This window comes from Lissotriton vulgaris, unplaced genomic scaffold (assembly GCF_964263255.1).
Source record: "Lissotriton vulgaris unplaced genomic scaffold, aLisVul1.2 SCAFFOLD_399, whole genome shotgun sequence".
NCBI lineage: Eukaryota > Metazoa > Chordata > Amphibia > Caudata > Salamandridae > Lissotriton > Lissotriton vulgaris.
This window is the reverse complement of record NW_028250273.1, coordinates 885,954-957,313: the sequence shown is the minus strand read 5'-3', so window position 1 is coordinate 957,313 and position 71,360 is coordinate 885,954. Positions and strand designations below refer to the sequence as shown.

General features: G+C 54.0%; 1 protein-coding gene across 1 annotated transcript; it reads right to left on the bottom strand.

The window, feature by feature from the left end:
- Window positions 1-31,362: 31,362 nt before the first annotated feature.
- On the bottom strand, window positions 31,363-43,031 carry LOC147663318 (serine/threonine-protein kinase PLK1-like). Its single transcript, XM_086950533.1, has 10 exons — window positions 42,585-43,031; window positions 41,197-41,365; window positions 38,661-38,805; window positions 35,598-35,691; window positions 34,865-35,081; window positions 34,189-34,341; window positions 33,810-33,881; window positions 32,636-32,790; window positions 32,085-32,264; window positions 31,363-31,636 (listed from the first exon to the last, which is right to left on the bottom strand). Exons 1-10 carry the CDS (start codon window positions 43,029-43,031, stop codon window positions 31,430-31,432), a joined length of 1,839 nt encoding a protein of 612 aa, XP_086806659.1. The 3' UTR covers window positions 31,363-31,429.
- Window positions 43,032-71,360: the final 28,329 nt, after the last annotated feature.

Genomic DNA, 71,360 nt, shown 5'->3' with positions numbered 1-71,360 from the left:
AATTTTCAAAAATCCCATAGGGAAAAAATCCTAACTATATATACCTACTGGCGACAGCCAGTAGGTAATATATATATATATATATATATATATATATATATATATATATGGAGAAACATATATGTGGGGCTTATGACTATTGATGAGGATCCCCTGGAAGAGAATTGGATTTTCCTTTTACAGTAGACGATGTGGCAAAGGTTATAAAAAGCCTACCATTAAACAAAGCTGCCAAATTGGACAGCCTAACCACCGCTTTTTATAAAACATATGTTGAGGAACTACCGCCCGCCTCTTCAAGCTGTTTGAGGAGGCCCGTGAAACGGGTGTCCTGCCTCCATCAATGCAGGAGGTAATTATAATTACACTCTTAAAACCAGGAAAGCCTGCCGACGAATTGGACTCCTATAGGCCACTCTTGCTAATAAATGTAGATGTCAAAATATTGGCGTAACTCATCGCTAATAGGCTGCAGCCCTTGCTCCCACTGGTGGCCCTCCCGCGCCAATCAGGGTTCATCCCTGGGAGATCGACGACCCAAAACTTCAAGACTTTATCCTCTGTGTTACATTGTTTACATCCAGAACTACAGGCAGCCTCTGTATTTTTAGAAGCTACAAAAGCATTTGATACTTTGGAATGGCAATACCTATTTACAATACTTGGCCATATGGAGTTTGGTCCGTTATTTATCAATCTAATACGCCTTCTGTACACGTGCCCGATGGCACGTGTGAGAGTGAATGGGCTCCTCTCTGCACCACTTAACATTTCGCAAGGCACCAGACAGGGGTGCCCTCTCTCCCCTTTCCTCTTCGCGATTGCGATGGTACCGTTAGCGGCGCGGGTCAGGCAACACCATACTGCCAAGGGAATTGGTTTTAGTGCCCGTGTTTATTTCACTCTATGCGGATGACGTCACCCTGTATGTGTCCGATCCAGAAACAAATTTAGATCCATTATTGAGGGAGTTTATTAAATTTGGTGGCCTGTCTGGTTTATCAATCAACTGGGTTAAGTTGATGATTTTCCTTTTGACTGACACTGTCCAAACTCTTTCTGAGTTCCCCCTCACATGGACGACGGAGCCCGTGAAGTATTTAGGCATATGGTGTAGGAAGGTTTACATCTGACTATGGTTACCCCCAACTTTTCGCCTAGTGTTTAGCTGGTTTTCGACTTAGTTGGCCTGGGATCCTGCTATTCAGGGTCCCAGGCTATCTGCTCTCTCCTTAAAATGGACTCCATGGGCCTTATTTATGAAGGACTTGCGCCGCCGGTGCGTCACTTTTAACATGGGAAAAAGTGACGCACCGGTGGCGCAAGGCCTTCATAAATAAGGACCCATGTACCTTAGGTTCATATCCAATTGGATATTGGGTCACTCTTATAAGTCCCTGTACAGTGTACCATAGGTACCCAGGACATAGATGCACCCAAGGCCTACCAGGGGCTGCAGCATGTATTATGCCACCCCGAGATGGCCCTACTAAATTGACACAACTGGCTAAGCACTCAGCTGGGGCAGAGTGGTGTAATCACCCTTTGCTTAGATATAGTATACCTATATCTAAACCTATATAGACACATATATACCTATAGGTCACTCCTATGGCAGGCCTTAACAATCCTCAAGGCAGAGTGCTTGGTATTGTGTGAGATGGTGCTCTAGCATGAGCTGAGCCTGTCTGCAGCTTTCGGAACCATGTCCTTATAGCTGCTCTATGATATCGCCATACCATATATTCTTAAATGCATTATAATCCTCGCGGTTATTGCCAACTTCGGTTTGGCTTTATCGAAACATGTTGTGTAAGGTGTAATACGCTTTGGAATACTACCCCCTCGCCAGTTCTGGCGACGGGGGAAGCATGCCACCCTTCTAGAGGGTGAAGACATGTACCGATCCTTAACCCCGGTTAAAATTAAACGGAGCCTCAGCATCACAAAATGGATGCTGCTGCCACAGACACGAGTCTGTCCTCCTGCAGCTGGGAGCCCTTCCAGCGAGGGAGGCCTGGACAATAGGTTTCCTGTCCAGGGAGGTGCCTTGCACCTCCCCAGACAGCCTTTAGTGTATTGGGGCAGGGTGGGCTGAATGAAACGAGACACTGCCTGGGTCACACAAGGTGCTCCATGCATAGCCCAGTTCAAACTGGTTGCTGGGGCACTCAAGCCCAAAGCTCTGTCGCGAAACTGGACAAAGGAAAGGGGGTGTAACCACCCCCCTTCCTGGTCCCACCCATAGGAGGGACCTAGCAGTTAAACCAGCCCCTGTGAGCTGTGAAGTTGTTATAAACTATTGGTGTTTAATAAAAGAATCTTTGGAGGAATACAACCTGACTTGGATCTCTGAATTTGGAGTTATATGAATACAAATACGGACAATGTACAAACTATGATTTTAGACTAACCTTATAGAAAGCAACGGGCTTGGACTTTAAATAGCCAGATGAATGTTTATGGCGTACACTAATTGAACACGAACAGGAGTGCTAAAGTGGCGTGTTGTTTCTTGTTCTTGTGATTGAGGCATTCGTGCCTTGTTGACATCCCTGGTGGTGGGTGTTTATCAGGCCACAAACGCGCCCTTCTTCAGACAAATCAATTCATGTTCTCGTTCTACGTCTTAAATAATCACTCTGAGAGGAATATTACTGTATGTGCGGACGTGTTCCCTTCTCTAGCGGAAAACTACCACCAATGCTTTTGTTGGAAACAAGCCCCTTTTATTAGTATAAATCGAGGAGCTGAGTCTAGAGACTTTAGATTTATCCTGACTGAAACTTGAAACGAAACTCTGGACCTTCGACATTCTACACTGCTGGAAGACTGAAGAATCTCCCTTGTGGCCAAGGAGTGACCACCCTGTGCAAACAGGCACCACCAGCAATCAACGGCTTGCTTTGTCGACGTTCCTGCCGGAACCCGAGCACAGAGCCTGACAAGACCCAGACTTCTCTGACCTCTATCCTCATCAACAGCAAAGCTGAGACCCGTGGATGCGACGAGAGACGTGGGACCGGACACCTTGAAAAGCCTGAAAATTGCTACATGTGCAGCTTCTGAGGCACCCTCGAGGTTGTGCATTGGGGATTGAGAAGCCCCAACCCCGAGCACCATCTGCACTGAAGGACAGCCCTCCACATTCCACGAGTTCGGCGTGGAGCCCTTCTGCATTTTGCCTGCTCGACGCATTGTCCGGCTGCTGGCCCGCTGGCTAGTAGCCTCTGTGATGACTAACCTTTGAATTCCTGCTGCTGGTCTGGTTGATCCAGACTGGCCCCTGCTTCCCTATGAAAGATAAGCCCCTCAGACCTTGCTGGTCTGCATCAGAGGCAATCTTCGAATCCTGCGTGGGTTGCCTTTGCCAAGGCTTGTTGACTCCAATCCGGAAGTCGACTCCATCAGCGAGATCCTTCGTGGGACAGTCCGTATCCAGCTCCTGGTCGTCGTTGATGCCTCCTGGTCCACGTGGCTGCAGAGACAAGCTTCACAACATCACCTGATTGCTTCACGACATCGCCTGGTTCCTTCCTGGTTCCACCCGGTCACTGGCTAGTGACCCAGACTCTGTCCCCTCTGCTTTCAGGTACTCTTCAGCCTAGATCCACCCTTGGATACAACCGGACATCTTCCTCCTGGTAGCCTGCAGCATCTTTCTCCAGGTCTCCATAGGATCCAGCGCTGAAACCCGACACATCTTGACACCTATGCACCAGTCTTCCGTGGGTGAGGTAACGCGAGTACTTCGGTGCTCCTGTGGGTATTGACTATCCCAGTGTCCCTGTTTTTAGTTGCTTCCTCCTAGCTTCACCGGAAGTGTCCTAAATCCACTAGATTCTAACTTCTAAGTTTCCTATTGACTTCTATGAGAACTTGCGGCTGTGCATTGACACTGCACATGCCTCCCGTGGGCCTCCTACTTCCTAACTACTGGTAGTCTAGTGTAGCCCCAGCGATTCCTCAGGTCCCAGGCCTACTCCCTGTTCGTGACGTGGTTCTCATACCACTATTTTAGGATATGGTTTTCTTCGCCCCTAGGGTAAAGCTGTATATTGTGCAACTAAAGTATTCTATTTAAATTAATTGTTTTGTGCTTCAACCCCTGTCCTCATAAAGAGTCCAGAGGTTTTGTGTTTAGTAATAAATACATTTGTATTTGATATATATCTTGTGTGGTGTCCTTTCATTTGGTACTCAAGGGATTGTATTGGTAAAACAGCTGGCTTTGCATGCCCTCTGAAGTTTTAGCCTAAGACTGCTTTGTCCATGCTACCACTAGGATAGCTGGTCTATAAGGTTGACTTTACAACCATCACCATAAGGGATTGTTTGGACTGATACAAGGTGCCACTAGAACTAGTGACATCATATATCAGGCCAATTTCTCACATATGGGTTAGCAGAGAAATGCAGGTCTTATGAACATGAATTATGGACGTGCCATAAACTGGTTGGAGGAGAAGGTCACTGCTTGGGCTGGGCTCCCCCGCTCATTAGCCAGGGGGATAGCACTGGTCAAGATGGTGGTACTTCCCAAATTCCTTTATTTATAGATGGTGGGCAAAGTGATGGTCTGTCTTATGTGGAAAGAGGTAATCACTTTCGGAAGAAAAGAAGGTCCGAATGGACAGCAAAGAAAGGAGGTTTAGAAGAAAGAGCGAGCAGAGGTGATGGCAACCATAAAAACAGTCTTTCATGTCAAGAGTCTGAGGACATTTATGTAGTGCCTCAAAAGGAGCACACAAGGTAAGTTAAGACCAGATTCAAGACCCATGCGTGCATTACGAAAGGAATAGGAGGGAAGAGGTGAGTAATGCCCTTAAACCTATTTACAATAGGGGACTTGAAAAGAGAAGGCTCATCAGGAAGGTGAAGAAAGGCCGAAATGGGCAAAAAATAGCCTATAAGGGTGCCCAGAGCAGTGCCCTGCTGGACCAAAGATAGAATGAAGAGGAGAACCTCTGAAAGTGGAGCAAAAGGGCTTCCACAGCCTTTGCTGTGCACCATGCCACAAATTTGTTCAATCTACAGGTGTATACCGTTTTTGTGGAGGGACGCCTGGCTGCAAAGATGACCTCCAGACTTCGGAGGGAAGGTCAAAAGCTGTCAATTGGCGCCGCTCAATCTCCACGCAAGGAGGTGGAGGCAGGACAGGTTTGGGTGGAAGACCGTCCTCTGCTGCTGAGACAGAAGATCCTCCAGAAGAGTCAGTCTGATCGGAGGATCAATGGCCATGTTCAAGAGCTCAGGATACTAGACTCTTTGTGCCCAGTCCGGAACCACAACAATGACTTGTGCCTGTTCGCGCTTGATCTTCTTCAGCACTCTGGGCAGAAGTGGTATAGGCATATAGAAGACCACAATTCCACTTGCGACGAAAAGTGTCGCTGAGCGAGTGCCACCTTGGAAATTCCATCTCGCAAAACTGCTGACATTGCAAATACTTTGGTGGCGAACAGATCTAACCAAGGCTCCCCCCACTGCTGAGAGAGACCTTGCACCACATCTGAGTGAAGACGCCATTCGTAATCCATCATGCACAGGCGGCTGAGTTAGTCTGTCCTGGTGTTCAGAGAACCTGTAGTGTAGTTCCTAGTTTCCCACTAGGCCCTGCGCATTGGAATAACATAAACAGTAGTATCGACGTGGAACTGCTTATATTCCAGGCCTCCACTGACTATGCTAAACTTAATTGGGTTGTGTTACCAACTAGCTCAGAGGTCACTGGAAACTTTCTTCTCTGCATAGGAAGTGATCAGCTTCCTTGGCACAGACAAGAAGGGATTCAGCTTTCCAACAACCGTGCAACATGACAACTTTGCTCCTCAGATCAAGAGTCAATCTCTAGGGTCGTGTGAAACAATAGACATGTATTTCACTCAGTCAGTCTAGTGCAGTTTACTTTCACGAGATGTAGAGAATAGAGAGACGGCGTTTGTCAATAAAGGGTTAACATTTATTGAACAGTCTTTCTTCTCGTACAAGAGAAATGTATTGCCACAATTGCAATAATTGTTATTATAAAAAGTACGTACAGTAAGATAAGTAATGCGAAATAGAACTGTAAAAGCATTGATATGGTTTCTTAGCCATACAATGGTTTAAAAGTAATAAAACATATATACAGTCATATATACATTAGGCTAACATACTCAACTGGTGCTTCTAACTACGCCTACCCCAGTGTGCCTGACCTAAGCCTAACACGTGAAAAGGGGAGCAAGTGAGTAGCTTTAAGTTAAGTTGGTTTTGCCAAGGTTTGTTTCAAGAATTCTCGTCTAAGGGTTTAGTCAACACCATACCTCTGAATAGAATGATGGAGGATTGGTATCTCCTTCAGGGTCTCTCTCGATATCCCAGTCACCCGCGAAGGTAGACCGGAAACGCCGGAGCTGGATTTCTCTGCACGAGAAAGGCAGCGGCTTTTCTTCAGCGCGTCGAGGAAGGAGGGGGGACAGCGTCCGCGGGCAGCTGGAATCTGCTGGATGTCTTCGCAGAGGGACGGCTGTTCAACTCCTAAGCGTACTGCACCATAGTTCGCGCTTTAGCGGCGATAATGGTATCAGCAGCTTCACCACCACAGGGACAGCAGGCTGCAGCGACAGAGTGCTAGATTTACCAACACGGGGTCTTGCAGGCAGCTGGCATCAGCAACAGTAGCTCGCATTGCTTAAGGCAACGTTGGTAATATTTATACCTGACAGGTGCCGGGTTTGACGCAAGTTTGCTGGACATAAGACGTCAATTAAAGATGTCACTAGGAAGTGATAGTTATCAGTTGCTCATTAGAGTTCCATTACTAATCAAAACACAGCAAGCGGGGATTTCCAGGTTTGCTGAGTTTTTATCTTGTTGAAGAACTCGGAGTGTTATCTAGGAATATCAGATAGTGACTACTGCTCTGTCATTGCACTAATTGGTCTCAAAGGAAGTGGCAGAGAGAACTATGCTGGAATGTGGCTCTGTTCGTGTGAGGCCAGAGATGACTTTTCAGAAAATCGCACTTGAACGGTTATGCCAATATAGGGAATAAATGGATTTATAGCCGAATAGGGGCATAAGGTCACAGTATCGATCAGGAACCTAGATAAACATGCAACAAACCTGCCAGGTGTTAAACCACCTTGGACATGCCCTGATGTTCCGGCCATGTCCAAAGGTGAAGAGCCTCTTGACACAGGGTCCACGACCCCACCCCGCCCTGTTTGTTGCAGTACAACTTAGTGGTGTTGTCTGTGAACACCTGCACTACCCTTCCTTTGACAGAAGGAAGGAATGCCTTCAGTGCCAGACGAATTGCCAAGAGCTCCAGAAGATTTATGTGGAACCCAGAACCCGCCAGAAACTAGAAACCTCTGATCTCCGTCTCTCTCATGTGTCTGCTCCATCCCAGGAGTGACGCATCTGTCACTACTGTTAACTCTGGTTGGGGAAGGGAGCAACATCAACTTGTGACAGGAGTCACAAGGTTTGAAGCCGGTCAGACGATGGGACATTCCTACGTGCACCAGGATACGAATGACTCAAAACATGTTGACAAAAGTAAAAAAAACTGTTAGTCAAAAAATTACTAAGGGTACCGCTCTCTCCGGATCTGCGATGGCTGGCGGGAAAAAGAACGGACGTCAGCGTGCAAGGGCGGCGTCTAAGTAGATACCACAATGTGATTCCGGCGATCACGACGCTAACGACGAAAGCGGAGTTGACCGACACCACCTACTGACGCGCATGAGTACTGCTGAGAAACAATTCTCTGGATCCAGTCTGATGCCTGAGGATAAATCTAAGGTAAGGAATCTGTAACTAATAGTCTCTTTCAGATCCACAAGGCATTAGGAGGAGGGTTGAGAGGTCCAATGAGTCAAATGCCAAAGTCTGTGTAACTTGAGCTTGTTCTCTAAAGGCAATGGCAGCTTGAGAAATTCCACGCCATTGCACAGAATACCCATGAATGAGGAGACTACCTACGTGGAAGGCCTCCAAGGACACTCCAGATCCACATCCAAGAGGCATGCAGGCCACTGGCGTTTTACAGGGACAGATATCAGTATTGTGCCATAAAAAGGTAAAGGGATTGCCCAGCTTATTGCCATCATCACCATTTTGGTAAACTATGTCGGCCATCTGAATGCGGTCTGAAACAGATGCCATTCAAGCCTGCCAAAGTTTATGCAACAAGGTAAAGGCATGTAAGGGGATGTCTCTTCCATCAAATCCTGAGCTCTACATCTGGGAAGGATTTGAATAGTCAAATATTTTAGAACCTTGGCTAAATCTTGCAGCTACTCTGAAGTTGATGACAGTGGCAATTTAAGGAGGCGCCAACACCTGAGCAACCGACAAGGCCTTCAGCAGGGGAAAAGTCAGCCGGCGCCAAAACGGGGAAAGAAGGTAGGTGTGGAAAACAAAGAAAGGATGAAAGACTACAAATAACCTTTAACAGAGCCTACAATAACTCTAGTGTGCAAGAGATAGTGCAAAGTTCAACATGTCTATTATAAGCTCCTGGGGATGGTCAACTCTCTCTTTGGCGCACTGAAACGGGACTATCAATCAGAACAGACTTGGATTAACACTGAGCAGACAAATTAACACCCATGTCTTCTGAAGGTGGGCTAAGCTCAGATGGACCGGAGCAACATCCAGAAGCATCTTGTTTTCCGATGGTGCTTTAAAGGCTTTTCATTGAAAGATGCCCGCTTTGAAGAATTACTTATGTACAGCGAATGGGGCAGCACTTGACGCAGCCCTGGACCTCGAACAATGCCGCTTCTGCCAGAGTTCATATCGTGCCTGTGCCACGAAGAGCTTAGCCTCCCACTCCTTCATGCCCTTGAGTGCACTTTCGTGGTGCGGATCCGAGTGTAACATTTGTCGTCTGCAGCAGTGGAATTTATTTTATTTATTAATTGAATTTATTGAGCGCGACAGCTACCCATAAGGGTTTCCCGGCGCTAAGAGACAGATCGACAACATAAGGCAGAAGATTTAGAGATCGAAGAGCCAGGTCTTCACCGCTCTGCGAAAGCGCATGTGACAGTTTTCCATCCGAAAGGTCAAAGGAAGTGAGTTCCACAATCTGGGTCCTAAGTGCGCGAAGGAACCACCGCCCATTCTGGTAAGTTTGAACTTTGGTACATTGAAGAGATGATGGGATGAGGAACGAAGAGAGCGAGCTGCGAGGTAGGGGCTGACAAGGGCCTGAAGGTAGAGGGGAGCTGATCCGATTTTGATCTTATGCATAAGGCCCAAAGCTTTAAACTTTATTCGATTTTCAACACAAAGCCAATGCAGCTCTCTCAGGCGTTCTGTAATGTGGTCGTGTTTACGACAGCACAGAGAAGCCGAGCTGCAGCATTTTGTACCAGCTGAAGGCGCCGTGTGACGGCCTTGGTAGGCCCCAGGTAGAGCACGTTGCCGTAATATAATCTGGAGGTCACCAAGGCATTCACAACAGATCTCTGGGTGTTTTTGGGGAGTATCCAAAAGATTTTACGCAGCCATCGTAGAATGGTAAAACAGGTGGCTGCGACTTTGTTGACCTGATCTTTCATAGATAGTCCCCTATCAATAATTACTCCCAGGTTTCGCACTTGTTCAGATGGAGTTGGTAGGGGACCCATGGTAGTGGGCCAATGTCTCAGGTTCCAGAGGTCGGGTTTGTTACCAAGGACCAGGACCTCAGTCTTTCCGCCATTTAATTTAAGTAAGTTGGTGTTCATCCATTCAGATATTTTGCTGAGTCCTGCTTGCAAAGGGGAAGGAGCCGTGGGATTAATTTGAGAAAGTGAAAAAACTATTTGTGAATCATCAGCATTAGAATAAAGGTTTGAACCAGAACACTGTACAACATAAGCCAAAGGTGTGACATATAAATTAAAAAGAAGAGGGCTAAGAATAGACCCCTGGGGTACACCATGGGGGGAAGAGTAGCTTTTAGAGGAGGATGACTTAGAAAAGATTTGAAAGGTACGGTCAGACAAGAAGGATGCGAGCCAGTCCAATGCTTTATTGCCAATTCCAATAGTAGCGAGGGATTGGAGAAGGATACTGTGTAACACAGTATCAAAAGCTGCGCTGAGATCAAGTAAGATCAATGCAACTGTTTCTCCTCGATCCAAGAGCAGACGCAGATTGTCTGTAACGCCCAACAGGGTCGTCTCCGTAGAGAAGCCATGGCGAAATCCAGACTGGGATGGATGTAACAGGTTGTTGTCTGTTACAAATTTTGAGAGATGAACACGGATGTGTCATTCCAGGACTTTCGAGAATGCCGGTAGTAAAGAAATGGGACGATAGTTGGCGGTTATTTTAGGATCCGCCAGTGGCTTCTTCAAGAGCGGGGTGACCATAGCATGCTTCCAACAGCTTGGAACGGTTGCAGTGTCAAGTGAGTGATTTAACATTTTGCAGATGGTGGATAGATGCGAAGAATTCCGAGAGCGTAGTATCGGGGCGGGCAAAGGGTCCAGCGGGGATCCTGACTTGACTTTGCTCAATGTTTCCGAGACAGTTTCCGGGCAGAGATCAGGCCAAGACAGCAATTGAGGCGAAGATGACACAAAGGAGTTGACGGCCTCTTCCCTAGTCTGAGGAGAAGTAGGGGAAACATGTATTTTGCTATGAGCAAGAATGTCCTGGTGTATATTCGTGATTTTGGAAATGAAGTACTGGGCAAGCTCATCGCATTTTGCGTTGGATAGCTGGGGAGGTGTTGCCGTGGTCTGTGAACCAGCGAGCTCCTTCACCACGTTAAACAGAGTTTTAGATTTATTTATTGCTTCGTTGATGGACTTATTAATGTGGATGGCCCTGGTTGTAGCACACGCCTTATGATAGCATTTCAGCTCAGTTTTATAGGCGGTACCAGATGTAAGAAAGTAGTCTTTCCTCCATAAGCGTTCTAATTTCTTACATTTTGGTTTGTGCGAGCGGAGCGTCTCATTGTACCAAGGAGCGGGGGCTTTGTGAATTATCCCTTTCTTGTGGGTAGTGGGACGACAGGTATTCAAGGCTTCAAAAAGCCAGTCATTAGCGGCACTGGCCTTCACATCCATATTATTGGACGCAAATATATTTTCTGGCTTGGAAGTGAAGGCATGTCTGACAACACTGCTTGTACAAAACATTTTGAGTCAAATGTTCCAAGTAGAGCAACTCCAGATTTGCACTGAAGGACATGGATAAACCATAGCCAACATTAGTATGCGGAGCGGTGTCCTGCATGGCTCCGCGAAGTTACATTAAATGCAGAACTCGAAGCTGCGACAGCCAAGACTCCTTTCGGTGCCAGGTACAATGGAAGGTTCAAGGACTGATGACGTGATACCCTCAATCTTGGATACCTACTTTTCTAGGCCAAACTTGGAGGTCACGTCCCCATTCATTTTCACCTTTAACAGGATAGATATAAAAAGTAAAAAACGGAGTCAACATATTTAAATACATTTTAATATAAAAAAATACAAAAATAACACATTGCCAACAAGGAAGTAATGCACAAAGTGTAGCCATAGATAGGGAAACCAATCAACCAGACAAGATAACAATGGCTAAAAACACGATGGACAGACATGTGGAAGAACGAAGAAGAGGAATTTGTAATAAACCAATCAAGTGCCACGTGAAAAACATTGATGGGGCATGAAAGGGTAGAAAAGCAATGGTGCACTGAGCAAACTGCTTTTCTGGGTTGTGGAAAGTCATCAAAATCAATGAATTACAAAGACCTTTACGTTTTTGGCAATTCATTCTCGCAACAAATAGGTCAGTGAAGTAATAGGGTGCAGTCTTAGGGATATTAAATTCGTTTGTTAGTGATTTAAATCCATCAGAGTATCTGTGCAGCATGTTTCGGATTTGAATGGTGAGGAAAGTGTACTGGTTGCCCATTGCAATCGCTGTTTCCTTAAAATACTTGAACTTGAAGGAAGATGAGATTGGTGCCCTGATGGAAGGCGTGGTTTATCAACCATTTCTCTCACTTGAAGTAAAACAGCAATTATTGCAGCAACAGAAACCAGGTAAAACTTCAAAGCCCCGGTTCCGTACAAGGCTACAACGCTACCAGACGCACAAGATGGAATCTTAGAACTCGAGTCAGAGGAACATCATCGCTGGTAAAAGAGCCACTCCCAGGAGCGGCCATGACAGGGTTCACCTCCAGACCCCAGAGCGGCCATCGCAGTGTTCACCTCCAGACCCCAGATCGGCCATCGCAGGGTTCACCTCCAGACCCCAGAGCGGCCATCGCAGTGTTCACCTCCAGACACCAGAGCGGCCATGGCAGGGTTCACCTCCAGACACCAGAGCGGCCATCGCAGTGTTCACCTCCAGACACCAGAGCGGCCATGGCAGGGTTCACCTCCAGACACCAGAGCGGCCATGGCAGTGTTCACCTCCAGACACCAGAGCGGCCATGGCAGGGTTCACCTCCAGACACCAGAGCGGCCATCGCAGTGTTCACCTCCAGACACCAGAGCGGCCATGGCAGGGTTCACCTCCAGACACCAAAGCGGCCATGGCAGTGTTCACCTCCAGACACCAAAGCGGCCATGGCAGGGTTCACCTCCAGACACCAGAGCGGCCATGGCAGGGTTCACCTCCAGACACCAGAGTGGCCATGGCAGGGTTCACCTCCAGACACCAGAGCGGCCATGGCAGGGTTCACCTCCAGACACCAGAGCGGCCATGGCAGGGTTCACCTCCAGACACCAGAGCGGCCCTGGCAGGGTTCACCTCCAGACACCAGAGCGGCCATGGCAGGGTTCACCTCCAGACACCAGAGCGGCCCTGGCAGGGTTCACCTCCAGACACCAGAGCGGCCATGGCAGGGTTCACCTCCAGACACCAGAGTGGCCCTGGCAGGGTTCACCTCCAGACACCAGAGCGGCCATGGCAGGGTTCACCTCCAGACACCAGAGCGGCCATGGCAGGGTTCACCTCCAGACACCAGAGCGGCCATGGCAGGGTTCACCTCCAGACACCAGAGCGGCCATCGCAGTGTTCACCTCCAGACACCAGAGCGGCCATGGCAGGGTTCACCTCCAGACACCAGAGCGGCCCTGGCAGGGTTCACCTCCAGACACCAGAGCGGCCATCGCAGTGTTCACCTCCAGACACCAGAGCGGCCATGGCAGGGTTCACCTCCAGACACCAGAGCGGCCATGGCAGGGTTCACCTCCAGACACCAGAGCGGCCATGGCAGGGTTCACCTCCAGACACCAGAGCGGCCATCGCAGGGTTCACCTCCAGACACCAGAGCGGCCATGGCAGGGTTCACCTCCAGACCCCAGAGCGGCCATGGCAGGGTTCACCTCCAGACCCCAGAGCGGCCATCGCAGTGTTCACCTCCAGACCCCAGAGCGGCCATCGCAGTGTTCACCTCCAGACCCCAGAGCGGCCATCGCAGTGTTCACCTCCAGACCCCAGAGCGGCCATCGCAGTGTTCACCTCCAGACCCCAGAGCGGCCATCGCAGTGTTCACCTCCAGACACCAGAGCGGCCATGGCAGGGTTCACCTCCAGACACCAGAGCGGCCCTGGCAGGGTTCACCTCCAGACACCAGAGCGGCCCTGGCAGGGTTCACCTCCAGACACCAGACCGGCCATGGCACTTATATTTTATACTGGTGTGCAATTTTGTTTTTTCTAAAAAGAGCCCGGTGACTCCAGGATGGAGTGATGAAAGCGTCCAGGCGCTAGCCACAAGTCATGCCCGCACCCCTGCTGGCTTCCACCCACATCAGGCCACTCCCCACCGCCCACGCAGTGTGAGACCCCATGCTCAGAGCCCCCAGGCTGGCGGCGGGGGCGCTCCCGCCACAGTAATGCTGCCTGACCGGTCCCTCCCACGGCTGTCTCTGGCTGTGGAAAGAATGCGTCGCGGGTGCCGTCTCTGCTCCGGTGGGGGGAGCCGGAGCGCATGGAACCCTCTCACACAAGCAGAATGCCAGATATATTGGAAATACAAAAACTCCACTCGTTTACGCGGCAGGGAAGTAAAACTGCCGAGAGAAACAAGGACATGGTGCAAAAGCATTATTGAATGTTGCACCTGACCCACTTAGAAACTTGTCCCAGGGGGGGTTCGGGTTGTTGTTCCAGCCCTTCAATTATCTCGGGGTTAGGAGTAAAGACAAACGTAGGGGCCTTGAGTAGGGACTTTAAAGAAGGTTTTATTGGAATGTAAGTCTTTTTCTGCATAACAGGATTATCACTCCGGTAGGGAAATAAGTCTTGCAAAGAGTTCAACAAAATAACAGTAGGGTTTGGGACACATCCGTCGGTGACTCCTAAGGACCAATAGTAGGAGGGCCTCGGGCCGGTTCTTCTCCTCGTAGCCACACGGCGTTGTTCGAGAGGTCCTCCGACACCCAAAAGCGAAAAGACAGACAAGAAGACTAAGGTTACTGGGACGTCCAATACGTACAACTTCTTAAGGGAGGGGGGTGAAGGAAACCCGGTGCAAGTGAACCCTCTAACGAGGCGCAGTGCTCTCAGTGCTCGTGAGGGGAAGGGTACAAGGGATACAAGGTACACTCCGAGGCGGTACTATTCGGTAGGGACGCTACGACGTCCAACCCACCCTGCTACCCGACCCCGTACCTTGTCAAGCCACGTTCCTCCCTCGGGACCGTGGCAGGGCGAAGCACCGGAACGTTGGCCTCCTGGCTTCTCGAACACAGCAGGGCTCGTCTGCAGCTCGTCCTCCTTCCTGGTCTCACTCGCGTTGATACTCCCGGTCCGCAAACAGTCCTCCTCGAGGGAAACGCCGTCCGCCGAGGAAACCGTACTTCCGCTATTTGACGTTGCTCCGTAGAGAAGGGGCGTGGCTGACGTACCCGGCTCGTTCCAATTAAAGGAGCCGATTCCCATTTCAGGAGGGGTCCAGTATTCGTCTTGCTTCTCGCTCCACTCGGTCTCGGGCAGCTGTGGGGACAATGTGCAAGGTGAGAGGGGAGCGGCGGACCACCAGTCCAGATCATTACGGGGTTCACCCAGCACCCCGTCACAAAACTATTTACTCGAAGCCCTTGGCGCGGAAATGTTTGATAAGCGGATTCCTGAGGCCATGCGAGGCTTCGCAGGGTAAGAAGAACGTGCCAGTGCACACAGAGCCGGCCCTGGCCCGGATAGCGCCCAGAGAGCAGCCCTAGCCCGGATAGAGCCCGGAGAGCCGGCCCTAGCCCGGATAGAGCCCGGAGAGCCGGCCCTAGCCCAGATAGAGCCCGCAGAGCCGGCCCTAGCCCTGATAGAGCCCGGAGAGCCGGCCCTAGCCCTGATAGAGCCCGGAGAGCCGGCCCTAGCCCTGATAGAGCCCGGAGAGCCGGCCCTAGCCCTGCTAGAGCCCGGAGTGCCGGACCAAGCCCGGATAGCCGGACCAAGCCCCGATAGCGCCCGGAGAGCCAGCCTTAGCCCGGAGATCGCCCAGAGAGCCTGCCCTAGCCCGGATAGCGCCCAGAGAGCCTGCCCTAGCCCGGATAGCGCCCAGAGAGCTTGCCCTAACCCGTAACGCGCCCAGAGAGCCGGCTAGGGCCTATTTAGTGCTCAGAAAGCCGGCCCTAGCCCGGATAGTGCCCACAGAGCTAGTCCTTTACCGGATAGAGCCCACAGAGCCGGCCCTAGACTGACAGCGCCCACAGAGCCATCCCTAGAATGACAGCGCCCACAGAGCCAGCCCTAGACTGACAGCACCCACAGAGCCAGCCCTAGACTGACAGCGCCCACAGAGCCGGCCCTAGACTGACAGCACCCACAGAGCCGGCTCTAGACTGACAGCACCCACAGAGCTGGCCATAGCCCGTGTAGCACCCACAGAGCCAGCCCTAGCCCGTGTAGCACCCACAGAGCCAGCCCTAGCCCGTGTAGCACCCACAGAGCCAGCCCTAGCCCGTGTAGCACCCACAGAGCCAGCCCTAGACTGATAGCGCCCACAGAGCCGGCCCTAGCCCGTGTAGCGCCCACAGAGCCGGCTCTAGACTGATAGCGCCCACAGAGCGGGTCCTAGCCCTTGTAGCACCCACAGAGCCAGCCCTGGACTGACAGCACCCACAGAGCCGGCTCTAGACGGATAGCGCCCACAGAGCCGGCCCTAGCCCTTGTAGCGCCCACAGAGCCGGGCCTAGCCTGTGTAGCGCCCACAGAGCCGGGCTTAGCCTGTGTAGCGCCCACAGAGCCAGCCCTAGACTGACAGCGTCCACAGAGAAGTCGCGGAGAAGTGTGGCTCAATGATTAGAGCGGCAGACCCTGATGCAGAGATCTAGCCCAGGACCAGGGTTCAATTCCCCGCCTCGGCGGGTCTTGGGCTCAAAATTCCAGAGACCTGATAATTCTCGCCTCGGTGCCTATTCCAATCATGGAGTCCTGCAACTCTGGGCAATAGCTTGCTTAATCTCCACAACGGCCCCCACAACGCTAAGGATGCCTGGCCTCCACCTTGTGGGTGCCCAGGAGTGGACGCCTCACAGGGAAAGCCAGGATGAGTTCCACAGCGGTATTCGTACAAGCGCCTTGAGACCCTTGCGGGTGAGTAGTGCGCTATACAAATATCAATTTACATTTTACATTTAGACTATCACGTATGGACGGTCGATCATTGCCTCCCTAGGCCCCACTTTGTAGAACTCTCTCTGCACTGCTTTGCAATGAAACTGTATATGAAAATTTCCGTAAAAGCCTAAAAACGTGGCTGCTTAATCAATAATCGCTCCCTTCCTTCTGGTCCTTCCTAGTTGGCGCCTTACAAATTAAAATTAACATAACCGCCAGATAGCGCCAACACAGGCAGCTCTAACCACCAGATAGCACCCACAGAGCCAGCCCTTGACTGGCGGATAGCGCCCCCTGTGCCAGCCCTAGACCGCCCACAGAGTCAAGCCTACACCAGATTTTGCCCATAGAGACATCCCTATCCTGGATAGTGCCAACAGAGTCAGTCCTACTCCGGATAGCACCATCAGAACCGGCCCTAGACCGCCGTATAGAGCCCACAGAGCCAGCCCTAGACCATCTGAAAGCACCTACAGAGCCAGCCCTGGACCGCCGGATAGTGCCAACAGAACCTAACCTATTCTGGATAGCGCTCACAGATCTAGTCCTAGACCATTGGATAGCATCCACATAGCTAGTCCTAGACCATTGGATAGCGCCCACAAGAGTCAGACCTACACTATATAGCGCCCACAGAGTCAGACCTACACTGGATAGTGCCCACAGAGCCAGCCCATGACCGGATAGCGCCCTGGCCAAAATTGGTGCCCTCACTGCTGTTGGTGAACACAATGAACAAAATGAGTGTGCAGGTGATCCCTTTTGTATTCACAGGCCAGTCCCTGGCAGGTGCACTGGTACCGGGGCCTAGAGACCTGAGGGTCCCACTAATCCCTGATTATTGCTGTATTTCACAGTTCAAGCAGCAGCCAGGAGGCACATTTTATTAGTTGCAGTGGTGCCCACCGCCTACAGCACAGGAACCTGGTGAAAGCATCAGAGCAGTAAACTTATACCAAAAGGGAGTCGCCGTTCCTAAGTAGAGAGAGCAATGGTCTTGGCATTATTAAAGGTAGAGCTATTGGCATTGCTCATGACAATTGTTTAAAAAAAAACAAATAAATTGTATTGTCATTTATAATGGCAATAGGTGAGCATTATAGAGTAGTAGAGAGTATTCGTGGACACAGAGCCACACACATAGCCGCGAACACACACACAGCCGCGCACACACACAGACAGAGCCGCGCACACACACACACAGACAGAGCCGCGCACACACACACACAGACAGAGCCGCGCACACACACACACAGACAGAGACGCGCACACACACAGACAGAGACGCGCACACACACAGACAGACAGAGCCGCGCACACACACACCCAGACAGAATTATCCCCGCGTGTGAGCGTTCCACGGCTTATGACGAGCCCAGGCTCGTCACCAGCACACGAGCACCGTGCTGCATGACGAGCCTGGGCTCGTCATCAGCACGGAAGGGGTTAAGGAAAATAGTGCTTACAGAGTAAATAAGACATAACGTGTAACAACTGAAGTAAAAGGGTCAGTTCTCAAAATAAAATAAATTAATAAATAAGCCCTCCCCTGTCCTACCACCCTCTGCTGGACCGGAACCAGTGGTAAGACCAGAGCCCCAGAGTCCCTGCAGCCAGCCCCTCCTGTCCAACCCGGACATTGGTGACTACTTCTGGGGTGCTGCTAACTATAAGGGAATACATTAAAAACACGCGTTATTCAACCAGCGTTTGTTACACAACGTCTACGTGGTCACAACCAGTTTGAAAGAAATATACAGAGGTGGCAGGAGGGGGGGGGGCGTGAGCAACAGACCCATGAATGGAGAGAAGAGATAAATGTGCAAAGGGGAGAGAGAAACGGACCCGTGGGGGACAGGAGAGAGGGAAGTGTGTGTGTGTGTGTGGGGGAGGGAGAGAAACGGGTGTGAGATGCGCATGGCAGAAACCCAGAGAGGGGTGGGGGCAATGTGAGACAGGCGGGAGGGGGGGTAGTGATGAGTCGAGCCGGAGAGAAGACAGTGTGAAAGGATGTGAGAAACAGACAGACATAGAGAAAGTAAGGACGAGACAAAAGAGGGTGTGAGAGAGACAAGAATATGGAGTTCTATAGAAAGCAAGATGGTGATGAGTCAGGAAAGGGAAGAGGCAAGAGAGAAAAGAGGGAGGGACAGAGCAGGGGATGCAAGAGAAAGTGAGGCGGGTAAAGCGAACCAGAGACACAAAGTGTGAGGGAGAGAAATGGAGAGGGGGCGGGCAGCAGCTGCCACAATAATTCTACCTCTTCCGGTATGTCTGAGTCCAATGTTCACTCCGGCTATAGGCGCTAGATCATTATTGTACAATCTGTCTAGCGCTGTGATGCCCCTTGGGCCTGGTTAGTGCTGGAGACCCCCTTGCATAAGTACGGGCCATTCTGTGCTCACCTAGTTAATCTTGTACAGTTCTATACAGTGCCTTAATGCCCCTCAAGTCTGGTTAGCGCTCGACATCCCCGTACATAACGCCTTTGGCTCTGTGCTTACTTCTGGGGGTGCAGTGAGCACTACGGTATTCCTATATAACCTTTATACAGCGCCTCTGTGCCCCTCGGGTCTGGTTGGCGCTTGAGACACCCTTAGATGAGACTCCAGGGTCCTGTGCTTACCTCCCGGGGTGCAGTGAGCACTGTGCTATTCTAGTATAATGTCTATACAGCGCCTGTGAGCACATACGCTAGACAGACCGCGGCGCACACCTACATCCGGCTGTTCGCTACCGCACGAGCCTTGGCAGTGCTCTAAACTCCATTTACTTCCTGTGGCTTGCTCTGAAGGTAGCCTGAGGGATAATCAGAGGCCATTTGTTCATTTTAAACCGCGCTGCTCAGCACGGCGCTGGTGGCCATGGGGAGTGCAGGCTGTGCGCGCTGCAGGACGGGGTGTGGTGGGGCTGCTGCGTGTGCGCTCCGGCTGCGTACCTGTGATCCTGTGCGTGTCTCCTGTCTGGGCCGGGCTGCCTCCGCCTAACTACCCGGCCATCGCGAGCTCTGTTGCAGTAATGGTTTTGATGAGGGGCAAGGACTCGGCAACTTTTTGGGGAGGCAGTCTGCGCGAAATGGCATAAGAAAAGGGCCTGCCATTTTCAAATTTGGGGACGTGTTTTTTTGCGTTCTGAGTGATGGATGACGTCACAGATAGAAAAAACGCAAAAAACACGCTCCCGAATCCGAAAGAGATGGGGCGTGAACTGATTGACGCCCCTCTCCTCCAATGGCTGGCCTCCATTTTTTAAGCCAGCCAATGGAGAAGAGGGGCGGGTTCAAGCCCCTTAACTAAAAAACATTACCTCTTCTGCTCCGCAGTGAGACGGTCCTCGACCTAAAAATTTGACTTTTGGACTCGTCGCTTATCACAAAGAAAGTTTGATTCTTTTCAGAACCTGAAGACATTCTTGGAATCTGCGGATGACGAATTATCGAACAAAGTCTTAGAACTTTTTATCCAGCATATCCAATGTAGGAGAGTAGGGTCTGCTTTCCTAAGGAGTACAATGGCAAGACCAGCCGCCAATGTCAACAGCAATGGAAACCAGGAGCACAGCATCCAGGGGGAAAAGAGCCTGATTGTTAACCTCTCCAGGAAAGCCCTCTCACCAACGGAGAAGAGTCTCTTGGAAAAAGGTCTCGGGTTTGTCCCTACCCCGACCCCTGACAGTTTCCAGGAAATGATTGAGATCAAACAGCTCTTCAGGAAGATACGACTCCGAGCTTTCTTCGACAACCAACCTGAGCCCACCAGTCCAGACACTGGTTTGAGAAAACCGTCCACCTTTACACCGACGGATGGGATGGTCCCACCAGAAGTCTTAACATTTGAACGAGCAGTCTTGACGAGCCTACGGAATAAATCTAACGTCAAACCCTTCCACAATTTAACATCCGCAGAAAAACAAGCGTCTATTGATTTGGGAAGGGATAACTCTATTGTCATTAAACAGGCAGACAAAGGGGGAGCAACTGTTATATAAAACTTTGAGGACTACGACCGTGAGTGCAGACGACAATTGTCGAACACTACACACTATAGACCCCTCATGGAGGATCCAACGAAACGGCTGACTACAACCATCACTAGCCTCATTATTGAAGCGGAAACCAATGAGTGGATCAGTAAGAAGGAAGCTGAGTTCCTGACCACAACGGACCCAGTCACTCCGTATTTCTATACCCTCCCCAAGATTCATAAGGGGACGACCCCTGTCCCAGGGAGACCTATTGTTTCTGGTATCGGATCGCTCCTGAAGCCACTATCCCAATTTTGTGACGCCTTCTTCCAACCTTTGGTTAAGCAGATTCCATCATATCTACAAGACACCAGAGATGTTCTCCGTCTGATCAATGACGTTGATGGAAGAGAAGATGTCGATCTACTCCTAACCCTAGACGTAGAGGCGTTGTATACCAACATCCCGCAACAAGCCACATTAGAAGCTGTGGACTCTATGATGCGACAGGAAGAATGGACTTCTCCTACCCCGATAGCCTTCATCATGGAGCTAGCCCATATAGCTCTGACTGAAAATTTCTTTCGATACGAAGCACAACTCTTCCACCAGGTCCGCGGAACCTCGATGGGTTCGACATTTGCACCGAGCCTGGCTTGCATCTATATGGCCACCTTTGAAAAGATTCACATCTACCCTCCTGAACAGAACCCCTTTCGAGATAATCTCACACTTTGGCGTCGATACATCGACGATATCTTGATTTTCTGGAAAGGTGATCGCACCAGTTGCGAAGCTTTTTGCACTTGGATCAACCAGCAAGATCCCTTCCTTAAGTTCACGGGCACAATCTCAGAAACATCCATACCCTTCTTAGATCCGACTATCCAGTTAGAACCTACAACGATCACTACAACTCTGTTCAAAAAGGAAACTGACAGAAATAGTCTACTCATGTACAACAGTCATCACACGAGATCACTAAGGGATAACCTGCCATTTGGACAGTTTCTTAGACTCCGCAGAAACTGTAGCTCTGTAACAGACTACAGACAAGAAGCTAGTATCCTGCAACATAAGCTCCAAGACAGGGGATACCCCACAAGACTCCTGAAGACGTCATTAAAAAGGGCTCTTAACAACAACAGAGACTCATTGCTTGAGGTTCATACCAAAGAAAAAGATGACACAACCACGTGTGTGACGTCCTATACTAGGAATTCCCCGTTCATAAAGAAAACTGTGAGCTCACATTGGGGGATCCTTAACACAGCGGGCATGGAACTACCACGCCCTCGCTTTGCATTTAAGAGGACAGCGAATCTTAAAGACTCGTTAATCCACACTCGCCCCAAGAAATCAAGCACCCGCCCAGTCAATACCTTGTGGGACCTACCACCGGTCACGGGACACTACCGTTGTGGATCTTGCGTAGTCTGCCCTCAAACTATCCAGGGTAAAACTGTAGAATTACCAAGGGACTTTACCTGGAACATCAATAAGCACACAAACTGCAATAGCTCCAGATGTATCCCTACAGTAGCTCTCCCCGGTGAGGCAACTGGGGCTGCGAGCTGTGTTGTATCTCTGCTAACGTGGTGAACCTCTGAAATAGCGCGTTTTACCATTGTAATTGCACCTGAGCGTTTTAAAGTAAATCGTTTTAACTGCTGTTCTTTTACTTGGGGGGGCTTGCTTAGATTTAAAGGGAAATATTTTTCAGGCACACTGACACTATTGACACATTTCTAAAGCCCACACTCGGCACTGCCGCTTTTGCAGAATCTCGGCGACGGTGGGCGCCATCTTGAGGGAGGCAGGGAGAGCGCTCTAGTCGCGCCATACTCCCGCCCCCTTGGAATATTTAATCCGCATTTCCCTCACGCTCGGTGCCCTACAGTAGCTCTCCCCGGTGAGGCAACTGGGGCTGCGAGCTGTGTTGTATCTTTGCTAACGTGGTGAACGTGGTGAACCTCTGAAATAGCGCGTTTTACCATTGTAATTGCACCTGAGCGTTTTAAAGTAAATCGTTTTAACTGCTGTTCTTTTACTTGGGGGGGGCTTGCTTAGATTTAAGGGGAAATATTTTTCAGGCACACTGACACTATTGACACATTTCTAAAGCCCACACTCGGCACTGCCGCTTTTGCCGAATCTCGGCGACGGTGGGCACCATCTCGAGGGAGGCAGGTCACACATTTGATCTATGCCACCTCAAGGATACTGAAGGCTTGGGTTTTTCAATTAGAATTAATGCCTCTTCTTCCCTCTCGGGAAGGCTCTTATATCGTCCTCCTGGAAATCCTACTCCTTTCCTTAACTCTTTAGATGAGGCCCTTGGAGCGCTCATGCTACAGTACCCCAACTTCACTCTAATAGGTGATATAAACCTACATATGGATTCGCTCACTGACCCCCACACCATCTCCTTCCTACACTCCTTAAACATCTTTGGACTTTCCCAACGTATCACTACTGCCACCCACAGTGCTGGACACACTCTTGATGGCATCTGCTCCAATCTCACAACCCTCTCCACGTCCTCCCCGTTACCTCAAATTTGGACCGATCATTATTTTATCCCGTTTGATATTATGATACCTCCTCCTACCCTACCCAGCACCAGGCGTACCTCGGCCCCTTTACAGTCAACTGGAAGAAGGTGACCGAACGCATAAAGCTGGAGTCAAAACCGCTACCCCCATCCCCTAAAGTAACTGGAGATGTTGAAACTGACTCCTGCAATTTCCATATCTGGATGAACCAAATTGTCTCGGCCAATACCGAGTCCAAAAACCATCAGGAAAAAGGTCCTAAGAAAAAACCCAATGCCCCCTGATTCACTCAGACCTTATCCGATAGTCACCTTCTCTGTCGGAGATTAGAAAGACACTGGAGACAAACATACGACACGGCCTCTAGAACATGTTACGTACAACAGAGGAAATTATACCTCGCTGACATAAAAACAGCAAAAAAGGAATATTTCACTAAGCTCATAACTGAAGCCCACCAAAACCAAAAAACTCTCTTTACTATAGTTAAGTCCTTCACTCATCCGAAAGCCCTCACAACTGAAATACCCCCCTCAGAGAGCTTATGCAACCAAATTGCAGACTTCTTTGTTGATAAAATCGTCAACATCCAGAAAGATTTTCCTCCCCCTCCGACAAACCCCTTAGAGGTAACAGTTAACTATCCTCCTCTCTCCAGCTTTAAATCTGTCTCCCTGCAACAAACTAGCAAGGCAATTCGGGCCTGTAAATCAGGAGCACCCACTGACTCCTGTCCTCCTATCATTTTACATCACCTGATTGAGGCAGTTAACCCTTACATTAATGCTATTATTAATGAATCCCTCGAATCCGGACTCGTACCGGATGACTGGAAGAAGGCCACCGTAAAACCCTTGTTGAAAAAGCAGAATAAATGGCCAACGGACCTGACCAACATGCGCCCCATCTCTTTACTTCCTGTCCTCAGTAAAATCACGGAGCATTTAGTACATGAGGAGCTTAAAACATTTGCAGAGGCCCACAACATCCTGCACCCTCAACAATCGGGTTTTCGCTCCGGTCACTCCACCGAAACAGCGTTGATCGAACTTGCTGATTCCATCAAGTTCCTGCAGGATGAGGGTAGGCAATCTGTCCTCATCCTGCTTGACCTCACAGCAGCGTTCGACACTATCTCGCATGCCATCTTAATCAACAGAATGCGAGAGATTGGCGTGACAGACATAGCCTTGGCTTGGATTTCATCTTTCCTATCTAATAGGTCCCAGACTGTGTCCCTCGGTCCCTATCTATCCTGCGAAAAACTCATCACATCCGGAGTGCCCCAGGGGTCTATATTAAGTCCTCTTTCTTTTAACATCTACATGGCACCCCTCCTCGCTGTGATAGAATCACATGGGATTCTTGTCACGTCATATGCTGACGACACTCAATTGGTCGTCACCATCGATAAACAGTGGACGGACGCAGACCTTCGGTTCAAAAACTGTCTCTGATGTTTTCAAATGGCTAAATACTAACCACCTAAGATGCAACAGTGCCAAGACAGAAATCATCCCTCTGGGTAAAAATCTGTCTTTTTGTCCGAAAGACTGGTGGCCCTTAGGATCAGAAGCCCCTCCCAGTGCAGTACCATCAGCCCGGAACCTTGGCGTGCAATTCGATTCATCCCTCTCTTTCGATGACCACGTTAGGATTACTGCCGGTCGCTGTTTTGGACAAATAAAATCCCTGAAGAAATTCTTCGATTTCCTTCCAATTGCAGCCAGAAAGTCAGTCGCGGTAGCCCTCATTCTTTCCCGACTTGATTACTGCAATGGTCTTATGGCCGGAGTGAAAAAATCTACCCTTAGAAAGCTGCAGAGCATACAACATGCTGCGGCCAGACTGGTTTTACAACTCCTAGAAGGTCATCAGCGTCAGCAGCACTAAAATCTCTGCACTGGCTGCCGTTGCATAAAAGAATCCTCTTTAAACTGCTCCTCACAGTTTTCAAAACCATGCAAAACACAGGGCCCAACTACTTTGCGAATCGTTTCACGCGCTATAATCCCCCGCGTTGCTTGAGATCCTCTGGGACAAATCTTGTCACGATCCCCAGATTCAAATACAAGACTAAAGGTGGGAAATCATTCACTGTTCTGGAAGCCAAAGCCTGGAACAACCTGCCTGCCAACCTTAGACTTATAGAAAATGAGAACAGTTTCAGAAAACTTCTCAAGACATGGGTCTACCAACAATCAGACTCCTCTGTTTTGGCTGCCATCTAGTTTCAATCTTTCATCACTCCCCACTTTTTCAGTTATCCTTTGCAGTTTGCTCAGCGCCATGATGCTCCCTTGGGAGCGAACGTCTGCGCTTTACAAATACACATAAAAAATATCAAAATATCTATGTACTTATATGCCCCTGTAAGTTGATCTACATAGGGATGACAATGCGCCCTGTGAAACAACGTATCATGGAACATAATAGCAACATCCGATGTAAAAAGACCTATACGAGACTATATGATCATTGCAGAGAACTAAATCATACGGCAGAGAATATACAACGGACCATCCTCAAATGCCATCCTGCAATTAACCAACAGGCGCTCTTTAGAATGGAGCAAAGATGGGTACACCGCCTGCATGCTGATGAACATGGCTTGAACGATGCTGTGCCATGGAATATGTTAGCCAGATAACTGATACCTGATCTATCCCATTCCCGAGTATTACTCAGATTCACCCATACACTGTGGTATTGTCCTCTAACCCCGTTCCAAGATGGTGCCCGATAAAAAACAACCCTTTGACTGGCGGTAGTCTTCTCTTTCTACACCATGTCGCATTGCGTTACCTAGCAACGCCCCTTGAACACGCCCGCGATACTCGGTAACTTAACCTGCTCGGTCACACATTGGATTGACCGGCTGTCCTGCGAGTCTTCCGCCGTGGGTGGGGTAGGTGTCTACGGGCCCATAGCCAGAAACCAACCAGGTATGGTGCGCTGCACTGCTGCGATCACTCCCACGGGCTTCGGTCTCCGATCGCGATGAGTTTACTCTATCGGTGACCGCTCGCCACGGGTGTATCCTACGGGCATTTTTACGATCACACCCGGCACCTTCAATTAAAAAACCGTAACTAGCAGTGATCTTGACTTTCTGCAGGTGACTACCACTTAGTTCTGGCCCCACGAGGACAGTACGAGGATCCCATCAAACAGAGACCGCGGGTAAGAATGTTTCTATAAACTCACCCGGGTTAATCTGGTTCCCTACACCTCATATCAGTACAAACCTTTCAGTACGGGCGCTAGCTTAGAAAATCTTAGCTTTTAACTAACCAATTTTGTAATCCTTCTTTGTTAATTCTGCCGACATTGATCGTATGTGAACCCACATACTATTGTTCAACTGCATGACACACACGTGCAAGCCAGCATGGTGTAGCTCTCCATATGTATATAAAGATGAGGTATCCTATACATCAACGGCATGTGGTACTAGCAGTACGAACCTGCCCCCCTCCCCCCTCCCCTTGTATGCAATCCTCCTCTTCACGAGCATCACTACCTTACAGGGGTTAGTAATATCTAAACCATAACTCTGCTTGCATGTTATAATTACATGTATACGTAGATACCTAACAGACATACTATTGATTGCACCCATTTCTCCTTTGTTTCCTTTAGGGTGGGAATCTACGTAGGATTTGATCCCACGACACGTTTCAGGTCGTATATTCGATTCTCTCAATTTTTTGGGGGAGTCGCAGCAAGTGGATGAGCACTTAGGTCCTGATGAATTGCCCGAGAGGCATGAAACATGTCGACCACACCACAATTGAGGGTTGAATGAGGCCATATCACCTTAACTGTTGCGCCTCAGTACCCCTCATTTGCACCAATTTTAATAAGGCAGTGAGCCATGTTATTAAAGTCTTCCTAATGGACTCCACTGACCTCTTTTAACCTCTCACGCTCACTACTGCACCTTTGCTTGTCTTTTCTCCCTTTTTTTTTTGGGCCCCTCACACACATGCACCCATTGGCTAAGGAATAAAAGAACTCCGCCAAAGTGTAGCACCTGGTGCTACCCGACAGGCATTGCACCGCCAGCCTGCCGCAGGAGCAGGAAGCCAATGATGACACTGTACGATCATCGGGTGGGATGGCAATAGTCGTCCAACCTTTGCATTGTGTGAGGCATCCTCAATTCCGTTAAGGGATTAGTTTATTCCCTGTCATATACGCTCACAGAGAGAGAGGATTCCCCTAGTTACTTAAGTCTACCCTCTGTGGGGAACTCTGTACACCTTTTTGTTGACTTCTGCTTTCCTATGGTCACCCCATTTTTTGCTTTTTGCTTCACTGGTTTGCGACTTAATGTGGCTGTGGGCCTGCTAATCAGACCCACAGCCTGCTTTTCTCTCTCTAAATTCACAACCATGTACTTTAGGTACATAGCCAATTGGACATTGGGTCACCTTATCAGCCCCTGTACAGTGTACTATAGTTACCCAGGGAATAGGTGCATCCAAGGCCTACCAGGGGCTGCAGCATATCTTTTGCCACCCCTGGCTGGCTATCCAATCTGACAATTGGCTGATCACTCAGCTGGGGCAAGGTGGTTTAATCATACTTTGCTTAGATATAGTATACCTATATCTGGACACATATGCACCTATAAGTCACTCCTATGGCAGGCCTTATCAATCCTGGAGGCAGAGGGCTTAGTTTTATGTGAGATGGTGCTCTAGCATGAGCTGAGCCTGTCTGCAGCTTTCGGGACCAACTCCCTTAGCTGTTCTGGGATATTGCCATACCATATACTATTTATTAAGTGCATTATAATCCTCGCGGTTACTTGCTAACTTTGGTTTGGCTTTATCAAAACATGTTGTGTAAGGTGTCATACGATTTGGAATACTACCCCCTCGCCAGAACTGGCGACAGGGGTAGCATTCCACCCTTCTAGAGGGAGAAGACACAAAATTAATGCTGCTACCATAGGCACAAGTCTGGCCTCCTGCTGCTGACCAAAACTCCGGCAGGGGAGGCCTGGACAAATGGTATCCTGTCACAGGGCGGTGTTACACCACCCCAGACAGGAGATAGTGGATTGTAGCAGGGAGGGCTCAATGAAGCTAGACACTGCCTGGGGCGCACAAGGCGTCCCATGCATAGCCCAGTTCAAACCAGTGCTGGGGCACTCCAGACCCAGCTCTGGCGTGAAACTGGACAAAGGGAAAGGGGTGTAACCACCCCCTTCCTGGGTCCCACCCACAAGAGTGACCTAGCAGGTAGTCCAGCCCCTTGATTTGAAATAAAGGTAGGAGCTATGCCAATGCAATTTAGATCCTGACAAACTTTGAAACAAAACTCTGGACCCTTCGACACCCTACTCAACGTAGAAGACTGAAGAATCTCCCTTGTGATCAAGGAGTGGCCACCCTGTGCAAGCAGGCACCATCAGCGCATAGAGACTTCCTTTGCCGTTGCTCCCGCCGGAGCTCGAACGACAGAGGCTGACAAGACCTGGACTCCCAGACTTCCAACAGCCCGATCACAGTCCTAGCAAAGCTTAGACCAGTGGAGGCGACGAGAGATGTGAGACTCTGCACCCGTATCCTGCGAGACTCTCCCGACCTAACCTTCGTTAGTCCAATGTAGGCCCAGCGATTCCCAAGGCCTGTTCATTGTTTGTGACGTGGTACTTATACCACTTTTATTAATATATGGTTTGAGTGGCCACCCGGCCTATCCATAATTGTGCAGCTTATTGTATGTTATACTGTGTTCTTTGTTTAACGCTTGTGCTCCTGTGCTCATAAAGAGTTAAGGGGATTATTCTAGAAATAAATACATATATTTTGTAATATATAACTTGTGTGGTGTCCTTTCATTTGGTATTTTAAAGGATTGCATATGGTAAAATAGCTGGCTTCACATGCCCTCTTGAGTTTAACCTAAGACTGCTTTTGTCCATGCTACCATTAGGATAGCTGGTCTATAAGGTTGACTTACAACCAATCACCATATGGGTCGTTTGGACTGGTGCAAGGTGATCACTAGAATAGTGAACACCATATACCAGGCCAACTTCTCACATCCAAGATATGCGGTGTAGTTTGCCAGTACTTTCCAATTCCAGATGAAAGCAAAAACTGGATTAAAGATCCTTTTAATGTAGATAGTGACAATTTAATGGGGCTGACCGCAGCTGAAGAAAACAGTTTGATTGAAATCTCTACAGATCGTGCACTTAAACTTCAATTCAAGGAAAAGTCTGACAAATTTTTGGCTGCATGTACAAACAGATTACCCTGAATTATCACACAAGGCACTTAAGGTTTTACTTCCTTTCCCCACCACATATTTATGTGAGAAGGCTTTCTCAAATCTTATGAATCTTAAAAATAAGTGCATAAATCGCTTGCAAAATGTTGAATCTGACCTAAGGATTCAACTTTCTGAAATAAAACCAAACATTGAAGAGTTAGTCGCCGAGATGCAGCACCATCCTTCCCATTAAAAGGTTTTGATTTTTGCATATTTTTCAATAAAAAAGCTTTAGTAAGGCAAGTATTTGTTTGGCGTGTACTTTGTGTATTTTTTGCGAATTACTGTTTTAATTGTACAAATTGCTTGGAGGTCCCCGGCTTCCAGTAGGGGTCCTCAGGAGTCAAAAGTTTGGGAACCACTGCTCTAGCAGATTCTTTCTATGCTCCCACACCACCAGCTAAACTGGTGTTGCCGGCTAGGGCATCATGCCTGCTCAAGGTTGAAACAGCTTTTGAAGTTGGACAATCCACCACTCTTCTAGCATTCTTTACCCCATCTCATCCCTAAAGGAGGACAGTCATTTGAACAACAAAAGACATGCAATTTTTTACACCAATCGTGCTAAGGGACATCACTTTTTGGGTTCTCTAAGGTCAAGGCTGGTAAGGCAATACAGAAAGACAACAGAGTGGATAGTTCAGTACTAACATCGGCTTCATACTGGCTAAAAAAGGCATGCTACAGAGCTTCTTAGGGCCCATGCGGCAAGAGTCCAGACTGCCGTCAATGCATTGGAAAGCAGAGTGCCTGCACTGAACAGCTCTCAGGCCGTGGGAGTCTACACATTCATGGAGCACTACAGCCTTTATAACCAGGGCTGGAGACCCATTTTAATCATTTGGCCCTGTAGCACTGTTTGGTCTGAGCCATTCCACAAACATACCACCTGGGAAGGAACTGCTTTTGAAGATATTCAGTGAGGAATCCGCAGTTGGTGTATTGATTATAAGGAATTACTTTTTTAAAAAATGGGCCTTTTTGGTTTATATCCTAGCCACATCTCACATCCCTCCCACCTCACTGTCATGTGGCATCACCCATACTCCCAAATGTAAAATTATCTCCTGGTCCTCTGGCTTATGGTCTATTTAAGGCAAGTCTTCGTGTTCCTGGCAGGAGTGTCAGATGTGCAGAGATCAGCAATGTTTACAAGCAGATCTGCATTTTTTTAAAGTGCTCCTTTTGCACAGTCTCTGCCTACAGGAGTGGCCAGCAGAAAAGATGGGCTTCACATTAAAATACAGTAAACTGTACAGCCTGCACTAAAGGGCTACCTAGCCCTTGCCAGAGGAGCTGGGTGGGATTTTACAACCCCAGGAGGCAAAGGTCACACAAGGTGGCTTTACTTGGACACAAGGAAAGGGGTGTTATAGGCATGCCTGCTGAGCAAAGCCTTCCTCGAATCTGGGAACTGGGTTAGAGTCTCGTTAAGGACTCTAAACATCTTGTGATTCTGGGCAAACCACTTAATCTCTGTGCCCAACAAAAATGAATGTCCTTATGGAATGCAACTGGTGCTATGTAAAGCGCCATGATACCCGATTCGAGTCAAGTTTGTGTTATATAAAACTCTGTCAAAATAAAAACATACATTAGTTACCGGTCTCACCAAGAGGTGGGGGTGGGGGGGGCACACACCCATGCATAAAGAAAATAAACTAGTCTGGAACCACAAACGAGGAGAATTACCAACCACACATTCCAACCAACACCTGCTTGGCCCTCCCATAGAGAAGCTGAAGGATACAGAGATACATTTTATTTATAATTAATTTGATATACAAAATTTCACTTAAGCCAGTATTTTCAAAGAAGCACATTTAAAATAACAGATCCAACAGAAAGACCAGGATCTCAACAAAGAGAACATAGAGGACAGGCAGAAACTCTCCAAAACAGCACTGAAAGGTAGAGTTCAATAAGTTCTTGATTAGAGGCTGTATGGAGGTTAGAGTAGGAGGAGCCCAGTATAGTCTGTTCAGGAAAGAAGTGATCTGGGGTTGAGGTTTACCAGTTCATGTTTAAAGTAAGTGCAAACTGCAGTCACAGATGGGAGCATGTCTAGGCAGAAGGCTTGGCACATGCAGATCCAGATCTTCTTTCTTGTACCTTCTTCACCACGGTACATGCGTATCTCAACCGACTCGCCAGCTCCTCGCAGCAACCATGCTTTCCTATTAAGCTTAGCTTGTAGGTACGGAAGTCCTGCTTCGCATCAATAAAGGTAACAGCAGCCATCAGGGGACAGAGTATTATCTTGGCGTGATCCTGCAATCATATAGGAATCAAATTAGCACCCACCACTGCAAAATTTGAAAATGCAATTTTATGCTAATTTCACAGAAATTGCTGTACCCCTGTCCCAGCCAGGAAGGAATCCAAGTGCCTGCTATATTTATCTTACTCCACTCCAAGCGTACAGAAAAGTGCTTTAGAAAAGACCCTTTTAGCAGTAGATAACTACAATCCTTAACACAAAGTCAAATCCCAGGCCCATGTTCGGAGTTGAAATATTGTGGTAGGATGCAACCCAGTAGTTCAGCATCTAAACAAAAAACCCAACAAACTCAAGACTGCAGTGGCAGGTCAAGTTAGTCAAGTACACATGCCCAGGCCCCCTAGCACCAACCCAGCAGTCAATGAGGGAGAACATGAAAGTACAGTTAAGTTGGATAGTCTGTACCCGTGAATTGGTTTTATGTACAGCGAGTCTGACCTTGAAGTTGATTTGCACAGTTCCGTTGCTTAAGTGAAAAAAGATTGCAATTTGGGTGTGGAACAAGTCTCGGAGGTAGGGCACTCGAGCCAGCTCATCGCCCTCACGTGGTGTGATGTTGGCCCCAGCTTTCAACAAATGCTCACTCATGGTGTTACTGAAGTACTCCAGTAGCTCGATCTGGGGAGGGAGGAAAAAAGGTCTGAGATGCAAAGCAAACTTAATCCATGTAAGAGTGCTGAACTCACAACGGAAATACACCAACTGCAATTAGTCAGACACCAGAGGAAGAAGTCTGGCCAGAAAGGTTTCATAGCTATAGTAAAGAGTAGGCTTCGCTGAAATGCTGATCAGTTCAAGCATTTAGCAGACTTCTGAACCTACACTTGTACAAGTACAGGAACATTTTAAAAACAAACAAAACAGGCTCTGGTGCAAACGACAGGTAATCTTTCATGAGCCAATACAACTGCTCTGTGCTTTGAGATTGCAAATGGAGGTGTCAAGTGAAATTTGTGATGAACAGTGCTGAGCAAGTAACCAAGACTCACCTTACGAGTCAGGACTGTGGGGTAGGATCTGACATTCAGGTACGACTCAGCGTTCTTCTGCTCGATATACTGCAGGGTTTCACCATCGTTGTGCCTGATCAAGCAGGTGCGATCCTTGAACAGTACAGCAACACTATCGTCACACAGATAATACCCTGCCAGAGAAAGGGAGGAGTTCAGACAGCTCAATCTTTGACAATTGTAAATCAGTTACCTAGACTTAAAAAATCAAGAAAATAAAAATCAAAATCTGCCAGGAGTTATGACCACACTGAAAGAAGAATATTACTTGTTCTTCTAGACCAGCCTGCAATGATGAACATGCAGACTTGCTGTGAGCCCAGAGTCAATGAAGCCCTATGCAGGTGTTTGCAGTTACATCAGATGAAGTTCAGGGTCTATACTAGGTCAGAGGGCTCTCCACAAATACCACCTTCCTTTCAGCCTAGAAGGAAATGTTATTTTTTGCCGTGGATGCTCAGAATCATGTGAGCATAGTAATTCTGGTTAAATATAACAAGACTGTCCTTTAGCTGATGGGATGGTCTTTACAATGTCCCATGTGTTGACAGTCAGAATATTCTATTGACACAGTGGACACCGGTTCAAGACGCGATCAAGAGAATTAAACTATGTGCCCTTTAAGCTGAAACAAGACAGTACGACTAGATTACAACGATTATGCTGCACTTGTTAAAGTGCTCAACAATAAAGGCCAACTTTTAAGTGCAGATTGCTCAAACTATTTAGTCATCTGAACAGAAGCTATTTATGGGCAATTTGAGAAACTGAAATGGTCAGCCTTCAAATTCTCGTTGACACCCATTACAAGAATTTGGGCACTCTAGTGTCTCACTTTCAAAGTGAGTGACACCACCTTATCCATGTCACTTCCCAGTGCAAAAAAATAATTCAGATCTGGGAAGCACTTGGAAGTAAAACAAAATAAGTACTAAGTTCACTTTAAAAGCCAAGGGTTCCAGGATGTCAATACTTTTATTCAAGGTTTAGGAATATGAAGGAACCCCCATTATGAATTTCCTCCCACTTGGATAGTGCTTACGCAAGACTATGTACACTTTTGCTTGGACAAATCTAGTAGAAACTGTAGTGACATGAAACAGTACATCCTGTACTCTGGTTAGGCATCCCAACAACCATACACAATACATACCGAATCCATCTGTACGTTCATGCCACTTGCTAACCCAGAATATGGGATTGCAGGCCGGATCCTCCGCTTCCTCTGAAAAACAAAGCACATTGATTAACAGGAGAATTGAAGGTTTGGCTACTCTAGTGCAATCTCCAGTCTGATCAAAGAAAGGCACCTAATCAATTTTCCATCGCACCCCAGGGCTTCCAGTTATTAATGCCAGGTCAAAGCAAGATCAGATGACAAACATAGCATAGGTTACACTAGAAACACTGACTGACGGTATTTCTAAAGCGCACTAATGCTGAGGAGTCTTGGCGCTGTATACAATTAGCCTCACCCCCTAAAGATCACAAGTACAACCATACACCTCAGATGTTACACTGCTTCAGCTCACCTTGCCACATAATTAGCCGCTCACTAGGCTTGGTGGCATTGACGCTGGTGAGCTGCTGGAACATTTCCGAAAGGTAGCAGTCCGAGGGCTCTGTAATCACCCCATCGTCCTTTTCGGAAACTGCTTGTTTTTCTACCATGGGACTCTCAGGACCTGATCAAGAAAGGCTTACATAAATCAACTCCTGTTGAATAAAGGTGTAGTACACCCACCAGAAAACAATTTGCTCATCAATTTAAATACCCCCCCCCCCCGAAAACTAAGACTAAAACTATGTAAACCGAGGGAGACTATTTGTTGGTCGCCAAAACATTTTTAATGAGGTCGGAGTCGGACTCAAGTCCATTCCCTCAAAGTCCTAAATATAAACACAAATCTGCACACATGAAAAAACAAACTATTCCAAAGGGTGGACAAAAAGTATGTCTGGAGCGTTGGATAAAAGGCCTTTTAGCAGTCAACTGGAGGCTGAACACAATGGCAAGAATCATTGCACTGAACCAGACAACACAACTGTGGGCCATGCTCACTGGAGGTTTGAAACAGATCTGGTTGAATGTAAATTCCGCCGACCAATCGCTCCCACCAAGATGCCAGCTCAAACTGGGCACTGAGAGGCTGTGGAAAGTGGTGAATGTGTTGAAGTGTAGAGTGCAGCAGGCAGTGTTCTGCTTACCTTTGTTGAGAGCAGCTAAAGGTTTGAGACTCGTCTCAATACTCTTTGGGGCGATTGACAACCGGGGAGGCACAGTCAGACAGGTCGAGGGAAGACGTACTGGGATATATCCAGACATAAAGAAGTCATCCGTCAGCAGCTCATCAATGGTGGGGCGTGTTTTCGGATCAGACTGTAGCATTTTGGATATAAGATTACCAGCTACTATGTTCAGGTGCTGAAAAAAAAGTGAGGTAAATCCATGACACAGGAAGTAAAATATATACTCCCACAAAACAAGCAATTGACTGGAGCCAACCATACAAGAACTTAAAGCCAGATGTCTCAAAGGGCCCTTTGTGTGCAGACCCTCCACCCTCATTGGTATCAGACTAATATTTCACCTTTGTCAAAGGGGTTTTATAACCATGTGCCTCACACCCCTTCCCAATACCCATAGACATTTGAGGGTTATAGATGAACATGAACTGCTAGCAGGTCAGACATCGTTCATTTATGCATAATTGAGCACGCGTTTCGACCCAAAAAGTCACAAGAGAACAGTCTGCATATTTGTTCAGGTAAACACCAACTGAGAAGAGACTGCAGCAGTGATCCTTCTGTCATGCACTTTACCCATACAATAGATCAGTCAGCAAGTTACTCAGGTTAAGACACAAACTCCACCAAGGGCCATAAAACAGTAAAAATCTGCATAAGACCTAGCAGCATGAACGCCTGCGTACAACCTCACCGTTGGTATATTGTACTCATGCCTTTCGATGAGCATAAAGGTTTCCTCGATGCAGGATGTTTCAAAGGGTGGGTTTCCAACGAGGAGTGTGTACCTGGAGGACACAGAGCAGAACAAAGGACTGCAGTCATTACCAAAGTCAAATAGTCGGAGACCATACTGCCCACAGACGGTGGGACGACTGAGCTTAAATCGCAGCCAGCGTGCCATTGCGTCGAGCGATTGCTGTATCTGGTCAGTGGGCCGATTAACATTCCCACTCTAGTCTCGCCTGATCTACTCTAGGACATAAAATTGTGGCGTGTGTGGGAAGCGCACTGTATTTTAACAGTAATGATACTGCAACCTTTGAACATTCAGACCTGCCACTAAAAACGATTTCATAGTACACAAGCCTTATAAAAAAAACTCAGTGCAATCCTTTTTTTTGTTAGGGAGGGGGGGGGGGGGGGATTACCCACAGCAATGCCTAGCAACCAATATTAACATGCAAGTCAATCAACTATTACAGTTTTAAGCACCAAAAGGGCTACTGGGGCAAAAATTGAATTTATTCTGGAGAAAAAAAAATTTAAGAGTCCTTGTGTTCTGGAGAAACAGGATTATGATCAAGGTCTTAGATGATTTTGCCTCTAAACCGCATCCAATGAAAGTATTTTATTTATTTATTTATGAGATTTTTATTGCGCAAACAAATACCCGAAGGTGTCTCGGCGCATGTTGGGCTAGCGGGGAACCGGGACAGCAATTCACTGGTTAAACAGCCATGTCTTTAAGAGCTCACGAAAGCTCATCAAGTTGGGGGCGTTTTTGATAGTAAGTGGTAGAAGATTCCAGAGTTTTGGCGTAGCAACCAGAAAGCGTCTGTCTCCCCAAGTTGCTGTTCTTGTGCGGGGTACTGGTAGGAGGCAGGTGTTGGCAGATCTCAGTAGCCTTTTAGGGGTGTATAACTGAAATGCCTCAGTCAGAAACTTGGGTCCGGCGCCATGCACTGCCTTATAGGCAATGCAGAGGGCCTTGAATTTAATTCGGCTCTCTACTCTGAGCCAAAGAAGCTGGCGAATGGCGAGAGTAGTAGGCTGGCGGCAGGGAATGTCTAAAAGAATTCTAGCAGCCGTGTTCTGTATAGACTGTAGCTTAGACAGAACAAATTTCTGAGAGTTGAGAAATAGGGCATTTGCGTAGTCAATTTTGGAGAACACCAGGGTGGTAACTAGGGTCTTCCCAGCTGAGATAGGGAGGTAAGGCAGCAGTTTCTTAATTTTCTTTAGGGTAAAGAAGGCAGATGACACAACCTTGTTAACGTGAAGGTTGAATGTCAGCTTGCAGTCAAAAATAACTCCCAAGTTTCTTGCCTTTTCCACTGGGACCGGTGGAGAGCCCAGCTGGTCGGGCCACCAGATGGAGGACCATTGAGGGGAGAGATTGCCAAAGGTCATAACCTCGGTTTTGTCCGAGTTAAGCCTCAGACAGTTGGAGGACATCCAAATACCGACATCAAGCATGGCCTCCTGGAATTTGGCTGCCACCACTGGGCCGTCCTTATGGATCGCCAGCACCAGTTGGGTGTCGTCTGCATAGGATGTCAATCGCACCCCATGGGCCTTTATTACCCTCTCTAAGTCTGCTACGTAGATGTTAAATAACGTGGGACTTAGCGAGGAGCCCTGTGGAACTCCATAAGGTAGTTCAGAGACGGGAGAGTAGAAATTACCCAACTTGACTGTGTGGGTACGGTCGGCCAGAAAAGATGAAATGAGATCTCTGGCCGTGCCGTTTATCCCCAGAGCTGTGACATGGTCGACCAAAATAGCATGGTCGACCGTGTCAAATGCTGCGGACAGGTCCAGAAGAATCAGGATGGCCACACCACCCTGGTCCATAATGGCTCTGATCTCATCTGAGGCTTTTATTAGAGCGGTCTCGGTGCCATGCCCTTTCCTGAAGCCAAACTGCGTTTCGTCTAAAAGTTGGTGAGTGTCGACTAACTCTGAGAGTTGTTTATTCATCAGTGCTTCGCATATTTTGGCAGGAAAGGGGAGACACGCAATGGGTCTGTAACTGGCCAGCGCAGTGGGATCCAGGGAGGGCTTTTTCAAAAGAGGCTTAATCACTGCCTTCTTCCACAGGGCCGGGTAGTGGCCAGTTAGAAATGCAGTGTTGCACATTTCCATAAGTGGGCGAGAAATCACCTCACTTAAATTGGCCATCACTGAAGGAGGGCAGGGGTCCAAGGGGGAACCAGACTTGGTGATGGAAAGGAGTCTGCTGATTTGGTTTTGTGTGGTGGAGGCGAACAAAGAGAAGGGATCATGGTCCGTGACGGGCACTTCCTTACTGCTAACAGTAGATCTTGTCCCTACATCCCCATCGAGGGATGTGTAGATATCTGCCACTTTGGTGATGAAAAAGGTGGACAGCGCGTTACAGAAAGGTTGGGAAGGTTCAGCTCCAGGACCAGAGGAAGGAGTGGACAGGGAGGTGACCACTGAGAGCAGTTCTCTGGCAGAGTTCCTGGCATTATCTACTTGGGTCGAGAAAAAGGTCATTTTTCGTGCAGTGATAGCCTTTTTACAAATTGTCAAAGCATCTTTGTAGGATTGCTTAGCTATGGGGCAGTAGGATTTCCTCCAGCGCCTTTCTAGATTCCTACAATGTTGTCGGTGAAGCCTGAGCTCTTCTGTGTACCACAAAGCCGACGGGGATCTTCTGTTAGGTCGAATAGACTTCTCCGGGGCTACCTGATCGGCAGCGTTCCTAATCCAATCTTGGAAATTGTAGGCTGAGGGGACAGGGTTGGGTCCTCTTATAGGAGAGGATAGTGTCAAGATATCGACCATCTGAGGGATATCAGCATTCTTCCAAGCACGGATTCCTACCCTACGGGGTGGCCTGGGAGGGGGGAGATTAACCGGTTTTGTATATATATACCGAAGATAATGGCCCTGTGATCAGTCCATGTATTAGATAATGTAATAGCCTGCTGCCGTGTTAGGTCACTTATGGCTACAATCCACCTTTAAAAAAGCACAATACAGACTGCCTCTTCAAAGCTGTACTTACAAAATGCAGCCAAGAGACCAGATGTCCACCTCGAAACTGTGACCCTTTCCGCCAAAGACTTCAGGAGCGATGTAATTTGGAGTTCCACACACCGTGTTCTGGAGGTCACCGTCAAACTTTATTTTTGTCGCCAAACCAAAGTCACCTAATTAAAGCAAGCACATTTCAGATGCCAGTCAGAAGGAACACAATTTGAGCAATCCTAGCGATAAAAAAAAAAATCATACACCACCCAAACCACCGGGGCAAAATGCCAACATGGCAGTCAATGACTATTCATATTAAGAGCATTATATCAATAGTTGACCTAAGAACTCGTCCACTGGATTAAAGTACAATCTTGGCAAATGCATATTAATGGAAGTCAATGTACCACACGGCTACCAGACCACTCATGCAATCTTAGCTGCTACTTTTTGTACAAGTTGTTAAGTTTGATTGTCTAGACTTCGGACCATGCCCTAGAGCACATTGGGTATCCACCACGCAGACAAATTAACTAGTGTCTCAAATAGGCTTTTTATCCAGCATCAGAAGACGCAAAGAGACCGACAGATACCTGCTCATGAGGAAAGACCTGCTTTCTGTCGGATGTCAACTGGGGAAAAACGTTTTCCTAAACTATGGAAAGATTTTAAGTTCCAATCCTTTAAAACATCTTTTAGTAAAAGTTGTTGTATGCTTGTATTTCCACAAAAATATTCACAATAGAAAGTCAGTAACCAGTTCGACAAAAGTATAGGAAACATGAACAAACAGCATTGACAAAGGCAATGGGTATGACATTGGTGGTCAGCCTTTTGGGTTTTTTCAATGCCGGTTTTATTTTTACATGGTAGTTGTAAAACTGGACTAGCCGAAGAAACCCTATAAAATATACAAGGGCTTGCCAACTGTGGGGGAACTATTGTTTACTGCTACCTCCAGCCACATTATGTGGATCTCCTGAAAGGTGGAAAAAATGTAATTGCTAGAATTCAAACCCTACTACGGTACGAGCTCATTGGAGCTTGTATGAGACCGCTGCCATAATAGGTCACCGCACTACATGGCACCAAAGGGGTAGGTGGGTTTTGTTACAGAACAAGCAAATTTATGAAGCAACCTGCACCATGGTAAAGCATCTATATTAAATATGACACCTCTGATAATATCCATAAATGGGTAAGTTTCAACCTTCGGGGTTGCAGAATTACAAAGTAAAAATATTTAGTGCGTTAAGAAGTCTTCACAGCATAGCCCCATCTTCTCACATACGCAGTTACATGAAGCAGCTTTAGACAGTCAATAGGTGTATTACGGTAAAACTAACAATGTATAGTAGCACCTAACAGTTACTCACCTGTAACAATAGTGGATGCTTAAACTCCTATATTTATATGCTTTGATTATTCCACAGTCTAGTGTAGGTTTGATGATTTGGAGTCACTTCACCTTTGACATCTACCCCCAGACAAACAGTGACAAAAGGTTAGTGCTGGCAATTTCAGAGGTGCTAATTGCAGCTAATTTGTTTTCACTCAAGCTATCAGCACGCCAGCTCTGGCCCCACGTGGGATACATTAACCACGTGGATGCTAATGACAAGGGTAACTTGTCATGCACTGCCCATTCATTTCAATGGAAATCTCACTACATGAGAAGTCTTCCCCTTAGCATCCAAGTGGTTAAGGCCCACCCCCAAGGTTGTCTCTACCCACAATTGCATCTGTCTAGGAGAGAGGTCTTCAAATGGGTTGTTTTTCCACCTACCGCTTGTGTGTCCTACGGGTAATACAAGAAATGGTCCATAAACATTCCACCAAAACCATAGTTCATTCACAAAACGGTGCAATTAGTCATTGGTACAAGCTGACTGGAAGAGATGAGGAACCCATCTGCAACAGATACCCTCCGATAAAACCAACCCCAATTAGCACTCCAAGCGGCTTAGAATTCAAAGCCATATGGATAACCATCCTAAAATAACCACTGGCAGCAGATACTCTAAATCAAGGTGGCACTTGTGGCCTTAATAGTCTTTATCCCCTAATCATGGCTGCCATCTTTTATCTGGAAAAACAGCAACACACCAGCATTTCTGGAAGCAACCATAGAAGGGAGAGTCCATCACCCATTGGAAGGCTGGTCCTTTTAAAAATCTCTAAGGGCTACAACCATTAACCCATTGAACATCACCTTCTGCGTAAACTCACTTTATTGAATAGTGATCAGATGACATCACCGAAAGGAAGGATGCGACCTGCTGATTTATTCTTCGCAGCAGCCTTAAATAAAACTCTTTAGGTTGTTTTGCACCCCTTCCTCTTTACTCAGAGGCAGATTTCACACATGTATGCCTTCTTCGATTGATTTATATGGTTATTCTTCAAAGATGTGCTCTCAATTAAATCTGCTTGCCACCATTATTGGAACAAACAAGCCTTTAATAGTCTTAATGATCTTGGACTATTCTGCCTCTGGCCTTCTAGACCTCAACCAGTATAGTTTTACAATTCTCAGTACACTTAGATTGCTTCACTGAACAAAGCTTTACCTATTTTCACCTCCATGTTGTCATTGAGGAAGATGTTCCCAAGCTTGAGATCACGATGGATGACCCGCTTCCGGTGTAAATACTGGCACCCCGTGATGATCTGTCGCATGAAGTATTGGGCCTCTGCTTGAGTCACCGCTTTCCTCCTCTGGTGCAACTCCAGTAGAGACTGCAAGGATAATCAGAGCATGAGAAATGGCATCTCAGATAAGAACCATTCTTGCTTCAAACTCAAGTGAAGATTTCACTCTGTTCGGTTCATCCACACAAATATAATGTTGTAATGAGCCGCCCACGCAGCAGGGGCAGTCACATGTCTCCATGTTAAGTGCCTACAGACCATGCACCATTTAAGACCTGGTATTAACCCCACCCTCATTAAAGGGGTTCCAGGCTAGCATGTATTACTAATACCACAAACTGCCGTCTTCATTCTCCACAAAGTAGAGACTATGGGATCCCACGGTCAACACAATAGTAGTGTTCCAATGTTAAACCATTACACACTCAGAACGGAATCAGTGGTGATCGGGTGTGTACATGGGTCACGTGTCACTAATGTAAGGAAGTGTCATGTAAACTGTCCATACAGGCGTTGTCCATCGCCAGAAGGCATAACTAGATAATTAAAGACGTAGGTAGAAGTGGATACTATAAGCATTTCACAGATACAAACTCCCATCATTACTCACAGCACCGCATATATTTCCCCGGTGCCAATCAAGGGTGTTAATTTAATAGATATGTTTGTGTCGTGTATGGCTGAGGTGGGCCCACTCGAACGCTGCGGCAGTGGAACGCCAGTTTAAGTGGCAGTGTTGAAAGTTATAGAAAGGGTCGACAAAGCTTAAAAAAAACGCTGCAGATAATGCAGAATCATGTGACTGTATTTAGGTTTTTGGAGGTCTTAATTAAAAGAGAATGTTGCAGCCATTGTCAACTATAAAGGAACCCACCATTGCACAAGCACGGGCACTTTCAGAGCGATAAAGACGTTGTTGAATCTGCAAATTATGGATTAGATGGTGAATTGTGGCAAACCCATAAATATGAAGAAACAATAGCATTTCAGAGGAGGCTTCAGGGCTAGAACAAGGGGGTGGCATTTCTACAGCTCGACACCCAGGACATGCTCGGGTCAAGGGCTACATGTGTCCATATTCATTATGTCCACCGGACAAGTAGGACATATCCTGTTAGTTTACAACACAATGTGGATCTGAGGGAGTACTGCATGCAAGGGAAGGCTTGTATCCATGTATTGATCAGACCCACGGGTTATTAATGTAGTAATCTGTGAGCTGATCTCGCATTACCAACATGCCTATAGGCCTCCCACTAATGTTACCACCCCCAGCAGCCCTGCGGCCTGGAGTGTCCCCGCTCACCCTGCGCCGGCACAGCTCCAGCAGCACGTAGACGAAGCCCTGGTCCTCGAAGGAGCCGACGAAGCGCACCACGTGCGGGTGCTCCAGGCTGCGGTGGATGGCGATCTCCGAGCTCATCTTCAGCTCCAGCTCCGGCTCCCGCAGCCGGCTCTTGGGCACGATCTTGCAGGCCAGCAGCTCCTGCGTCTCCATGTCCGAGACCTCGAAGCACTTGCCGAAGCCGCCCCTGCCCAGGAAGCTGCCGCGCTTGTAGCGCCGTCCGGTGCGGGGGTCCGCCAGGATCTCGGGGATCTCCTCGGGCACGGCGGCGGGGGGCTGCTCCTCCTCGGGCTCCCTCACCTCGGCGGGGGGCTGCTGCTCCCCGGGCACCCGGGCGGGGCGCCGCGCCGCCTGGGGCTGCCTCAACCCGGGGACAGGGGTATCTACCCTCCTGCGTTTGACGGGCATGGCGGGGCGGGGGAATGGAGGACCGCAAGGGCCCGGGAGGGCGGTTCCGTTGAGTTAGGGGCGTACAGGGTTCGGGAAATCCTCCGGCTGGCTCTGTCCGCCTCGGCTGCTCGCTGTCCGCCTCTGCTCTCTCGCTGTCCGCTGCTCCCTGTCCGCCTCGGCTCTCTCCCTGTCCGCTGCTCCCTGTCCGCCTCGGCTCTCTCCCTGTCCGCCTCGGCTCTCTCCCTGTCCGCCTCTGCTGCTCGCTGCTCCCTGTCCGCCTCTGCTCTCTCCCTGTCCGCCTCGGCTCTCTCCCTGTCCGCCTCTGCTGCTCGCTGCTCCCTGTCCGCCTCTGCTGCTCCCTGTCCGCCTCTGCTGCTCCCTGTCCGCCTCTGCTGCTCGCTGTCCGCCTCTGCTGCTCGCTGTCCGCTTCTAACTCCGTTTCGCTTTCGAACCCACCCGCCGCTTCTTTAGGACTCGCTTGCGCACAGCTGATTGGTCCTTAAGTCGCTGACCCCGCCTCTTCCGGACCGCACAACAGGTGTAATTTCAATCTTCCCATCTGGCTGGACTCCCCCTCGTTTGTGCGCATGCGTATCAGTAAACGCATGCGCAGAACGTTCCTTTTCTAAATACAGGTATTTTTGATCTCCCCCCCCCTGTTCTGCCGTTTTAGTGCGCATACGTGTCATTTCACGCATGCGCACTGAGTCCTCTGAAGTTGAAACTTCCGCGGCAGGTTCCAGGCACTGCCAGTGATTGTGGCTGTTACCAGCCGGTGACCAGCACCGGACTTTCATCCCCTGAGGAGCCCAGCGAGAGGACAGAAGAGGCAGGTTCAGGCACTGCCAGTGATTGTGGCTGTTACCAGCCGGTGACCAGCACCGGACTTCCACCCCATGAGGAGCCCAGCGAGAGGACAGGAGAGGCGGGTTCAGGCACTGCCAGTGATTGTGACCAGCACCGGACTTCCATCCCTGAGGAGCCCAGCGAGAGGACAGGAGAGGCGGGTTCAGGCACTGCCAGTGATTGTGACCAGCACCGGACTTCCATCCCTGAGGAGCCCAGCGAGAGGACAGGAGAGGCGGGTTCCAGGTACTGCCAGTGATTGTGGCTGTTACCAGCCTGTGGCCAGCACCGGACTTCCATCCCTTGAGGAGCCCAGCAAGAGGACAGGAGATGCGGGTTCAGGCACTGCCAGTGATTGTGGCTGTTACCAGCCGGTGACCAGCACCGGACTTCCACCCCTCGAGGAGCCCAGCGAGAGGACAGGAGAGGCGGGTTCCAGGTACTGCCAGTGATTGTGGCTGTTACCAGCCTGTGGCCAGCACCGGACTTCCACCCCCTGAGGAGCCCAGCGAGAGGACAGGAGAGGCGGGTTCAGGCACTGCCAGTGATTGTGGCTGTTACCAGCCGGTGACCAGCACCGGACTTCCACCCCCTGAGGAGCCCAGCGAGAGGACAGGAGAGGCGGGTTCAGGCACTGCCAGTGATTGTGGCTGTTACCAGCCTGTGGCCAGCACCGGACTTTCATCCCCTGAGGAGCCCAGCGAGAGGACAGGAGAGGCGGGTTCAGGCACTGCCAGTGATTGTGGCTGTTACCAGCCGGTGGCCAGCACCGGACTTTCATCCCCTGAGGAGCCCAGCGAGAGGACAGAAGAGGCGGGTTCAGGCACTGCCAGTGATTGTGGCTGTTACCAGCCGGTGACCAGCACCGGACTTCCACCCCATGAGGAGCCCAGCGAGAGGACAGGAGAGGCGGGTTCAGGCACTGCCAGTGATTGTGGCTGTTACCAGCCGGTGACCAGCACCGGACTTCCATCCCTTGAGGAGCCCAGCGAGAGGACAGGAGAGGCGGGTTCAGGCACTGCCAGTGATTGTGACCAGCACCAGACTTCCATCCCTGAGGAGCCCAGCGAGAGGACAGAAGAGGCGGGTTCAGGCACTGCCAGTGATTGTGGCTGTTACCAGCCGGTGACCAGCACCGGACTTCCACCCCCTGAGGAGCCCAGCGAGAGGACAGGAGAGGCGGGTTCAGGCACTGCCAGTGATTGTGGCTGTTACCAGCCGGTGACCAGCACCGGACTTCCATCCCTTGAGGAGCCCAGCGAGAGGACAGGAGAGGTGGGTTCAGGCACTGCCAGTGATTGTGACCAGCACCGGACTTCCATCCCTGAGGAGCCCAGCGAGAGGACAGGAGAGGCGGGTTCAGGCACTGCCAGTGATTGTGGCTGTTACCAGCCTGTGGCCAGCACCGGACTTTCATCCCCTGAGGAGCCCAGCGAGAGGACAGGAGAGGCGGGTTCAGGCACTGCCAGTGATTGTGGCTGTTACCAGCCGGTGGCCAGCACCGGACTTTCATCCCCTGAGGAGCCCAGAGAGAGGACAGAAGAGGCGGGTTCAGGCACTGCCAGTGATTGTGGCTGTTACCAGCCGGTGACCAGCACCGGACTTCCACCCCCTGAGGAGCCCAGCGAGAGGACAGGAGAGGCGGGTTCAGGCACTGCCAGTGATTGTGGCTGTTACCAGCCGGTGACCAGCACCGGACTTCCATCCCTTGAGGAGCCCAGTGAGAGGACAGGAGAGGCGGGTTCAGGCACTGCCAGTGATTGTGACCAGCACCGGACTTCCATCCCTGAGGAGCCCAGCGAGAGGACAGGAGAGGCGGGTTCAGGCACTGCCAGTGATTGTGGCTGTTACCAGCCTGTGGCCAGCACCGGACTTTCATCCCCTGAGGAGCCCAGCGAGAGGACAGGAGAGGCGGGTTCAGGCACTGCCAGTGATTGTGGCTGTTACCAGCCGGTGGCCAGCACCGGACTTTCATCCCTCGAGGAGCCCAGCGAGAGGACAGGAGAGGCGGGTTCAGGCACTGCCAGTGATTGTGGCTGTTACCAGCCGGTGACCAGCACCGGACTTCCACCCCTCGAGGAGCCCAGCGAGAGGACAGGAGAGGCGGTTTCAGGCACTGCCAGTGATTGTGGCTGTTACCAGCCGGTGGCCAGCACCGGACTTTCATCCCCTGAGGAGCCCAGCGAGAGGACAGAAGAGGCGGGTTCAGGCACTGCCAGTGATTGTGGCTGTTACCAGCCGGTGACCAGCACCGGACTTTCATCCCTTGAGGAGCCCAGCGAGAGGACAGGAGAGGCGGGTTCAGGCACTGCCAGTGATTGTGACCAGCACCGGACTTCCATCCCCTGAGGAGCCCAGCGAGAGGACAGGAGAGGCGGGTTCAGGCACTGCCAGTGATTGTGGCTGTTACCAGCCGGTGACCAGCACCGGACTTCCACCCCCTGAGGAGCCCAGCGAGAGGACAGGAGAGGCGGGTTCAGGCACTGCCAGTGATTGTGGCTGTTACCAGCCGGTGACCAGCACCGGACTTTCATCCCTTGAGGAGCCCAGCGAGAGGACAGGAGAGGCGGGTTCAGGCACTGCCAGTGATTGTGGCTGTTACCAGCCGGTGACCAGCACCGGACTTTCATCCCTTGAGGAGCCCAGCGAGAGGACAGGGGAGGCGGGTTCAGGCACTGCCAGTGATTGTGACCAGCACCAGACTTCCATCCCCTGAGGAGCCCAGCGAGAGGACAGGAGAGGCGGGTTCAGGCACTGCCAGTGATTGTGGCTGTTACCAGCCGGTGACCAGCACCGGACTTCCATCCCCTGAGGAGCCCAGCGAGAGGACAGAAGAGGCGGGCTCAGGCACTGCCAGTGATTGTGGCTGTTACCAGCCGGTGACCAGCACCGGACTTTCATCCCCTGAGGAGCCCAGCGAGAGGACAGGAGAGGCGGGTTCAGGCACTGCCAGTGATTGTGGCTGTTACCAGCCGGTGACCAGCACCGGACTTCCATCCCTCGAGGAGCCCAGCGAGAGGACAGGAGAGGCGGGTTCAGGCACTGCCAGTGATTGTGGCTGTTACCAGCCGGTGACCAGCACCGGACTTCCATCCCCTGAGGAGCCCAGCGAGAGGACAGGAGAGGCGGGCTCAGGCACTGCCAGTGATTGTGGCTGTTACCAGCAGGTGACCAGCACCGGACTTCCATCCCTGAGGAGCCCAGCGAGAGGACAGGAGAGGCGGGCTCAGGCACTGCCAGTGATTGTGGCTGTTACCAGCCGGTGACCAGCACCGGACTTTCATCCCCTGAGGAGCCCAGCGAGAGGACAGGAGAGGCGGGCTCAGGCACTGCCAGTGATTGTGGCTGTTACCAGCCGGTGACCAGCACCGGACTTCCATCCCCTGAGGAGCCCAGCGAGAGGACAGGAGAGGCGGGCTCAGGCACTGCCAGTGATTGTGGCTGTTACCAGCCGGCGACCAGCACCGGACTTTCATCCCTTCAGAAGCCCATCTAGAGGACAGGAGAGGCGGGTTCAGGCACTGCCAGTGATTGTGGCTGTTACCAGCCGGTGACCAGCACCGGACTTCCATCCCTCGAGGAGCCCAGCGAGAGGACAGGAGAGGCGGGTTCAGGCACTGCCAGTGATTGTGGCTGTTACCAGCCGGTGACCAGCACCGGACTTCCATCCCCTGAGGAGCCCAGCGAGAGGACAGGAGAGGCGGGCTCAGGCACTGCCAGTGATTGTGGCTGTTACCAGCAGGTGACCAGCACCGGACTTCCATCCCTGAGGAGCCCAGCGAGAGGACAGGAGAGGCGGGCTCAGGCACTGCCAGTGATTGTGGCTGTTACCAGCCGGTGACCAGCACCGGACTTTCATCCCCTGAGGAGCCCAGCGAGAGGACAGGAGAGGCGGGCTCAGGCACTGCCAGTGATTGTGGCTGTTACCAGCCGGTGACCAGCACCGGACTTCCATCCCCTGAGGAGCCCAGCGAGAGGACAGGAGAGGCGGGCTCAGGCACTGCCAGTGATTGTGGCTGTTACCAGCAGGTGACCAGCACCGGACTTCCATCCCTGAGGAGCCCAGCGAGAGGACAGGAGAGGCGGGCTCAGGCACTGCCAGTGATTGTGGCTGTTACCAGCCGGTGACCAGCACCGGACTTTCATCCCCTGAGGAGCCCAGCGAGAGGACAGGAGAGGCGGGCTCAGGCACTGCCAGTGATTGTGGCTGTTACCAGCAGGTGACCAGCACCGGACTTCCATCCCTGAGGAGCCCAGCGAGAGGACAGGAGAGGCGGGCTCAGGCACTGCCAGTGATTGTGGCTGTTACCAGCCTGTGGCCAGCACCGGACTTCCACCCCCTGAGGAGCCCAGCGAGAGGACAGAAGAGGCGGGTTCAGGCACTGCCAGTGATTGTGGCTGTTACCAGCCGGTGACCAGCACCGGACTTCCATCCCTCGAGGAGCCCAGCGAGAGGACAGGAGAGGCAGGTTCAGGCACTGCCAGTGATTGTGGCTGTTGCCAGCCGGTGACCAGCACCGGACTTTCATCCCTTGAGGAGCCCAGCGAGAGGACAGGAGAGGCGGGTTCAGGCACTGCCAGTGATTGTGGCTGTTACCAGCCGGTGACCAGCACCGGACTTCCACCCCCTGAGGAGCCCAGCGAGAGGACAGGAGAGGCGGGTTCAGGCACTGCCAGTGATTGTGGCTGTTACCAGCCGGTGACCAGCACCGGACTTTCATCCCTTGAGGAGCCCAGCGAGAGGACAGGAGAGGCGGGTTCAGGCACTGCCAGTGATTGTGGCTGTTACCAGCCGGTGACCAGCACCGGACTTTCATCCCTTGAGGAGCCCAGCGAGAGGACAGGGGAGGCGGGTTCAGGCACTGCCAGTGATTGTGACCAGCACCAGACTTCCATCCCCTGAGGAGCCCAGCGAGAGGACAGGAGAGGCGGGTTCAGGCACTGCCAGTGATTGTGGCTGTTACCAGCCGGTGACCAGCACCGGACTTCCATCCCCTGAGGAGCCCAGCGAGAGGACAGAAGAGGCGGGCTCAGGCACTGCCAGTGATTGTGGCTGTTACCAGCCGGTGACCAGCACCGGACTTTCATCCCCTGAGGAGCCCAGCGAGAGGACAGGAGAGGCGGGTTCAGGCACTGCCAGTGATTGTGGCTGTTACCAGCCGGTGACCAGCACCGGACTTCCATCCCTCGAGGAGCCCAGCGAGAGGACAGGAGAGGCGGGTTCAGGCACTGCCAGTGATTGTGGCTGTTACCAGCCGGTGACCAGCACCGGACTTCCATCCCCTGAGGAGCCCAGCGAGAGGACAGGAGAGGCGGGCTCAGGCACTGCCAGTGATTGTGGCTGTTACCAGCAGGTGACCAGCACCGGACTTCCATCCCTGAGGAGCCCAGCGAGAGGACAGGAGAGGCGGGCTCAGGCACTGCCAGTGATTGTGGCTGTTACCAGCCGGTGACCAGCACCGGACTTTCATCCCCTGAGGAGCCCAGCGAGAGGACAGGAGAGGCGGGCTCAGGCACTGCCAGTGATTGTGGCTGTTACCAGCCGGTGACCAGCACCGGACTTCCATCCCCTGAGGAGCCCAGCGAGAGGACAGGAGAGGCGGGCTCAGGCACTGCCAGTGATTGTGGCTGTTACCAGCCGGCGACCAGCACCGGACTTTCATCCCTTCAGAAGCCCATCTAGAGGACAGGAGAGGCGGGTTCAGGCACTGCCAGTGATTGTGGCTGTTACCAGCCGGTGACCAGCACCGGACTTCCATCCCTCGAGGAGCCCAGCGAGAGGACAGGAGAGGCGGGTTCAGGCACTGCCAGTGATTGTGGCTGTTACCAGCCGGTGACCAGCACCGGACTTCCATCCCCTGAGGAGCCCAGCGAGAGGACAGGAGAGGCGGGCTCAGGCACTGCCAGTGATTGTGGCTGTTACCAGCAGGTGACCAGCACCGGACTTCCATCCCTGAGGAGCCCAGCGAGAGGACAGGAGAGGCGGGCTCAGGCACTGCCAGTGATTGTGGCTGTTACCAGCCGGTGACCAGCACCGGACTTTCATCCCCTGAGGAGCCCAGCGAGAGGACAGGAGAGGCGGGCTCAGGCACTGCCAGTGATTGTGGCTGTTACCAGCCGGTGACCAGCACCGGACTTCCATCCCCTGAGGAGCCCAGCGAGAGGACAGGAGAGGCGGGCTCAGGCACTGCCAGTGATTGTGGCTGTTACCAGCAGGTGACCAGCACCGGACTTCCATCCCTGAGGAGCCCAGCGAGAGGACAGGAGAGGCGGGCTCAGGCACTGCCAGTGATTGTGGCTGTTACCAGCCGGTGACCAGCACCGGACTTTCATCCCCTGAGGAGCCCAGCGAGAGGACAGGAGAGGCGGGCTCAGGCACTGCCAGTGATTGTGGCTGTTACCAGCAGGTGACCAGCACCGGACTTCCATCCCTGAGGAGCCCAGCGAGAGGACAGGAGAGGCGGGCTCAGGCACTGCCAGTGATTGTGGCTGTTACCAGCCTGTGGCCAGCACCGGACTTCCACCCCCTGAGGAGCCCAGCGAGAGGACAGAAGAGGCGGGTTCAGGCACTGCCAGTGATTGTGGCTGTTACCAGCCGGTGACCAGCACCGGACTTCCATCCCTCGAGGAGCCCAGCGAGAGGACAGGAGAGGCAGGTTCAGGCACTGCCAGTGATTGTGGCTGTTGCCAGCCGGTGACCAGCACCGGACTTTCATCCCTTGAGGAGCCCAGCGAGAGGACAGGAGAGGCGGGTTCAGGCACTGCCAGTGATTGTGGCTGTTACCAGCCGGTGACCAGCACCGGACTTCCACCCCCTGAGGAGCCCAGCGAGAGGACAGGAGAGGCGGGTTCAGGCACTGCCAGTGATTGTGGCTGTTACCAGCCGGTGACCAGCACCGGACTTCCACCCCCTGAGGAGCCCAGCGAGAGGACAGGAGAGGCGGGTTCAGGCACTGCCAGTGATTGTGGCTGTTACCAGCCGGTGACCAGCACCGGACTTCCATCCCTTGAGGAGCCCAGTGAGAGGACAGGAGAGGCGGGTTCAGGCACTGCCAGTGATTGTGACCAGCACCGGACTTCCATCCCTGAGGAGCCCAGCGAGAGGACAGGAGAGGCGGGTTCAGGCACTGCCAGTGATTGTGGCTGTTACCAGCCTGTGGCCAGCACCGGACTTTCATCCCCTGAGGAGCCCAGCGAGAGGACAGGAGAGGCGGGTTCAGGCACTGCCAGTGATTGTGGCTGTTACCAGCCGGTGGCCAGCACCGGACTTTCATCCCTCGAGGAGCCCAGCGAGAGGACAGGAGAGGCGGGTTCAGGCACTGCCAGTGATTGTGGCTGTTACCAGCCGGTGACCAGCACCGGACTTCCACCCCTCGAGGAGCCCAGCGAGAGGACAGGAGAGGCGGTTTCAGGCACTGCCAGTGATTGTGGCTGTTACCAGCCGGTGGCCAGCACCGGACTTTCATCCCCTGAGGAGCCCAGCGAGAGGACAGAAGAGGCGGGTTCAGGCACTGCCAGTGATTGTGGCTGTTACCAGCCGGTGACCAGCACCGGACTTTCATCCCTTGAGGAGCCCAGCGAGAGGACAGGAGAGGCGGGTTCAGGCACTGCCAGTGATTGTGACCAGCACCGGACTTCCATCCCCTGAGGAGCCCAGCGAGAGGACAGGAGAGGCGGGTTCAGGCACTGCCAGTGATTGTGGCTGTTACCAGCCGGTGACCAGCACCGGACTTCCACCCCCTGAGGAGCCCAGCGAGAGGACAGGAGAGGCGGGTTCAGGCACTGCCAGTGATTGTGGCTGTTACCAGCCGGTGACCAGCACCGGACTTTCATCCCTTGAGGAGCCCAGCGAGAGGACAGGAGAGGCGGGTTCAGGCACTGCCAGTGATTGTGGCTGTTACCAGCCGGTGACCAGCACCGGACTTTCATCCCTTGAGGAGCCCAGCGAGAGGACAGGGGAGGCGGGTTCAGGCACTGCCAGTGATTGTGACCAGCACCAGACTTCCATCCCCTGAGGAGCCCAGCGAGAGGACAGGAGAGGCGGGTTCAGGCACTGCCAGTGATTGTGGCTGTTACCAGCCGGTGACCAGCACCGGACTTCCATCCCCTGAGGAGCCCAGCGAGAGGACAGAAGAGGCGGGCTCAGGCACTGCCAGTGATTGTGGCTGTTACCAGCCGGTGACCAGCACCGGACTTTCATTCCCTGAGGAGCCCAGCGAGAGGACAGGAGAGGCGGGTTCAGGCACTGCCAGTGATTGTGGCTGTTACCAGCCGGTGACCAGCACCGGACTTCCATCCCTCGAGGAGCCCAGCGAGAGGACAGGAGAGGCGGGTTCAGGCACTACCAGTGATTGTGGCTGTTACCAGCCGGTGACCAGCACCGGACTTCCATCCCCTGAGGAGCCCAGCGAGAGGACAGGAGAGGCGGGCTCAGGCACTGCCAGTGATTGTGGCTGTTACCAGCAGGTGACCAGCACCGGACTTCCATCCCTGAGGAGCCCAGCGAGAGGACAGGAGAGGCGGGCTCAGGCACTGCCAGTGATTGTGGCTGTTACCAGCCGGTGACCAGCACCGGACTTTCATCCCCTGAGGAGCCCAGCGAGAGGACAGGAGAGGCGGGCTCAGGCACTGCCAGTGATTGTGGCTGTTACCAGCCGGTGACCAGCACCGGACTTCCATCCCCTGAGGAGCCCAGCGAGAGGACAGGAGAGGCGGGCTCAGGCACTGCCAGTGATTGTGGCTGTTACCAGCCGGCGACCAGCACCGGACTTTCATCCCTTCAGAAGCCCATCTAGAGGACAGGAGAGGCGGGTTCAGGCACTGCCAGTGATTGTGGCTGTTACCAGCCGGTGACCAGCACCGGACTTCCATCCCTCGAGGAGCCCAGCGAGAGGACAGGAGAGGCGGGTTCAGGCACTGCCAGTGATTGTGGCTGTTACCAGCCGGTGACCAGCACCGGACTTCCATCCCCTGAGGAGCCCAGCGAGAGGACAGGAGAGGCGGGCTCAGGCACTGCCAGTGATTGTGGCTGTTACCAGCAGGTGACCAGCACCGGACTTCCATCCCTGAGGAGCCCAGCGAGAGGACAGGAGAGGCGGGCTCAGGCACTGCCAGTGATTGTGGCTGTTACCAGCCGGTGACCAGCACCGGACTTTCATCCCCTGAGGAGCCCAGCGAGAGGACAGGAGAGGCGGGCTCAGGCACTGCCAGTGATTGTGGCTGTTACCAGCCGGTGACCAGCACCGGACTTCCATCCCCTGAGGAGCCCAGCGAGAGGACAGGAGAGGCGGGCTCAGGCACTGCCAGTGATTGTGGCTGTTACCAGCAGGTGACCAGCACCGGACTTCCATCCCTGAGGAGCCCAGCGAGAGGACAGGAGAGGCGGGCTCAGGCACTGCCAGTGATTGTGGCTGTTACCAGCCGGTGACCAGCACCGGACTTTCATCCCCTGAGGAGCCCAGCGAGAGGACAGGAGAGGCGGGCTCAGGCACTGCCAGTGATTGTGGCTGTTACCAGCAGGTGACCAGCACCGGACTTCCATCCCTGAGGAGCCCAGCGAGAGGACAGGAGAGGCGGGCTCAGGCACTGCCAGTGATTGTGGCTGTTACCAGCCTGTGGCCAGCACCGGACTTCCACCCCCTGAGGAGCCCAGCGAGAGGACAGAAGAGGCGGGTTCAGGCACTGCCAGTGATTGTGGCTGTTACCAGCCGGTGACCAGCACCGGACTTCCATCCCTCGAGGAGCCCAGCGAGAGGACAGGAGAGGCGGGTTCAGGCACTGCCAGTGATTGTGGCTGTTGCCAGCCGGTGACCAGCACCGGACTTTCATCCCTTGAGGAGCCCAGCGAGAGGACAGGAGAGGCGGGTTCAGGCACTGCCAGTGATTGTGGCTGTTACCAGCCGGTGACCAGCACCGGACTTCCACCCCCTGAGGAGCCCAGCGAGAGGACAGGAGAGGCGGGTTCAGGCACTGCCAGTGATTGTGGCTGTTACCAGCCGGTGACCAGCACCGGAGTTCCATCCCCTGAGGAGCCCAGCGAGAGGACAGAAGAGGCGGGCTCAGGCACTGCCAGTGATTGTGGCTGTTACCAGCAGGTGACCAGCACCGGACTTCCATCCCTGAGGAGCCCAGCGAGAGGACAGGAGAGGCGGGCTCAGGCACTGCCAGTGATTGTGGCTGTTACCAGCCTGTGGCCAGCACCGGACTTCCACCCCCTGAGGAGCCCAGCGAGAGGACAGAAGAGGCGGGTTCAGGCACTGCCAGTGATTGTGGCTGTTACCAGCCGGTGACCAGCACCGGACTTCCATCCCTCGAGGAGCCCAGCGAGAGGACAAGAGAGGCGGGTTCAGGCACTGCCAGTGATTGTGGCTGTAACCAGCCGGTGACCAGCACCGGACTTTCATCCCTTGAGTAGCCCAGCGAGAGGACAGGAGAGGCGGGTTCAGGCACTGCCAGTGATTGTGGCTGTTACCAGCAGGTGACCAGCACCGGACTTCCATCCCTTGAGGAGCCCAGCGAGAGGACAGGAGAGGCGGGTTCAGGCACTGCCAGTGATTGTGGCTGTTACCAGCAGGTGACCAGCACCGGACTTCCATCCCTGAGGAGCCCAGCGAGAGGACAGGAGAGGCGGGCTCAGGCACTGCCAGTGATTGTGGCTGTTACCAGCCTGTGGCCAGCACCGGACTTCCACCCCCTGAGGAGCCCAGCGAGAGGACAGAAGAGGCGGGTTCAGGCACTGCCAGTGATTGTGGCTGTTACCAGCCGGTGACCAGCACCGGACTTCCACCCCCTGAGGAGCCCAGCGAAAGGACAGGAGAGGCGGGTTCAGGCACTGCCAGTGATTGTGGCTGTTACCAGCCGGTGACCAGCACCGGACTTCCACCCCTCGAGGAGCCCAGTGAGAGGACAGGAGAGGCGGGTTCAGGTACTGCCAGTGATTGTGGCTGTTACCAGCCGGTGACCAGCACCGGACTTCCATCCCCTGAGGCGCCCATCTAGAGGACAGGAGAGGCGGGTTCAGGCACTGCCAGTGATTGTGACCAGCACCGGACTTCCATCCCTGAGGAGCCCAGCGAGAGGACAGGAGAGGCGGGCTCAGGCACTGCCAGTGATTGTGGCTGTTACCAGCCGGTGACCAGCACCGGACTTCCATCCCTCGAGGAGCCCAGCGAAAGGACAGGAGAGGCGGGTTCAGGCACTGCCAGTGATTGTGGCTGTTACCAGCCGGTGACCAGCACCGGACTTTCACCCCCTCAGGAGCCCAGCGAGAGGACAGGAGAGGCGGGTTCAGGCACTGCCAGTGATTGTGGCTGTTACCAGCCGGTGACCAGCACCGGACTTTCATCCCTTGAGGAGCCCAGCGAGAGGACAGGAGAGGCGGGTTCAGGCACTGCCAGTGATTGTGGCTGTTACCAGCCGGTGACCAGCACCGGACTTCCACCCCCTGAGGAGCCCAGCGAGAGGACAGGAGAGGCGGGCTCAGGCACTGCCAGTGATTGTGGCTGTTACCAGCCGCTGACCAGCACCGGACTTCCATCCCTCGAGGAGCCCAGCGAGAGGACAGGAGAGGCGGGTTCAGGCACTGCCAGTGATTGTGGCCAGCACCGGACTTCCATCCCTGAGGAGCCCAGCGAGAGGACAGGAGAGGCGGGCTCAGGCACTGCCAGTGATTGTGGCTGTTACCAGCCGGTGACCAGCACCGGACTTCCATCCCTCGAGGAGCCCAGCGAAAGGACAGGAGAGGCGGGTTCAGGCACTGCCAGTGATTGTGGCTGTTACCAGCCGGTGACCAGCACCGGACTTTCACCCCCTCAGGAGCCCAGCGAGAGGACAGGAGAGGCGGGTTCAGGCACTGCCAGTGATTGTGGCTGTTACCAGCCGGTGACCAGCACCGGACTTCCATCCCTTGAGGAGCCCAGCGAGAGGACAGGAGAGGCGGGTTCAGGCACTGCCAGTGATTGTGACCAGCACCGGACTTCCATCCCTGAGGAGCCCAGCGAGAGGACAGGAGAGGCGGGTTCAGGCACTGCCAGTGATTGTGGCTGTTACCAGCCTGTGGCCAGCACCGGACTTTCATCCCCTGAGGAGCCCAGCGAGAGGACAGGAGAGGCGGGTTCAGGCACTGCCAGTGATTGTGGCTGTTACCAGCCGGTGGCCAGCACCGGACTTTCATCCCTCGAGGAGCCCAGCGAGAGGACAGGAGAGGCGGGTTCAGGCACTGCCAGTGATTGTGGCTGTTACCAGCCGGTGACCAGCACCGGACTTCCACCCCTCGAGGAGCCCAGCGAGAGGACAGGAGAGGCGGTTTCAGGCACTGCCAGTGATTGTGGCTGTTACCAGCCGGTGGCCAGCACCGGACTTTCATCCCCTGAGGAGCCCAGCGAGAGGACAGAAGAGGCGGGTTCAGGCACTGCCAGTGATTGTGGCTGTTACCAGCCGGTGACCAGCACCGGACTTTCATCCCTTGAGGAGCCCAGCGAGAGGACAGGAGAGGCGGGTTCAGGCACTGCCAGTGATTGTGGCTGTTACCAGCCGGTGACCAGCACCGGACTTCCATCCCCTGAGGAGCCCAGCGAGAGGACAGGAGAGGCGGGTTCAGGCACTGCCAGTGATTGTGGCTGTTACCAGCCGGTGACCAGCACCGGACTTCCACCCCCTGAGGAGCCCAGCGAGAGGACAGGAGAGGCGGGTTCAGGCACTGCCAGTGATTGTGGCTGTTACCAGCCGGTGACCAGCACCGGACTTTCATCCCTTGAGGAGCCCAGCGAGAGGACAGGAGAGGCGGGTTCAGGCACTGCCAGTGATTGTGGCTGTTACCAGCCGGTGACCAGCACCGGACTTCCACCCCCTGAGGAGCCCAGCGAGAGGACAGGAGAGGCGGGCTCAGGCACTGCCAGTGATTGTGGCTGTTACCAGCCGGTGACCAGCACCGGACTTCCATTCCCTGAGGAGCCCAGCGAGAGGACAGGAGAGGCGGGTTCAGGCACTGCCAGTGATTGTGGCTGTTACCAGCCGGTGACCAGCACCGGACTTCCATCCCCTGAGGAGCCCAGCGAGAGGACAGAAGAGGCGGGCTCAGGCACTGCCAGTGATTGTGGCTGTTACCAGCCGGTGACCAGCACCGGACTTTCATCCCCTGAGGAGCCCAGCGAGAGGACAGGAGAGGCGGGTTCAGGCACTGCCAGTGATTGTGGCTGTTACCAGCCGGTGACCAGCACCGGACTTCCATCCCTCGAGGAGCCCAGCGAGAGGACAGGAGAGGCGGGTTCAGGCACTGCCAGTGATTGTGGCTGTTACCAGCCGGTGACCAGCACCGGACTTCCATCCCCTGAGGAGCCCAGCGAGAGGACAGGAGAGGCGGGCTCAGGCACTGCCAGTGATTGTGGCTGTTACCAGCAGGTGACCAGCACCGGACTTCCATCCCTGAGGAGCCCAGCGAGAGGACAGGAGAGGCGGGCTCAGGCACTGCCAGTGATTGTGGCTGTTACCAGCCGGTGACCAGCACCGGACTTTCATCCCCTGAGGAGCCCAGCGAGAGGACAGGAGAGGCGGGCTCAGGCACTGCCAGTGATTGTGGCTGTTACCAGCCGGTGACCAGCACCGGACTTCCATCCCCTGAGGAGCCCAGCGAGAGGACAGGAGAGGCGGGCTCAGGCACTGCCAGTGATTGTGGCTGTTACCAGCAGGTGACCAGCACCGGACTTCCATCCCTGAGGAGCCCAGCGAGAGGACAGGAGAGGCGGGCTCAGGCACTGCCAGTGATTGTGGCTGTTACCAGCCGGTGACCAGCACCGGACTTTCATCCCCTGAGGAGCCCAGCGAGAGGACAGGAGAGGCGGGCTCAGGCACTGCCAGTGATTGTGGCTGTTACCAGCAGGTGACCAGCACCGGACTTCCATCCCTGAGGAGCCCAGCGAGAGGACAGGAGAGGCGGGCTCAGGCACTGCCAGTGATTGTGGCTGTTACCAGCCTGTGGCCAGCACCGGACTTCCACCCCCTGAGGAGCCCAGCGAGAGGACAGAAGAGGCGGGTTCAGGCACTGCCAGTGATTGTGGCTGTTACCAGCCGGTGACCAGCACCGGACTTCCATCCCTCGAGGAGCCCAGCGAGAGGACAGGAGAGGCGGGTTCAGGCACTGCCAGTGATTGTGGCTGTTGCCAGCCGGTGACCAGCACCGGACTTTCATCCCTTGAGGAGCCCAGCGAGAGGACAGGAGAGGCGGGTTCAGGCACTGCCAGTGATTGTGGCTGTTACCAGCCGGTGACCAGCACCGGACTTCCACCCCCTGAGGAGCCCAGCGAGAGGACAGGAGAGGCGGGTTCAGGCACTGCCAGTGATTGTGGCTGTTACCAGCCGGTGACCAGCACCGGAGTTCCATCCCCTGAGGAGCCCAGCGAGAGGACAGAAGAGGCGGGCTCAGGCACTGCCAGTGATTGTGGCTGTTACCAGCAGGTGACCAGCACCGGACTTCCATCCCTGAGGAGCCCAGCGAGAGGACAGGAGAGGCGGGCTCAGGCACTGCCAGTGATTGTGGCTGTTACCAGCCTGTGGCCAGCACCGGACTTCCACCCCCTGAGGAGCCCAGCGAGAGGACAGAAGAGGCGGGTTCAGGCACTGCCAGTGATTGTGGCTGTTACCAGCCGGTGACCAGCACCGGACTTCCATCCCTCGAGGAGCCCAGCGAGAGGACAGGAGAGGCGGGTTCAGGCACTGCCAGTGATTGTGGCTGTTACCAGCCGGTGACCAGCACCGGACTTTCATCCCTTGAGGAGCCCAGCGAGAGGACAGGAGAGGCGGGTTCAGGCACTGCCAGTGATTGTGGCTGTTACCAGCAGGTGACCAGCACCGGACTTCCATCCCTTGAGGAGCCCAGCGAGAGGACAGGAGAGGCGGGTTCAGGCACTGCCAGTGATTGTGGCTGTTACCAGCAGGTGACCAGCACCGGACTTCCATCCCTGAGGAGCCCAGCGAGAGGACAGGAGAGGCGGGCTCAGGCACTGCCAGTGATTGTGGCTGTTACCAGCCTGTGGCCAGCACCGGACTTCCACCCCCTGAGGAGCCCAGCGAGAGGACAGAAGAGGCGGGTTCAGGCACTGCCAGTGATTGTGGCTGTTACCAGCCGGTGACCAGCACCGGACTTCCACCCCCTGAGGAGCCCAGCGAAAGGACAGGAGAGGCGGGTTCAGGCACTGCCAGTGATTGTGGCTGTTACCAGCCGGTGACCAGCACCGGACTTCCACCCCTCGAGGAGCCCAGTGAGAGGACAGGAGAGGCGGGTTCAGGTACTGCCAGTGATTGTGGCTGTTACCAGCCGGTGACCAGCACCGGACTTCCATCCCCTGAGGCGCCCATCTAGAGGACAGGAGAGGCGGGTTCAGGCACTGCCAGTGATTGTGACCAGCACCGGACTTCCATCCCTGAGGAGCCCAGCGAGAGGACAGGAGAGGCGGGCTCAGGCACTGCCAGTGATTGTGGCTGTTACCAGCCGGTGACCAGCACCGGACTTCCATCCCTCGAGGAGCCCAGCGAAAGGACAGGAGAGGCGGGTTCAGGCACTGCCAGTGATTGTGGCTGTTACCAGCCGGTGACCAGCACCGGACTTTCACCCCCTCAGGAGCCCAGCGAGAGGACAGGAGAGGCGGGTTCAGGCACTGCCAGTGATTGTGGCTGTTACCAGCCGGTGACCAGCACCGGACTTTCATCCCTTGAGGAGCCCAGCGAGAGGACAGGAGAGGCGGGTTCAGGCACTGCCAGTGATTGTGGCTGTTACCAGCCGGTGACCAGCACCGGACTTCCACCCCCTGAGGAGCCCAGCGAGAGGACAGGAGAGGCGGGCTCAGGCACTGCCAGTGATTGTGGCTGTTACCAGCCGGTGACCAGCACCGGACTTCCATCCCTCGAGGAGCCCAGCGAGAGGACAGGAGAGGCGGGTTCAGGCACTGCCAGTGATTGTGGCCAGCACCGGACTTCCATCCCTGAGGAGCCCAGCGAGAGGACAGGAGAGGCGGGCTCAGGCACTGCCAGTGATTGTGGCTGTTACCAGCCGGTGACCAGCACCGGACTTCCATCCCTCGAGGAGCCCAGCGAAAGGACAGGAGAGGCGGGTTCAGGCACTGCCAGTGATTGTGGCTGTTACCAGCCGGTGACCAGCACCGGACTTTCACCCCCTCAGGAGCCCAGCGAGAGGACAGGAGAGGCGGGTTCAGGCACTGCCAGTGATTGTGGCTGTTACCAGCCGGTGACCAGCACCGGACTTTCATCCCTTGAGGAGCCCAGCGAGAGGACAGGAGAGGCGGGTTCAGGCACTGCCAGTGATTGTGGCTGTTACCAGCCGGTGACCAGCACCGGACTTCCACCCCCTGAGGAGCCCAGCGAGAGGACAGGAGAGGCGGGCTCAGGCACTGCCAGTGATTGTGGCTGTTACCAGCCGGTGACCAGCACCGGACTTCCATCCCTCGAGGAGCCCAGCGAGAGGACAGGAGAGGCGGGTTCAGGCACTGCCAGTGATTGTGGCTGTTACCAGCCGGTGGCCAGCACCGGACTTTCACCCCCTCAGGAGCCCAGCGAGAGGACAGGAGAGGCGGGTTCAGGCACTGCCAGTGATTGTGGCTGTTACCAGCCGGTGACCAGCACCGGACTTTCATCCCTTGAGGAGCCCAGCGAGAGGACAGGAGAGGCGGGTTCAGGCACTGCCAGTGATTGTGGCTGTTACCAGCCGGTGACCAGCACCGGACTTCCACCCCCTGAGGAGCCCAGCGAGAGGACAGGAGAGGCGGGTTCAGGCACTGCCAGTGATTGTGGCTGTTACCAGCCGGTGACCAGCACCGGACTTCCATCCCCTGAGGAGCCCAGCGAGAGGACAGGAGAGGCGGGTTCAGGCACTGCCAGTGATTGTGGCTGTTACCAGCCGGTGACCAGCACCGGACTTCCATCCCCTGAGGAGCCCAGCGAGAGGACAGGAGAGGCGGGTTCCAGGTACTGCCAGTGATTGTGGCTGTTACCAGCCTGTGGCCAGCACCGGACTTCCACCCCCTGAGGAGCCCAGCGAGAGGACAGGAGAGGCGGGTTCAGGCACTGCCAGTGATTGTGGCTGTTACCAGCCGGTGACCAGCACCGGACTTCCACCCCCTGAGGAGCCCAGCGAGAGGACAGGAGAGGCGGGTTCAGGCACTGCCAGTGATTGTGGCTGTTACCAGCCGGTGACCAGCACCGGACTTCCACCCCTCGAGGAGCCCAGTGAGAGGACAGGAGAGGCGGGTTCAGGTACTGCCAGTGATTGTGGCTGTTACCAGCCGGTGACCAGCACCGGACTTCCATCCCCTGAGGCGCCCATCTAGAGGACAGGAGAGGCGGGTTCAGGCACTGCCAGTGATTGTGGCTGTTACCAGCCGGTGACCAGCACCGGACTTCCATCCCCTGAGGCGCCCATCTAGAGGACAGGAGAGGCGGGTTCAGGCACTGCCAGTGATTGTGGCTGTTACCAGCCGGTGACCAGCACCGGACTTCCATCCCCTGAGGCGCCCATCTAGAGGACAGGAGAGGCGGGTTCAGGCACTGCCAGTGATTGTGACCAGCACCGGACTTCCATCCCTGAGGAGCCCAGCGAGAGGACAGGAGAGGCGGGCTCAGGCACTGCCAGTGATTGTGGCTGTTACCAGCCGGTGACCAGCACCGGACTTCCATCCCTCGAGGAGCCCAGCGAAAGGACAGGAGAGGCGGGTTCAGGCACTGCCAGTGATTGTGGCTGTTACCAGCCGGTGACCAGCACCGGACTTTCACCCCCTCAGGAGCCCAGCGAGAGGACAGGAGAGGCGGGTTCAGGCACTGCCAGTGATTGTGGCTGTTACCAGCCGGTGACCAGCACCGGACTTTCATCCCTTGAGGAGCCCAGCGAGAGGACAGGAGAGGCGGGTTCAGGCACTGCCAGTGATTGTGGCTGTTACCAGCCGGTGACCAGCACCGGACTTCCACCCCCTGAGGAGCCCAGCGAGAGGACAGGAGAGGCGGGTTAAGGCACTGCCAGTGATTGTGGCTGTTACCAGCCGGTGACCAGCACCGGACTTCCACCCCCTGAGGAGCCCAGCGAAAGGACAGGAGAGGCGGGTTCAGGCACTGCCAGTGATTGTGGCTGTTACCAGCCGGTGACCAGCACCGGACTTCCACCCCTCGAGGAGCCCAGTGAGAGGACAGGAGAGGCGGGTTCAGGTACTGCCAGTGATTGTGGCTGTTACCAGCCGGTGACCAGCACCGGACTTCCATCCCCTGAGGCGCCCATCTACAGGACAGGAGAGGCGGGTTCAGGCACTGCCAGTGATTGTGACCAGCACCGGACTTCCATCCCTGAGGAGCCCAGCGAGAGGACAGGAGAGGCGGGTTCAGGCACTGCCAGTGATTGTGGCTGTTACCAGCCGGTGACCAGCACCGGAGTTCCATCCCCTGAGGAGCCCAGCGAGAGGACAGAAGAGGCGGGCTCAGGCACTGCCAGTGATTGTGGCTGTTACCAGCAGGTGACCAGCACCGGACTTCCATCCCTGAGGAGCCCAGCGAGAGGACAGGAGAGGCGGGTTCAGGTACTGCCAGTGATTGTGGCTGTTACCAGCCGGTGACCAGCACCGGACTTCCATCCCCTGAGGCGCCCATCTAGAGGACAGGAGAGGCGGGTTCAGGCACTGCCAGTGATTGTGACCAGCACCGGACTTCCATCCCTGAGGAGCCCAGCGAGAGGACAGGAGAGGCGGGCTCAGGCACTGCCAGTGATTGTGGCTGTTACCAGCCGGTGACCAGCACCGGACTTCCATCCCTCGAGGAGCCCAGCGAAAGGACAGGAGAGGCGGGTTCAGGCACTGCCAGTGATTGTGGCTGTTACCAGCCGGTGACCAGCACCGGACTTTCATCCCTTGAGGAGCCCAGCGAGAGGACAGGAGAGGCGGGTTCAGGCACTGCCAGTGATTGTGGCTGTTACCAGCCGGTGACCAGCACCGGACTTCCACCCCCTGAGGAGCCCAGCGAGAGGACAGGAGAGGCGGGCTCAGGCACTGCCAGTGATTGTGGCTGTTACCAGCCGGTGACCAGCACCGGACTTCCATCCCTCGAGGAGCCCAGCGAGAGGACAGGAGAGGCGGGTTCAGGCACTGCCAGTGATTGTGGCCAGCACCGGACTTCCATCCCTGAGGAGCCCAGCGAGAGGACAGGAGAGGCGGGCTCAGGCACTGCCAGTGATTGTGGCTGTTACCAGCCGGTGACCAGCACCGGACTTCCATCCCCTGAGGCGCCCATCTAGAGGACAGGAGAGGCGGGTTCAGGCACTGCCAGTGATTGTGACCAGCACCGGACTTCCATCCCTGAGGAGCCCAGCGAGAGGACAGGAGAGGCGGGTTCAGGCACTGCCAGTGATTGTGGCTGTTACCAGCCGGTGACCAGCACCGGAGTTCCATCCCCTGAGGAGCCCAGCGAGAGGACAGAAGAGGCGGGCTCAGGCACTGCCAGTGATTGTGGCTGTTACCAGCAGGTGACCAGCACCGGACTTCCATCCCTGAGGAGCCCAGCGAGAGGACAGGAGAGGCGGGCTCAGGCACTGCCAGTGATTGTGGCTGTTACCAGCCTGTGGCCAGCACCGGACTTCCACCCCCTGAGGAGCCCAGCGAGAGGACATCAGAGGCGGGTTCAGGCACTGCCAGTGATTGTGGCTGTTACCAGCCGGTGACCAGCACCGGACTTCCATCCCTCGAGGAGCCCAGCGAGAGGACAGGAGAGGCGGGTTCAGGCACTGCCAGTGATTGTGGCTGTTACCAGCCGGTGACCAGCACCGGACTTTCATCCCTTGAGGAGCCCAGCGAGAGGACAGGAGAGGCGGGTTCAGGCACTGCCAGTGATTGTGGCTGTTACCAGCAGGTGACCAGCACCGGACTTCCATCCCTTGAGGAGCCCAGCGAGAGGACAGGAGAGGCGGGTTCAGGCACTGCCAGTGATTGTGGCTGTTACCAGCAGGTGACCAGCACCGGACTTCCATCCCTGAGGAGCCCAGCGAGAGGACAGGAGAGGCGGGCTCAGGCACTGCCAGTGATTGTGGCTGTTACCAGCCTGTGGCCAGCACCGGACTTCCACCCCCTGAGGAGCCCAGCGAGAGGACAGAAGAGGCGGGTTCAGGCACTGCCAGTGATTGTGGCTGTTACCAGCCGGTGACCAGCACCGGACTTCCACCCCCTGAGGAGCCCAGCGAAAGGACAGGAGAGGCGGGTTCAGGCACTGCCAGTGATTGTGGCTGTTACCAGCCGGTGACCAGCACCGGACTTCCACCCCTCGAGGAGCCCAGTGAGAGGACAGGAGAGGCGGGTTCAGGTACTGCCAGTGATTGTGGCTGTTACCAGCCGGTGACCAGCACCGGACTTCCATCCCCTGAGGCGCCCATCTAGAGGACAGGAGAGGCGGGTTCCGGCACTGCCAGTGATTGTGACCAGCACCGGACTTCCATCCCTGAGGAGCCCAGCGAGAGGACAGGAGAGGCGGGCTCAGGCACTGCCAGTGATTGTGGCTGTTACCAGCCGGTGACCAGCACCGGACTTCCATCCCTCGAGGAGCCCAGCGAAAGGACAGGAGAGGCGGGTTCAGGCACTGCCAGTGATTGTGGCTGTTACCAGCCGGTGACCAGCACCGGACTTTCATCCCTTGAGGAGCCCAGCGAGAGGACAGGAGAGGCGGGTTCAGGCACTGCCAGTGATTGTGGCTGTTACCAGCCGGTGACCAGCACCGGACTTCCACCCCCTGAGGAGCCCAGCGAGAGGACAGGAGAGGCGGGCTCAGGCACTGCCAGTGATTGTGGCTGTTACCAGCCGGTGACCAGCACCGGACTTCCATCCCTCGAGGAGCCCAGCGAGAGGACAGGAGAGGCGGGTTCAGGCACTGCCAGTGATTGTGGCCAGCACCGGACTTCCATCCCTGAGGAGCCCAGCGAGAGGACAGGAGAGGCGGGCTCAGGCACTGCCAGTGATTGTGGCTGTTACCAGCCGGTGACCAGCACCGGACTTCCATCCCTCGAGGAGCCCAGCGAAAGGACAGGAGAGGCGGGTTCAGGCACTGCCAGTGATTGTGGCTGTTACCAGCCGGTGACCAGCACCGGACTTTCACCCCCTCAGGAGCCCAGCGAGAGGACAGGAGAGGCGGGTTCAGGCACTGCCAGTGATTGTGGCTGTTACCAGCCGGTGACCAGCACCGGACTTTCATCCCTTGAGGAGCCCAGCGAGAGGACAGGAGAGGCGGGTTCAGGCACTGCCAGTGATTGTGGCTGTTACCAGCCGGTGACCAGCACCGGACTTCCACCCCCTGAGGAGCCCAGCGAGAGGACAGGAGAGGCGGGCTCAGGCACTGCCAGTGATTGTGGCTGTTACCAGCCGGTGACCAGCACCGGACTTCCATCCCTCGAGGAGCCCAGCGAGAGGACAGGAGAGGCGGGTTCAGGCACTGCCAGTGATTGTGGCTGTTACCAGCCGGTGGCCAGCACCGGACTTTCACCCCCTCAGGAGCCCAGCGAGAGGACAGGAGAGGCGGGTTCAGGCACTGCCAGTGATTGTGGCTGTTACCAGCCGGTGACCAGCACCGGACTTTCATCCCTTGAGGAGCCCAGCGAGAGGACAGGAGAGGCGGGTTCAGGCACTGCCAGTGATTGTGGCTGTTACCAGCCGGTGACCAGCACCGGACTTCCACCCCCTGAGGAGCCCAGCGAGAGGACAGGAGAGGCGGGTTCAGGCTCTGCCAGTGATTGTGGCTGTTACCAGCCGGTGACCAGCACCGGACTTCCATCCCCTGAGGAGCCCAGCGAGAGGACAGGAGAGGCGGGTTCAGGCACTGCCAGTGATTGTGGCTGTTACCAGCCGGTGACCAGCACCGGACTTCCATCCCCTGAGGAGCCCAGCGAGAGGACAGGAGAGGCGGGTTCCAGGTACTGCCAGTGATTGTGGCTGTTACCAGCCTGTGGCCAGCACCGGACTTCCACCCCCTGAGGAGCCCAGCGAGAGGACAGGAGAGGCGGGTTCAGGCACTGCCAGTGATTGTGGCTGTTACCAGCCGGTGACCAGCACCGGACTTCCACCCCCTGAGGAGCCCAGCGAGAGGACAGGAGAGGCGGGTTCAGGCACTGCCAGTGATTGTGGCTGTTACAAGCCGGTGACCAGCACCGGACTTCCACCCCTCGAGGAGCCCAGTGAGAGGACAGGAGAGGCGGGTTCAGGTACTGCCAGTGATTGTGGCTGTTACCAGCCGGTGACCAGCACCGGACTTCCATCCCCTGAGGCGCCCATCTAGAGGACAGGAGAGGCGGGTTCAGGCACTGCCAGTGATTGTGGCTGTTACCAGCCGGTGACCAGCACCGGACTTCCATCCCCTGAGGCGCCCATCTAGAGGACAGGAGAGGCGGGTTCAGGCACTGCCAGTGATTGTGGCTGTTACCAGCCGGTGACCAGCACCGGACTTCCATCCCCTGAGGCGCCCATCTAGAGGACAGGAGAGGCGGGTTCAGGCACTGCCAGTGATTGTGACCAGCACCGGACTTCCATCCCTGAGGAGCCCAGCGAGAGGACAGGAGAGGCGGGCTCAGGCACTGCCAGTGATTGTGGCTGTTACCAGCCGGTGACCAGCACCGGACTTCCATCCCTCGAGGAGCCCAGCGAAAGGACAGGAGAGGCGGGTTCAGGCACTGCCAGTGATTGTGGCTGTTACCAGCCGGTGACCAGCACCGGACTTTCACCCCCTCAGGAGCCCAGCGAGAGGACAGGAGAGGCGGGTTCAGGCACTGCCAGTGATTGTGGCTGTTACCAGCCGGTGACCAGCACCGGACTTTCATCCCTTGAGGAGCCCAGCGAGAGGACAGGAGAGGCGGGTTCAGGCACTGCCAGTGATTGTGGCTGTTACCAGCCGGTGACCAGCACCGGACTTCCACCCCCTGAGGAGCCCAGCGAGAGGACAGGAGAGGCGGGTTCAGGCACTGCCAGTGATTGTGGCTGTTACCAGCCGGTGACCAGCACCGGACTTCCACCCCCTGAGGAGCCCAGCGAAAGGACAGGAGAGGCGGGTTCAGGCACTGCCAGTGATTGTGGCTGTTACCAGCCGGTGACCAGCACCGGACTTCCACCCCTCGAGGAGCCCAGTGAGAGGACAGGAGAGGCGGGTTCAGGTACTGCCAGTGATTGTGGCTGTTACCAGCCGGTGACCAGCACCGGACTTCCATCCCCTGAGGCGCCCATCTAGAGGACAGGAGAGGCGGGTTCAGGCACTGCCAGTGATTGTGGCTGTTACCAGCCGGTGACCAGCACCGGACTTCCATCCCCTGAGGCGCCCATCTAGAGGACAGGAGAGGCGGGTTCAGGCACTGCCAGTGATTGTGACCAGCACCGGACTTCCATCCCTGAGGAGCCCAGCGAGAGGACAGGAGAGGCGGGCTCAGGCACTGCCAGTGATTGTGGCTGTTACCAGCCGGTGACCAGCACCGGACTTCCATCCCTCGAGGAGCCCAGCGAAAGGACAGGAGAGGCGGGTTCAGGCACTGCCAGTGATTGTGGCTGTTACCAGCCGGTGACCAGCACCGGACTTTCACCCCCTCAGGAGCCCAGCGAGAGGACAGGAGAGGCGGGTTCAGGCACTGCCAGTGATTGTGGCTGTTACCAGCCGGTGACCAGCACCGGACTTTCATCCCTTGAGGAGCCCAGCGAGAGGACAGGAGAGGCGGGTTCAGGCACTGCCAGTGATTGTGGCTGTTACCAGCCGGTGACCAGCACCGGACTTCCACCCCCTGAGGAGCCCAGCGAGAGGACAGGAGAGGCGGGTTCAGGCACTGCCAGTGATTGTGGCTGTTACCAGCCGGTGACCAGCACCGGACTTCCATCCCTTGAGGAGCCCAGCGAGAGGACAGGAGAGGCGGGCTCAGGCACTGCCAGTGATTGTGGCTGTTACCAGCCGGTGACCAGCACCGGACTTCCATCCCTCGAGGAGCCCAGCGAGAGGACAGGAGAGGCGGGTTCAGGCACTGCCAGTGATTGTGGCTGTTACCAGCCGGTGGCCAGCACCGGACTTTCACCCCCTCAGGAGCCCAGCGAGAGGACAGGAGAGGCGGGTTCAGGCACTGCCAGTGATTGTGGCTGTTACCAGCCGGTGACCAGCACCGGACTTTCATCCCTTGAGGAGCCCAGCGAGAGGACAGGAGAGGCAGGTTCAGGCACTGCCAGTGATTGTGGCTGTTACCAGCCGGTGACCAGCACCGGACTTCCACCCCCTGAGGAGCCCAGCGAGAGGACAGGAGAGGCGGGTTCAGGCACTGCCAGTGATTGTGGCTGTTACCAGCCGGTGACCAGCACCGGACTTCCATCCCCTGAGGAGCCCAGCGAGAGGACAGGAGAGGCGGGTTCAGGCATTGCCAGTGATTGTGGCTGTTACCAGCCGGTGACCAGCACCGGACTTCCATCCCCTGAGGAGCCCAGCGAGAGGACAGGAGAGGCGGGTTCCAGGTACTGCCAGTGATTGTGGCTGTTACCAGCCTGTGGCCAGCACCGGACTTCCACCCCCTGAGGAGCCCAGCGAGAGGACAGGAGAGGCGGGTTCAGGCACTGCCAGTGATTGTGGCTGTTACCAGCCGGTGACCAGCACCGGACTTCCACCCCCTGAGGAGCCCAGCGAGAGGACAGGAGAGGCGGGTTCAGGCACTGCCAGTGATTGTGGCTGTTACCAGCCGGTGACCAGCACCGGACTTCCACCCCTCGAGGAGCCCAGTGAGAGGACAGGAGAGGCGAGTTCAGGTACTGCCAGTGATTGTGGCTGTTACCAGCCGGTGACCAGCACCGGACTTCCATCCCCTGAGGCGCCCATCTAGAGGACAGGAGAGGCGGGTTCAGGCACTGCCAGTGATTGTGGCTGTTACCAGCCGGTGACCAGCACCGGACTTCCATCCCCTGAGGCGCCCATCTAGAGGACAGGAGAGGCGGGTTCAGGCACTGCCAGTGATTGTGGCTGTTACCAGCCGGTGACCAGCACCGGACTTCCATCCCCTGAGGCGCCCATCTAGAGGAAAGGAGAGGCGGGTTCAGGCACTGCCAGTGATTGTGACCAGCACCGGACTTCCATCCCTGAGGAGCCCAGCGAGAGGACAGGAGAGGCGGGCTCAGGCACTGCCAGTGATTGTGGCTGTTACCAGCCGGTGACCAGCACCGGACTTCCATCCCTCGAGGAGCCCAGCGAAAGGACAGGAGAGGCGGGTTCAGGCACTGCCAGTGATTGTGGCTGTTACCAGCCGGTGACCAGCACCGGACTTTCACCCCCTCAGGAGCCCAGCGAGAGGACAGGAGAGGCGGGTTCAGGCACTGCCAGTGATTGTGGCTGTTACCAGCCGGTGACCAGCACCGGACTTTCATCCCTTGAGGAGCCCAGCGAGAGGACAGGAGAGGCGGGTTCAGGCACTGCCAGTGATTGTGGCTGTTACCAGCCGGTGACCAGCACCGGACTTCCACCCCCTGAGGAGCCCAGCGAGAGGACAGGAGAGGCGGGTTCAGGCACTGCCAGTGATTGTGGCAAATACCAGCCGGTGACCAGCACCGGACTTCCATCCCGTGAGGAGCCCAGCGAGAGGACAGGAGAGGCGGGTTCAGGCACTGCCAGTGATTGTGGCTGTTACCAGCCGGTGACCAGCACCGGACTTCCATCCCTCGAGGAGCCCAGCGAGAGGACAGGAGAGGCGGGTTCAGGCACTGCCAGTGATTGTGGCTGTTACCAGCCGGTGGCCAGCACCGGACTTTCACCCCCTCAGGAGCCCAGCGAGAGGACAGGAGAGGCGGGTTCAGGCACTGCCAGTGATTGTGGCTGTTACCAGCCGGTGACCAGCACCGGACTTTCATCCCTTGAGGAGCCCAGCGAGAGGACAGGAGAGGCGGGTTCAGGCACTGCCAGTGATTGTGGCTGTTACCAGCCGGTGACCAGCACCGGACTTCCACCCCCTGAGGAGCCCAGCGAGAGGACAGGAGAGGCGGGTTCAGGCACTGCCAGTGATTGTGGCTGTTACCAGCCGGTGACCAGCACCGGACTTCCTTCCCCTGAGGAGCCCAGCGAGAGGACAGGAGAGGCGGGTTCAGGCACTGCCAGTGATTGTGGCTGTTACCAGCCGGTGACCAGCACCGGACTTTCATCCCCTGAGGAGCCCAGCGAGAGGACAGGAGAGGCGGGTTCAGGCACTGCCAGTGATTGTGGCTGTTACCAGCCGGTGACCAGCACCGGACTTTCATCCCTTGAGGAGCCCAGCGAGAGGACAGGAGAGGCGGGTTCAGGCACTGCCAGTGATTGTGGCTGTTACCAGCCGGTGACCAGCACCGGACTTTCATCCCCTGAGGAGCCCAGCGAGAGGACAGGAGAGGCGGGTTCAGGCACTGCCAGTGATTGTGGCTGTTACCAGCCGGTGACCAGCACCGGACTTCCACCCCCTGAGGAGCCCAGCGAGAGGACAGGAGAGGCGGGTTCAGGCACTGCCAGTGATTGTGGCTGTTACCAGCCGGTGACCAGCACCGGACTTCCATCCCTTGAGGAGCCCAGCGAGAGGACAGGAGAGGCGGGTTCAGGCACTGCCAGTGATTGTGGCTGTTACCAGCCGGTGACCAGCACCGGACTTCCATCCCCTGAGGAGCCCAGCGAGAGGACAGGAGAGGCGGGTTCAGGCACTGCCAGTGATTGTGGCTGTTACCAGCCGGTGACCAGCACCGGACTTCCATCCCTTGAGGAGCCCAGCGAGAGGACAGGAGAGGCGGGTTCCAGGTACTGCCAGTGATTGTGGCTGTTACCAGCCGGTGACCAGCACCGGACTTCCACCCCCTGAGGAGCCCAGCGAGAGGACAGGAGAGGCGGGTTCAGGCACTGCCAGTGATTGTGGCTGTTACCAGCCGGTGACCAGCACCGGACTTCCATCCCCTGAGGAGCCCAGCGAGAGGACAGGAGAGGCGGGTTCAGGCACTGCCAGTGATTGTGACCAGCACCGGACTTCCATCCCTGAGGAGCCCAGCGAGAGGACAGGAGAGGCGGGCTCAGGCACTGCCAGTGATTGTGGCTGTTACCAGCCGGTGACCAGCACCGGACTTCCATCCCCTGAGGCGCCCATCTAGAGGAAAGGAGAGGCGGGTTCAGGCACTGCCAGTGATTGTGACCAGCACCGGACTTCCATCCCTCGAGGAGCCCAGCGAGAGGACAGGAGAGGCGGGTTCAGGCACTGCCAGTGATTGTGGCTGTTACCAGCCGGTGACCAGCACCGGACTTCCATCCCCTGAGGAGCCCAGCGAGAGGACAGGAGAGGCGGGTTCAGGCACTGCCAGTGATTGTGGCTGTTACCAGCCTGTGACCAGCACCGGACTTTCACCCCTTGAGGAGCCCAGCGAGAGGACAGGAGAGGCGGGTTCAGGCACTGCCAGTGATTGTGGCTGTTACCAGCCTGTGACCAGCACCGGACTTTCACCCCCTCAGGAGCCCAGCGAGAGGACAGGAGAG

Bases quoted from the DNA above. Each gene is read 5' to 3' on its own strand.
- LOC147663318 (XM_086950533.1), bottom strand. From the start codon at position 43,031: ATGCCCGTCAAACGCAGGAGGGTAGATACCCCTGTCCCCGGGTTGAGG. The intron at 32,791-33,809 runs GTATGTATTGTG...TTTCTCTGGCAG, and splicing joins TGAACGTACAGATGGATTCG to GGTATTATCTGTGTGACGAT. The intron at 31,637-32,084 runs GTCAGACTCGCT...ATATGATTGCAG, and splicing joins CTGTGCAAATCAACTTCAAG to GATCACGCCAAGATAATACT.